At 32.1% G+C, this 70901-nt stretch overlaps 9 protein-coding genes, 2 long non-coding RNA genes, 3 other non-coding genes and 2 pseudogenes across 14 annotated transcripts in view; 12 read left to right on the forward strand and 4 right to left on the reverse strand.

Moving 5' to 3' along the window:
* Window positions 1-890, forward strand: part of LOC108831248 (eukaryotic initiation factor 4A-1-like) — a 1403-nt gene extending 513 nt beyond the window's left edge. Inside the window, exon 3 of the mRNA XM_018604811.2 lies at window positions 1-890. This exon is cut by the window's left edge and continues 159 nt beyond it. Within this exon, the coding sequence (XP_018460313.2) occupies window positions 1-890 (890 nt within the window).
* A 7818-nt stretch (window positions 891-8708) lies between these two features.
* Window positions 8709-9966, forward strand: LOC108841172 (HVA22-like protein a). Its single transcript, XM_018613953.2, has 5 exons — window positions 8709-8945; window positions 9087-9113; window positions 9193-9315; window positions 9389-9632; window positions 9722-9966. The coding sequence occupies exons 1-5, from the start codon at window positions 8884-8886 to the stop codon at window positions 9803-9805; spliced, it is 540 nt and encodes a 179-aa protein (XP_018469455.2). The 5' UTR covers window positions 8709-8883; the 3' UTR covers window positions 9806-9966.
* A 328-nt stretch (window positions 9967-10294) lies between these two features.
* On the reverse strand, window positions 10295-15735 carry LOC130505600 (F-box/kelch-repeat protein At1g74510-like; annotated as a pseudogene).
* A 365-nt stretch (window positions 15736-16100) lies between these two features.
* On the forward strand, window positions 16101-20633 carry LOC130494730 (uncharacterized). The gene is made up of 4 exons (XM_057000248.1): window positions 16101-16221; window positions 19459-19709; window positions 20199-20292; window positions 20399-20633. Exons 1-4 carry the CDS (start codon window positions 16101-16103, stop codon window positions 20497-20499), a joined length of 567 nt encoding a protein of 188 aa, XP_056856228.1. The 3' UTR covers window positions 20500-20633.
* A 6195-nt stretch (window positions 20634-26828) lies between these two features.
* Window positions 26829-27277, forward strand: LOC108841247 (transcription factor PRE3-like). The gene is made up of 2 exons (XM_018614022.2): window positions 26829-27040; window positions 27128-27277. The coding sequence occupies exons 1-2, from the start codon at window positions 26909-26911 to the stop codon at window positions 27275-27277; spliced, it is 282 nt and encodes a 93-aa protein (XP_018469524.2). The 5' UTR covers window positions 26829-26908.
* A 2132-nt stretch (window positions 27278-29409) lies between these two features.
* LOC130505688 (probable serine/threonine-protein kinase PBL3) lies at window positions 29410-31381 on the forward strand (annotated as a pseudogene).
* A 1145-nt stretch (window positions 31382-32526) lies between these two features.
* Window positions 32527-33543, forward strand: LOC108831285 (protein RKD2-like). The gene is made up of 4 exons (XM_018604846.2): window positions 32527-32603; window positions 32704-32828; window positions 32918-33246; window positions 33337-33543. Exons 1-4 carry the CDS (start codon window positions 32527-32529, stop codon window positions 33541-33543), a joined length of 738 nt encoding a protein of 245 aa, XP_018460348.2.
* Window positions 33544-33572: 29 nt separating this feature from the next.
* LOC108816096 (geranylgeranyl diphosphate reductase, chloroplastic) lies at window positions 33573-35746 on the reverse strand. The gene is made up of 3 exons (XM_018588671.2): window positions 35015-35746; window positions 34205-34601; window positions 33573-33993 (listed from the first exon to the last, which is right to left on the reverse strand). Exons 1-3 carry the CDS (start codon window positions 35711-35713, stop codon window positions 33689-33691), a joined length of 1401 nt encoding a protein of 466 aa, XP_018444173.2. The 5' UTR covers window positions 35714-35746; the 3' UTR covers window positions 33573-33688.
* An 866-nt stretch (window positions 35747-36612) lies between these two features.
* Window positions 36613-38502, forward strand: LOC108840040 (GDSL esterase/lipase At1g74460-like). Its single transcript, XM_018612854.2, has 5 exons — window positions 36613-36872; window positions 36971-37101; window positions 37190-37429; window positions 37512-37761; window positions 38018-38502. The coding sequence occupies exons 1-5, from the start codon at window positions 36647-36649 to the stop codon at window positions 38293-38295; spliced, it is 1125 nt and encodes a 374-aa protein (XP_018468356.2). The 5' UTR covers window positions 36613-36646; the 3' UTR covers window positions 38296-38502.
* A 344-nt stretch (window positions 38503-38846) lies between these two features.
* LOC130508873 (small nucleolar RNA Z267) lies at window positions 38847-38926 on the forward strand. Its single transcript, XR_008943058.1, has one exon. It is a non-coding gene; the product is annotated as a small nucleolar RNA Z267 (small nucleolar RNA).
* Window positions 38927-39112: 186 nt separating this feature from the next.
* LOC130508880 (small nucleolar RNA R44/J54/Z268 family) lies at window positions 39113-39208 on the forward strand. The gene has a single exon (XR_008943065.1). It is a non-coding gene; the product is annotated as a small nucleolar RNA R44/J54/Z268 family (small nucleolar RNA).
* Window positions 39209-39290: 82 nt separating this feature from the next.
* LOC130508898 (small nucleolar RNA snoR17) lies at window positions 39291-39383 on the forward strand. Its single transcript, XR_008943082.1, has one exon. It is a non-coding gene; the product is annotated as a small nucleolar RNA snoR17 (small nucleolar RNA).
* An 8196-nt stretch (window positions 39384-47579) lies between these two features.
* Window positions 47580-49639, reverse strand: LOC108840118 (transcription factor MYB8). The gene is given in 4 exon segments (XM_018612942.2): window positions 47580-47897; window positions 47899-48328; window positions 48444-48573; window positions 49276-49639. Coding segments are annotated over 4 exon segments (786 nt in total). The 5' UTR covers window positions 49409-49639; the 3' UTR covers window positions 47580-47804.
* Window positions 49640-52793: 3154 nt separating this feature from the next.
* Window positions 52794-53628, forward strand: LOC130498674 (uncharacterized). Its single transcript, XR_008937621.1, has 2 exons — window positions 52794-53241; window positions 53325-53628. It is a non-coding gene; the product is annotated as an uncharacterized LOC130498674 (long non-coding RNA).
* Window positions 53629-61378: 7750 nt separating this feature from the next.
* On the reverse strand, window positions 61379-63197 carry LOC108831304 (uncharacterized). Its single transcript, XM_057000425.1, has 4 exons — window positions 63039-63197; window positions 62739-62948; window positions 61904-62506; window positions 61379-61717 (listed from the first exon to the last, which is right to left on the reverse strand). Exons 1-4 carry the CDS (start codon window positions 63195-63197, stop codon window positions 61379-61381), a joined length of 1311 nt encoding a protein of 436 aa, XP_056856405.1.
* Window positions 63198-67960: 4763 nt separating this feature from the next.
* On the forward strand, window positions 67961-69062 carry LOC130502003 (uncharacterized). The gene is made up of 2 exons (XR_008939992.1): window positions 67961-68239; window positions 68323-69062. It is a non-coding gene; the product is annotated as an uncharacterized LOC130502003 (long non-coding RNA).
* The last annotated feature ends 1839 nt before the right edge of the window (window positions 69063-70901 follow it).

A 70901-nucleotide genomic window follows, 5' to 3' on the forward strand; every position in this document is an offset into this window, starting at 1 on the left:
TGGTCCTGGCTCCCACCAGGGAGCTTGCTGAGCAGATTGAGAATGTCATGCGTGCTCTCGGGCGTTACATTGGCGTCAAGGTTCATGCCTGTGTTCGCGAGGATAAGCCTATCCTCCAAGCTGGTGTCCATGTTTTTGTTGGGACCCCATGTCGTGTCTTTGACATACTCCAAAAACAATCACTTCGCTCTGACTGTATAAAGATGTTTGTCCTTGACGAAGCTGATGAAATGCTCTCCCGTGGTTTCAAGGATCAGATCCATGGCATATTCCAGCTTCTCCCACCAAAGATTCAGGTAGGAGTGTTCTCAGCTACAATGCCACCAGAAGCTCTCGAGATCACAAGGAAGTTCATGAGCAAACCAGTGAGAATCTTGGAGAGACGTGGCAGGCCAATACTTGAAGCTATCATACAGTTCTACGTAGACGTGGACAGAGAAGAGTGGAAACTCGAAACTCTGTATGACCTCTACGAGGCTCTAGGCATCACTCAGAGTGTCATCTTCGTCAACACTCGTCTCAAGGTTGACTGGCTCACAGAAAAAATGAGAAGCCGTGAACGCACAGTCTCAGCCACTCACGGAGACATGGACCAAAACACGATAGACATCATCCTGAGCGAGTTCAGGTCTGGTTCTTCTCGTGTTCTCATCACAACCGATCTCTTTGATTGTGGTTTTGACGTGCATCAAGTGTCTCAGATCATCAACTTTGACCTACCCACTCAGCGTGAACACTACCTTCACCGTCTCGGAAGAAGTTTACCGTTTGGGAGGAAGCGTGTGGCGATTAGCTTTGTGACTCGTGATGATGAGAGAATGTTTACTGATATTCAGAATTTTTACAATGTGGTTATTAAGAAGCTTGGATCACAAGTAGTCGGGTGGTAGCATGGTGTTCCATGGTTACTAGGAAACTTGAATTCGAATCTGTCTATCCTTATCGCAGCGCGTGGCCACTGGGATATTCACATGGCCCCCCAGCCCTTAGGGATTAAACCCTGGGTTATAAAAAAAAAACCTTGTTTAGCCGAAGAAGAATAAAAGGAAGGTTACTTGTTTCGCAAGGTTCTTGTTTTATTTTCTACCCATCTGTCTTCTCTTAAGTATATTTTACCAAACTCTTTGGATATGTCTCGTCTGACTAATCTTCATTTTAATCTCAAGGAATAATTTTAGTTTCTGTTCTTGCAATATTTAATCTCTCATGCAAATAATCGCCACCATCCAACATACTGATGATGACTGGTTTATGTTAAACTAGATATGGCTCTGTGCGTTGCACGGATTTTATTTAATGTTTTAGTTTTATAAAGATCATATAAAATAAAAAATCGTTTTAGGATTTTTTGCACATGTTATATGAGATTTATTTTAAAATTAAGAAATTATGTTGCCACATAAGTTCTAGTTAATATCTTTACTTTAATAATCATGGTGCATGGATGAATTATTATCGACTTTGTATTAAAGGCTAAGAAAATATTCATACCTAAAACTTAAACTGAATCCGATCTGAATTAAGAATTGTAGTGAAATTAAAATACTTGAAATTAAAATAAGGTCAATCGAATCAATGACCGCATCATACATTTTTATGCACTAATTTCATATTTGTATTAACTTACTATATGTCATTATTCCGAATTTAAATATATATACTAACTTTTTGGTCATTTATTGAAGTTTCGATAATCATTTTAGAATTTTGAAAAACTTTTGTGCATTTTTTATCATTTATATATTTTGGTTTGCGTGATCTATGGATGTTTAGTTGTTCGACCAATATAAATCATGTCAGATCATCGTTTTTATCATATAATTAATTATAATGAAACCATCAATGAGCCATACAAATTTATGTGCATATTAAAGATCATACTTTGAATCTTGATTGTGTATATATAGAAAACATAACTTCTTAACTATATTTTTTCTAAAAATAAAAAACTATAATTTTATGGTGATACATCTTAAAATAAATAAACAAATATTTTATTATATGTTGTAATAATGCTTAGGAAGACATAATCTTGGAGGTAATTAAGGAGTTCTTCTAATTTTATTTTAAATATATGACATTCAGTCTCATTTATATAATTTTATAAATCCCACCATATTCCTAAATATTAGATCCTAAACAATAATTGCTAATTTTTAGACTCAAATGTTATAGTATTTTTCTTGAAGATTAAAAAGTTGTGCCAAATTATAACAATTCAAGTAATTTCTTTAGTTTTTTTTTTCTATTTTGGATTTGTAGTTATCTATGTGTGTTTTATTATTATTTTCAAATTACTTTCTTCTCATTTTCTAGTAACAATAAGATCATTTTAAACTTATCCTATGTTAAATAATTTTCTTATGTCATTATTTCTCAATGATATATTTCCAAAATAACAGTTTAACTAAAATAAATTAGAAAAATACTACATATTAAAAGCAAATAATGTAATACAATGCCGATGAAATTTGATATGTTTTTGACCAAAAACATATAAAAATCTCCTACAGTAACAATAACAATTCTTCATGACCAAACATGAAATTGTACATCAATCATGTGTTTGATTTTCATATGATCAAACATATTTAAAGACCAATCAAAAAACATTTTAGTTTTGTTTTTTTTAATTAAATAGTTGTAGGATCATGTTTGACATCAAACTCTTATTTAAAATTACTATTTAATAAGTTTCTAAAACTTTCTTTTTGTTGAAATATTCTATTTTATAAATCTCTCTTATTTAGAATTTTTGTAAAAATAAGAAATACTATCATTTAACCTCTTACAATTATCTTCTATTTAGAATTTCAGAAAGAAATAAATTAATATCAAATCATTATTTGAAGTTATTAATTAAATATATTTATAATTATTATATTACAATTCATAACACTAAAACTTTTACAATTTGTTTTGTTAATTACATAAACTTAAGTATCATGTTCGTCTTCAGATTATCTTTTTTAAAAATTACCAATTTGGTTTACAATTTTATTTTGCTTAGGCCTTAAAAATATGATACAAATCAATTGTTTAGAATTTTTAATAAATTACTATATAATATTATTTTACGGGTTTCTTAGTTTTTGAGAGAAGAAAAAACTAAAATTACATTACATTATACAATTATCTTTTGTCTATGACTTAGAAAAGTAAAACTACTATTAAATATTTAATTCCAATAAATATTAACGACTTTTAAAACTTTTTATGTTTTCTAAAAAAATTCAATATCACTTCCACAAATTTTAGTTACATAATTTTTAGTATCATGTTTATCATTAAATTCTTAAAAAGAAAAATTACAATCAAATAAGCTTTTACAATTCCATTTTAACACATACCCATTGCATGTATGACAACATCATCATAATTTAAAAAATTATGACAGCATCATAAGATGTAGTAATGATAATAAAAATTGAGTTGTATCAAGGAATTAAAAAAATAATCAGGTAATATATTTTTGTAAATACTATTGTGTTTTGTGAAAGTAATATTACCTAAATACAGATGTGAAGTATTTGTAATTAGTTTTGGTTTATAGTTTTTTATAATATACAATTATCTACTAAAAGGAAAGTTAATTATTTGAAAGAAAATAATAGGAGTACTTTTACAAATTTCTTTTGTTGAGACTTTTTTTTTAAATGTTACTTATTTTATGATTAATTTTTCCTTGTGATTTTTATTAAATAACTTCTGCTACTCGTAGGATTTTGTTTTGGGCAAAGTACTTGTATCGATTTTATAATTCATTTTGTTTAAGATATTATTTTAAAAGTTACTCTTTTATTTTAAAATTATCTTATATTTATCATTAAAACGAAAATTTTAACTTTTTAGAAAAAATAAAATTATTTTTAAATAGCTTTTTACAATTACTTTTTTCTTTGGATTTTTTCCAAAAATGAAAACTACTATTAAATAGTTTTGAATAAGATAATTATGTATTATGATAAAAAAGTTAAACACATGTAAAAATCTCAGAATATATATTGTCATGTCTCACGATCATGTTAATTAGAAACTTTAAAGCGATTATGTCATAATAATTTTCTTTTTATGAAATCCTAATAAAAGAGATTTGTGAAATAGTTTTTTCTTTTTTAAATCCTAACCTAAAGATAGTTTGTTTCTTTTTTTTTTAAGTTCTGATCAAGGAGAATTGTAAAAGTTTATAAAATTGTATTTTAAAATAATTTTGATGATAAACATGATACCAAAACCTATTTAATTAACAAATACAATTTATAAAATAGTTGTGATATTAAAAACGAATTTTAAAAAGTACTAAATTTTTAAAAAATATTCAATATTATCTAAACAAAATATAACTGTATAATATTATGTAATGGTAATTTTCCTTTTTTTAAATATTATAAAACAGTAGAATAATATTTTTTGTGGTAATAATTTTACTTTTAAAATCTTTTTAAATCTTAATTAAAATAGTATTTTAAAATAATTTGATGATAAACATGATACCAAAACTATTTAATATAACAAATATAATTTATAAAATAGTAGTGATATTAAAACGAATTTTAAAAAGTACTAAATTTTAAAAAGATATATTTAATATCTTCTAAACAAAATATAACTGTATAGTATTATGTCATAATAATTTTCCTTTTTTGTTATAATAATTTTATTTTTTAAATCTTAAACTAAATTTTTTTTACACATGTCGCAAATCTTATTTTTGATTAACACATGTCGCGATCATGTTAATTAGTAACTTTGAAAAACCAAGCTTTATATAATAAGATAAGATCTTCTGTAATGATGCAAACAATGGTTGTGGACAGTTTTTCTTTGAGGAGTATGAACGTTTTACTTAATTTACAAATGAAAGTCTGATGATTTTTCTATTTTTATTATGATCACCCTAGAAAAGGAAAAGTTCATACATTTGTTATATTCGTTCATAAGCAAAACACCATTAAATACATTAGATTGTTTATAGTTTGGCTGATTTGATTGTTGGGCAAAAACCATGGTGTCTTGATGTTATCCTTCTTCACAATACCAGCCTGGTTGGACATTCTTAAGATCACAATAGATGATCTACAGTTACCTGAACAGGGAAGGTTCTTCCGCTCATCACCTTGAATCTGAATAACCTACCATTTATTGAAGATTCTCAAGTCATAAAGCCATGGTCAAGTAGTATATCTAAAAAGGGTTCCGCTTTCAAATCTAAACTTCAACCAATCAAAGTACATGGACTATTCTGGCTCAAAATAAAAGTGTATATCTTAAAAGATTAAGCTTTTAACACGCATTTGTCCTTAGTCTATACTATTATCTAAGAAGTGATTTTGCTGATTTGTTGTATTCTTTATAATTTTAGTTATAATCAATAGATTTCGTTAATATTTTAATAATATTTATATATTTTAATGATAACAGTTTTGGAAACATAACGATTACAATATTCATCTACAGAAATATTTAATATTATCTTATTTACTATTATATAAAAATTTAATACTCAATTTCATAATAAGTAACACTTGAAAGTTTTGCACGCATATTAAGAAAACATCTAAAATTTCTATTTTACCCTTTCTTCACACACTAATTTTTTTTCTTTCTAATTAATGTATTAAAAGAATAAGGATAAAACTGGACTTTTATTTAAAAATTTGCAATGGAAATACAAACGTCGTTCTTTATGAAACAAAAATAAAATTTTAAAAACGACACTCTTTGCAAAACGAAGGGAGTAATATTTATATATTAGATAATAACTAGTTTTAAGAAAAATAGGATAATATTATCTACAAAAATACTGATATTATCTTATTAATATTATATAAAATTCTTCTTTTATATGTCATGAAAGGATTATATATATATTTTTATATAAAAAGATATATTTTGAATTTTGTTAATATAAACTTATCGATAGCATATACATTTTATTAGTTTTAATTTATTAACTTACATTTTACATTTTATTGTAAATATTGCCAATATATGTTACCACAAAGCACATGTTTATATTCTACAGATACCAAACCAGTTCTCGATTATATGTTGTATAAGAAACATATAGAAAAACTTGCAAAGAAAAGAAGATGAATATTTTAAAACATTAGTAAATTGTTTATGTATATGTATTAAATATTCTATACTCCCTTTCATATACAAAAATTGATGCTCTAGATTTTTCTGTATACAAAAGAACTGATTTTTAATTTTGATTAATATTTTAACTTTAAAATTAAAACATAAATTTAAATCTAAATATAGAAGTGGTTGAGTTTTATTGGAAATCAAATAAAACTTTAAATCAACTAAAACAAATCTAGAAAGTAATTGATAAAAGTAAATTTTTTTAATATGTATGAGTAACCTTAAACATCAAATTTTCATTTTACAGAGGAAATATTAATCAACAGAATTAGGATTTTAATTATGATATATCTATATAGATGATTTTATTTATTTATTTCTACAAATTAAGACTTGGTGAAAATAAAAGAAAAATCATGCAAATTGCAACTGAACTAATGCTCATAAAATTCACTGAAAAAGGAAAAATAATAAAAAAAAAAATTAAATTAAGATCATTTTTAATTAAATATTGCATCATGGGTGATGATCAATTTAAAATATTTTTAAGATGGTATTCTTAACTTATAAACTTCAAAAGTTTGGACCATATTGCATTATCTCATATTATATCCACTATGGGGTTTTTACTATTCAAGAAGTAGCGGGAATAAATCCAACCGACATATTTTTTATACTTCTTGTGATTTATTATTATATAACTGAAAATAAAAATTTATTTTGATAAAATTAGATTTATATGTTATATTAGATAATTTAGTATAAATTAATATAATAAACATTTAAAAATTCTTATATATATTGTGTTGTTATCTAGAAATAATATTTTATTATAAAAACTTAAATCCAATATATAAAAATTTTACAATTAAACATTTGTATAAATATATATTTAAAAAATATTTTTAATATGAGTTTTAAAAAAAATCCGAACACAATAATAAGTATATATATATTTTGACGAAACAATCTATTATGCTGATTTTTGAAATTAATAGGACATAACCTAATATATTCGCGAAAAGATTATATCATTATACGCGTATATCCGGATAAACAATCTAATTTTAGAGTAATTAGCAACCTCTAAGATCAAGCCATTAATTAATCAATAGAATATCATATTCATGCCAAACCAAATGTTCTTTGAATTTCTTACATGTATATCAAACAGGAGGAAGTAGCATCTGCATCGTGGTAGGAGGAAATATGAGTTCTCTCAAAAATTTTAAAATTAGAAAAGGAAAGCATGTAAGAAACTGGCCAAAATATCTTAGAGTTGTTAACACTTACAGTTTATCAATATCTTATAGAGAACCTTTCTAAACTCCCATTTTTTTTGTGTTGTTCTTCATTGGTGCTATTTTTCTTTTTATTTAAATTTAAGTTATTTAATAAAATAATAATAATTTAGTGATTAGATCTTCAAGTTAAAAACTCAAAAAATAATATTATTTTAGAAAAAAATTGAGGAAATACTTTAATATAATATTTTATTTTGAAAACTATATCATTATATAATATTTTGGAAAATTACATTTACTCATACGTCAAATTACCAAACAATTCAATTGAAATCTTTATAGTTACATTTGAATCTAAATTATTATTTTTAAATAAAAACACAAATAAATATAAATCATACACGTTTAAAAACATATTTTAAAATTGTTCCTTACCAAATAAAATACCTTTCATTTTTTCAAGCAAATTCCTCGTATTCTTGTTTTTTGAGTTTAAAAAATAAAAAAAAACAATTATTCAATAACATAAATGTGTTTAGCAATACCTACATAATCAATTGTTCTGACTGAAAGATATTTTTGTTCAACTGTACAATTAGACACACTTGAAACAAACCCAAATAAAATATAAGAAATAAATGGTGCATTGATGTATCTTTTCTATTTTTACGACAATTAAATTCTTATGTATTTTTTTTTTGACCAACACAAAATAAATCTAAGGAAGAAGTGATATTTTGTGAACTTTGTGAATCTAGAACAAGGAGTTGTAGATAATGTATAACCTACTTTTTCACTGTTTTTAAAGGTGTGTATGATTCAATCAATTCATCATTTTATTAACAATACTAAGAATCAACAACAAGAACATAGTTTTAACTCAAAACATTTTTTTTTGTCAAACAACTCAAAACATTTATTTACCACAAACATAGATAACAATAATATTTTTAAGTCTAATTTTAGTTATATACTTTCTGAATTAATTGGTATTTAAAAATTAATTATTTTTTTATTAATTACTTAATAAAACCAGAACAAAAAAAATAAACCAGAACAAAAGTGTTTTATTACATGTAATAAAGTGTAATATTCAAAAAAAGAAATGTATTTTCAATTTTCAAATCACAAAATGGGTATTTTCAAAATATCCCTTATTTTTATTCGACGTTTAAAAATATTTTCTTAAGTTTTTTGCCAATTTTCCAAAATATATAAATTTTACCCAAAAAGAAAAAAAGAAAAGATAGCTACTTTCTTTTTTTTTTTTCTTTTTGGCAACAGTTACATAAAAGCTTTTGATAAAATGGTAGTTTTCTATTTATTTATTAATCACTCATCTTGTTTTCACACTTCTTCCCACCATTAAAAGTCAAGAACCTTCTACAGGTCGGCCACACAATTATTCTCTCTCTCTCTCTCTCTCTCTCTCTCTCTCTCTCTCTCTGTCTATCTATCAATCCATCTCCAGTGACTAGTATTGTTTCCAGTGGAGGAAGAATCAGATTCAGAGTCAAAACAGAGCCAAAATAAAACTTTGAGAGAGAGAATGGGATCTGGAGCTGGAAGTTTCATCAAAGTTCTTTTGAGGAACTTCGATGTTCTCGCTGGGTAATCTTCAAATCTCATCAAAGTTCCTTCCTTTCGATACATTCTGCTCCTTAGTTTCTACTTTCAGACAGAACCCATGTTTAAAGTTCCAATCTTTGTATAGTCTTGACAGATTACTAATCCCAAATTCTCTGTTTGCAGGCCTGTTGTTAGTCTCGTTTATCCACTGTAAGTGTCTCCATATCTAATCTCTAGAGGACAAAAATCTTTTACTTGATCTAATTAATGCTTACTTCTTCTTGTTCAGACATGCTTCAGTGAAAGCAATTGAAACTCAGTCTCACGCTGATGACAAACAATGGCTCACTTACTGGGTTCTTTACTCCTTACTCACACTCTTCGAGCTCACTTTCGCCAAACTCATCGAATGGTAACATAATTGAATCACCAATGAATCCAAAGTTTCTGTCTTTTTGTTGCTGACAATCTTGTTTTATGATCAGGGTACCAATATGGTCATACGCCAAGCTGATCTTGACTTGCTGGCTTGTGATTCCTTACTTCAGCGGCGCTGCTTATGTATACGAACACTTTGTGAGACCTCTGTATGTTAACCCTCAGAGCATTAACATTTGGTATGTGCCTAAGAAGATGGATTTCTTCAGAAAGCCAGATGATGTGTTGACAGCTGCTGAGAAGTACATTGCTGAGAATGGTCCTGATGCTTTCGAGAAGATCTTGAGCCGAGTAATGTTCTCTCTCTCTTCTTAACAAGATTTTACTCTCTTGTTTCCTTACTTGTAACCAGTGTTCTAACTCTTGCTTTGTTCTTGCAGGCCGATAAATCAAAAAGATTTAAAGAGCATGAGACTATGTATGGTGAGGAGTATCAGTATGAAGGGAACTTCAAAAGCTATTAACTTTAGAGCGTGTGTGAAGCAAGCAAGTTCATTTCTTTGATGTTTGTTTGTTTTGCTGCTTCTCGTTGTATGTGGGATCTCTGTGGTGTAAAAAAAGAAGTGCTAATAATGGAATCATATCACAATGTTGTGAGATTAGACAACATGTGTTTGTTCTTAAATCTTGTTCAAGTTTTTTGAAACTTGTTCGCCAGATTATGTCTGAACAACAACAATCCCACAAAGGCAATGAACAATATAACATTTAAGTACCCTAATAAATAAGTCAATAACTTGGTTCTCAAGTCTTATTAATAAAGAAACTTCATGCTCTAATTAGAATCAAATTAGTATGTAGGGAGATTAGACAACATGAGGTTTGTTCTTAAACCTTATTGAAACTTGTTCAGTTCCATCAGATCATAACTGAACAACAATAATGCCACAGAGAAAAATAACATTGTAAGAACCCTAATAAAGAAGTCAATAACTTGGCTCTCAAGTCTTTCATCAACATCCTATAACAGCACAATTATACACAAAAGTTTTCTGATGGCTTTGAAGCAAGAACTCCCCAATGCAGCACTTCACCTTCCCTTTGAACACAAGCATTCATCTCTATGAACCCTCCTTCAAGTGCCCTAGGCCCTCCAACCACCACTAACTTATCTCCAAAAGCCCTGAAGCAGAGGAAACCTCCTTTGCCTGAACTCCTCCTCCGTTGCTTCCTTGTTGTAACATGTTAGGTATCAATGTCCATGTCTTCTTCTTAAGATCATACACTTCACCCTCCAGATATAACCTTACCTAGACTCGCTGAACCAAACAAGCACCTAGAAGTATTCATTGGCATACCTGACTCTGAGGTCCAGGCATTGGTCAAGATGTTATACACTTATACTTGTAAATCACATAGACATAACTTCTTTACCAAACACAAGAAGCTCTGTACCAACGGCTAGAGATTCTCTATCCGAACACATGAAACATTGGTTGAATGTTTTCTTCGGTACACGTAAGCCATCGGTCTCCGTTTGGATCATAAGCTTCCCATTCCAAGAGCTTGCAGGAGAAGTATAGCCAATGCTCCACAATACCCTTTGATCGTCTCAGCTATACAGCTCTTTGTCCTTAGTGACAGAGCGGAAGGTTCTATTCGTTGAGGCGATGGAGTTGAAGTCAGATATGGAACAGTGAGCTAAGCAGTTAAGAAGTGCGTTTTGGTCAAGTGTAATTCCAAGTATCCACTTTCGACAAACTCAACCAAACTCAACTGACTATTGTTTTTCTTCTTCTTTTTTTCCGTGGGTTCAACCTGTGAGCTATGGATGATGTTTCAGCTTCACATTCCAGACAGCATCTCCAATGTATTATTTTATTTTCTATTCTAAAACAATGTTTTATTTTAATGTATTATTTTATTTTATTTTTAAAATATTCCTAAATAGTTTATTTTTATTTAGTTAATTTTAACTTATAAAAATTTAACAATTAACCTCGACTATTTTATGTTTACAAAAAAATTATGTTTATAAAATTTTCATAAAAATATAAATTTTTAAAATTAAAAATTTATTATTAAAAAGACAGTAAATTATAAAAAAAATAAGAAACTATACTTTAGTTTAGTAATGAGCATTACAATATTTTCCTACAAATGATAATCTAATATATTTCATAATAAAAATGAGATTATTTATCTTTGATTTTCTTAAATTGAACAAGAAAATTCTGAAATCATATATTTTCATCTTCTACAATTTTAATATTTATGGATAGAGCTTATTTTCCAATTTGGTGCAATTTTCCTAATTCAAAAACAAAATTATGGATTAAAAGAACATAAAAAGAGAAAACAAAGTTTTTTTTTAATTTGAATTTCATACATGATCCAAAGCTTTGTGCATATATCAAACTTAACAAGTACAAATGTTATCAAATTTAAATGTTGACCGCCAAAAAAAACATCTATTTCGTTTGAAAAAAAGTTTACCAAATTATTAAATCACTTATTTTATATTATTTATGTTTTGATTTTTATTATTGTATGCATGTAATGTTATTAAATAATATTTTGTGGAATATCTTTTCATGTTTTTAACATTTAAATATTATTTAAATATAAAATAAATAAAATTCAGGTTAAAAAATTATTTCATATATAAATAAAGTTAAACTCTCAAATTAAGTAATGGTTAGGGTTTAGAAAAGATTTTGTTTCAAAATAAAATTTGAAGTAAAAAATAGAGTACGATTGGAGATGCCATTAGTTGAATTAGAAGCTTATTTAAGCTATGATTTGCATTTTTTTCTCGGATCCGACGAATGAACTAGTGGGTGATTTATACAAAATCAAGAATAAAGCTGATGATAAGTTACTAAAAAAAACAGAATAAAGCTGAGGATGAATTTGTATATTGTTCAGTCATATTAAGTTCAAAATCAGTCTTTGGGCTTGGATTGAACCAACCCAGACTGTTAACCCCATCTACGACCATAACATGCAAGCTTCTATTAATAGGCGGTTAGGCTTTTTAGCCCGTTTATTACTACATGATCCATTTTGCTGTGAATTGACTCTTTTTGGTTGCAAGTTTGGCCTCGATTTACTATGTTGCTAGCTGAGAATAATCTATCATATTATCTTATTCTATTTCATATTTGCCATAATTTCTAGAATTGTTCATTTTTCTTTGTTCTCAGTTCTCACTGAAATTTAAAGTCTGTAGATGCAGGTAGCAATAGCCTCGATTTAATATGTGGTTAACTGAAAATATCCTATAAGGTATAGTATCTTGTATTCTTGTTATGTATCAACGAAAGATTAGTAACCTATATTATTCGACCTACGAGTTAATTTTACTTATGATGACAATGACATAAGGCAGGACTCGGACCACACTACCAACTTTCAAAATATGCATGCAATAGTTTTGTAATAAATATAACCAGTGCACGACATAATCTCGTTCTTTTTACTAGAACGAGACTATGGATTAGTGACAATAAATATTATCCCACGAATTATATAGTACATGGAACCTCATGCATCATGCATCACGCATGCATGCAACTACTTTGCTCTGAAACTACTTCTCTCACTGAAATTTAAAGACTATAGGCAGCTCGCAATAGCCTCGAGAGAAAAAAAAAATTTAACAGAGAATATCCCAAAGGTATAGTACCTTTTGTGTTACAAAAAATAGTATCTTTTGTTATATATGTGTCGATGAAAGTTAATTATTATCCCCTATTATTCAACCTACGACTTAATTTTACTTCGGATGACTTAAGGTAGGATTAGGACCACACCGCCAACTTGTGAAATATGCATTAGTTTTGTAGTAAGCAAACCAGTGCGCGACAAAATCTCGTTCTTTTTACTAGAACTAGACTATGGATAGTGACAGTCCATAAATATTACCCCCACGAATTATATACAATCCGATGCATGCAATTACTTTGCTTTGAAACTCTTTTATTTTGTCTCCTAGCCCGGACCACATAATAAACAAGTTCTGACCCTAATTGCAATCATTAAACATAAGCAAGGAGATTAATTATTAATTATTGAGTAAGGTAATTTGCAAATTCTGAAAGGAAAGAACCTTTGGCGATGCTGGGCGTTGTCAATCATATTAATATAAACATGTTGACAACTTAGGTTTAATTACCAAGTTGTAACATAGAAAACGAATCTGCGGTGACGTAGAGCGACCAAGTAGTAATTTGTTTTGTTTAGATCAGACATGTTAAGGCCAGCAACCTACTGTCTTAGTTTTAATTGTTTATTAAGAATGGTGACCAACTAGAATGTGCAAGAGGTATAGCCTTTTAGGGTAAGTAATTTCGAATCACAACGCATGATGCCAAAGTTCCTGAACATATAGAATATTTTGCGACACTCTTTTACAAAATGTGTGCATAATATTTTACACTTAAAATCCGAATTAAACAAAGAAAATTATGTTTCTATTTGGGATTTGTTTTTAAATATTTCTAATGTCTATATATTTGATGAGAATCTTTAACAAAACAAATATTTCAATTCCTTTTTAAAAGTTCATATAAACACAACCTGAAGCAACTGGCATTATTTTTTTCCCAAAATATTTTCTGATAATTCTATTTCCAATGACACACACACACACAAACAATAATACAGGCTTTTATACCGATCTTTTTACTCTATATAAGATTAACTGGAATTTACCGTGTTTCATTTTTCTGTGATGTAAAACGCATTGGATTTAGAAAGGATGCTTTTGTGGGTTTAATTAAACTCACGTTTCAGAATTTATAGGTTCTTGACTAATTTTAAGAGTCTCAAATGTAAAATTTAACTTTTATTATAAAATGGAGTAATTCTGTAATGGAGTTGATTGGAATCTAATTTTATTATAAAAATGAAGTGAAAAATAAAATAATGAATAAAAAGTAAAACGATTATTTTGTGTGTGGAGTAAATCTATGTTTATTCCACTATGTAGTAGAAAATAGAGTCAGATTGAAGTATTTGTTATTCTAAACTTTTTTTTTTAATTCTGGATAATTATGCTATTACAAACTAAGAGAATGTTATAGACGATTTTACAGTCGATAATTCTACTCGTCACTAACTGTATCACCTCACTTGAACTATTCTATCGAATCCATGCTTGACGGTACTCTTCGCACCATACTGCAGAATCTCTTGTAAACATTTTTTTCCTTAATTCGCATAATTCTGTTTTTACTGGGACTTGAAACCTAGATCTCCTGGTGTAAAAGCATTAATGAATCTTTAGCAAACCATTGGACCAAGGAGCTTCCACATTCTAAATTCTATTTTAAAGTAAATAATAGAATACCGTTGGAGATGAACTAAGTCACTCTTATAATTAACCGCATCATATAAATGGAGTGTGTCCTTTATTTTTCTTTTGTATTTTCTTAACAAGGAGTGTGCCCTTTCAACCTTCAAACTATTCGCCACATTACAGATACTGATCGATAACTAGTATTAAGCTAAAGAAAATAGTACAAAGTATAAAAATTTGTACTACTGGATAATTGTTACTATGTTTTGAAATAATTTTCTTTTGATAATATGGTACAATTAAACGAGCAATGTGTAGTTGGATCACGTATTTTAGCAATATTATACGACTAATCTTGTTTTGTCGGTGTCAAAGAGCAGCGAGAGAACACCTGACCCGAATCAAGGTTAGATATATCATATCTTTTTTTTTGTAAACTAGATATATCATATCTTATTATTATTTAATCATTTTATATACAAATCTGTGAATCTATCACCCAATTTGTTGACAAAAAAAAACTGTTACCAAATTTATATATGCAGTTAGTTATAGATATAAATATATTTTGTAAACTATAGTAGCAAAAGAAGAAGAAATTTAAATTTGTTATTTAAAAATACATATGTAGAAAATTTTAGAGAGACTTACGGAAACAGGTACATTGTGTTTTTTTTTCTTATTGACAGACACATTATGAGTTTGAAACACTTTCTTGGCAACATCTGACTTTTTCTTGACCATAATTGCCCCTGAGCTGTTTAAGTATATTGGTTCTCCCTCTTGTTGCCTTTGTAAATGGTGGTTACTTCTTTTGTAACTAGATGACGTTTCAGTTATAATTAATGGTCAAATACATTGAAGTTCTTTTTTAATTGTACACACAGATTCAGTTATTTTTAACTTTGTTTTTTCTGTGTTTCCACATCCACCACCACAGCATACACTAACACGACATCCTCCACCATTTTCTTTTTTTCATGTCTTTAACTTCCATATTCACATCCACCACCATCTCTTCCTTCTCATGTTTTTCACTTTCGTATCCACATCCACCACCACAACATCCACAATTACGGCATGCATCTACCACCTCTTTCTTCTCATGTCTTTCACCTCCGTATCCACATCTACCACCATAGCATCCACCATCATGGCATCCAGCACCACTTTCTCCTCTTCACGTCTTCCATTTTCGTATCCACATCCACCACCATAACATCCACCATTATGGCATCCACTACCACCTTCTTCTCTTCGCGTTTTTCATCTCCGTATCCACATCTACCACCATGCATGACATCCACCACCACCTTCTTCTCCTCACGTTTTTCACTTATGTATTCACATTCACCACCATGAGATCCACTACCATGGCATCCATCAAAAATGCCACCGGAGATCGTGTTACAGAGGAGAAAATCAGGGAAAAGAGATTTGTGTAGTAATTGTGTTTCTACCTTTTGATCGAGGAAAAGAAAGAAGCGAAAGATTAGATTAATGATTATGGACATGAAATGGAAAACAACGGCGGCGAGAAGATACGGTGGCTGAGGAGAACAGTAAACGAAACGGAACAAACGATGTTTATCTGTCAGCGGCAGAGCGAAAAACAGAGCAGAGCAGAGAGCGGTGTCGGTAATCGGAAGGCGAGACCAAATATATGTCGGAGAAAATGACGATTTTAAGAGAGTGGATTTGATTTTTTTGGTGGATTCAGTTTCTGGATCTCAAAAATATCAGGGGAGGGGATATTAGGGTTTGTCACTTTGAAATTAAAAAAAAGTAAAGAAAAAGATCAATTGTCGATTAAGTATGAGATCTCTTCGACATAACTAAAAAATATTAATTGTTTTATTGATAGTGCATTTAATCTGGACTGGTTACTAGTTAGAGAAGTTGTCTATAAGTTATCTAGTTAGGAAACGTGAGAGTTTGGTTGAGAAATTTAACAAACACACTTATGACAAGAGTGAGGGTTATACTGGACATTTCACTAAGAAAAAGTGTGTGAAAAGACCAAAATGTCTATAGGTGTAATTGACAACTTGTATTGTGTCGGCGAGAGTAATATTCTCAAAATTTCAAGTGATTATTATTTTCAACCATAATATATCTTTATACATCATTTAGAACATTAATTCTAATTATTAATTACAAATAGTGATTTTAATCGAAGCAAATAAACACGTTAAAGCATGGTGAATAGCTACTGTATATACGATTTTTTTTGATAAAATGCTAAATACTGTATATACGATTTACAATGTTGAATTTTGTACGTATCGCAAAGTTAATGGTTCTACAAGCAATATGTACATTCACTAGAACTATGTTCTTTAACATATACAGCCACCATCCTTTTTCTACATGCATTAAGTTAGAATATGGAATAGTACTTTACATAGATTTGTATTTTCTGAAAAGTGAACCTCAATATAATATAAACTTAACCTCAGGATATAAAACTATTAATATGTCTTTAGCCACACTAGTTAATGGCGTTCACACAATTATATATTTTTGACATATACTATTTCCAGGATATAGATGAGCATATATATACACACATTAGAAACAAATTAAAATGCGAATTATATAATTAGTCAGTAGAACTCTATAGCTTCATCAAATTTGATGGTTTATATTGTAAGAAAGCCATATATATTGTACTTAATTTATTATGGATGCTTTAGTTTACTTTGTAAATTAAGTAGAACAAAAACTAAAACCCAGGGGATCCAGACAAACCGAAACAAGCAACAAACGAATATACCAAACCGATTGGAAGTTTTTTAATCGAATGGAATGCTCGTGAAATAAAGCTTTTTCTTCGCTGTCGAGTTAAAGATCATGTGCCGCGAGAGACACGCTGACCTCCATTTAACACTTCTGAGCTCTCGCTATATATAAACTAATTTAGAAAATCTTTTTTACATGAAATAAAAATGTAGAATTAGATCTTACCTCTCTAATGTATAGTCCTTTCTAAATATATTTAAGTTGTTTTCTATAGTGAAGAAAGTTGCGATTGATTGCTTTGGTTGACCTTATATATTTATTTATGCTCGCCCGACATTTTTATTCAGTCTCCTTCAAAAAAAATTGTTCCCTAAATACTCATGGTTCTTTCATTATGTTCAATGTTATCCACGATATATATGTCATACTTGTTGGATGGTTTAATATGGAATTATCGAGAAGATGTCTCTAATTCCTATCGTTATATTTTTCAATTTCGGTGGGTAATTTATTGTATCTTGGAAAAAGTTTTTAAATAAAGGTGAATTTGTTACATAGTACTTTCTCTGTTTTTATCTGTATGTAGTTTGAGTGATTTAGCAAGATAAATTTGTTTCATAATATAAGGTTTTACATATTCCAAAGCAATGAAATAATATAATTAAAAAACATTTAACTAAAGAGTGTTACTTTCGAATTAAATGTTCTTCTTAAAAATAGCAATAACCTCATTCTCTGATTAAATGTTCCAGAAAAAAATGAATGTGTTTTAACTCCATTTTATACTCTAAAATAGAGTAAAAATATGGAGTAACAAATGTTTCAATCCAACTTTATATCTCACTCAATTTTAAAATTTACTCCATAAATGGAGTCATCTATTTTTTTGTTCATGATTCTATTATAAAATAAAGAATAGAGTAAGGTTCGATTACTTTTACTTCATATTCATTTTTATTCTATTTTGAAAAAAAAAATAAAGTTTTATAGAGATACTCTTACAGATAAATCAAAATTGTTTTGCTTGCTGATTTTTAAGAAGTTAAAAAGTCTTAATATACGTGTTTTATGTTAAACTATCTATAAATAAAAACAGAGGAAATATAGTTTCTAATGATAGAAAGATAGTTTGGCGACAAGCACTAGAAAACAAATGTTATTTGTGGTTCATAAGCACACACAATTACCAGTGTGATTTGCACAGTTTTCCTAGAATCTGTTTTAGTCTGATGTCATAGAAAAAAATAAAAGAACAGAATCATAAACAATTGCCTGTTTTTATGTGATTTACATAAATACTGATATCTAATGTAAAAAGTTGATTAGGTTCATATACGTACATACGATTTATATTTGATACTTTATAACATACTGTATATAGTTTAATTCTAGTCACATAACTTTTTGTAAAAAACGGTAAATGTTTACCTCTTTTCATATTTTCTTATCGCCAGCTTTCTAAAACCATTTTAATGAATGATGACGGAGTTCACTGTGTACTAGTGTATTACAATTAAGTTGTTCTTTGAAAAAGTTCACGGTTAAATTATTCTAAAAACATCGTAGCCTAATGGTTAAGGTATAAAAGGTTTTACACCCATATTTAGTGTTCGATTCCCAAACTATACAATTTATTGCAGATTATCTTAAATCTAAGTTTTAAGTTCCCGAGAGAACCCGATTTATTAGGCAACAGTGTAAATTATGAAAAGAAGGTTTACAGACAACTATACAGATTATGGAAAGAACGATTACAAAGAATCTTCAACATGGTACAAGTAAATCTGGTCAGACGTGGATTTTCATAGGACGGCTCAAATAATGCAGTTAGGCATAGATCTTCATAAGACAGATAGTATTGTCGATTATCGAATCGTTTATGTAATCTTCCTAATAATCGTAATATCATAATAAATCAGCGTTAAAAAATTATGAGAAATTACCTAGACTAATTCTAATCATTCTACTAATTACTAGGATAAGGCACATTAGTCTCTAATTACTAGATTAAAATTTAAAACAACTAAATTTACCAAAAACCCAACCTTCTAAACATTAACCACAAGTTTGTCATTCTAATTTAATAAAAAATAATATAGTAATACAAAATAAAAAAACTAATAAAATAAAAAGAACAAAGCATTCGTCGTCTCCAACCTTTTGTGGTCTTCTTCTCCTTATGCAGACGAAGCCTTCGTCGTCTCCATCTCTGTCTCCGCCGTTCGTCGACTTCATCTCTGTTTCGTCGTCGAGACCTGAACTCCGCCGTTCGCCTGGGTTACAGCCTCAACTACGCCGTTCGTCATCTCCATCTCTGTGTCGACCTGAACTCCACCGTTAGCTTGGGTGACATCTCTGCCATCAATTCTAAGTTAATTGAATCTGTAAGTCCTCATTTGTGCGGATCTAGGTTGTTGTTATTAAAGATTGTTTGATTAATCTTATGATGAAATTTGAGAACCCTAATTCCCAATTTGAGAAATCGGCTTTATTTTTCTCTGTGTTTGCTTGATTTTGGAAACCTTTAATCTGTAATTCTCTTAATGCGAGGACAGTAAATTTATGTTAATGTCAAATGGAAGAACTCTCATACTGTGTTATTTCTACCATTACCGAACAAGAGCACACTTTATCAAGTTAAGATAGATATGCATCCCCATTGAAGTTGGCATTGACCTTATATTCTCGCCCTTAACAAGTTAATATTGGCTCATTGCACTAATTTGGTTGTTCGACCACCACATTAAGGATAAGTTTAGTATCACTCACTCCTAAATATTTCCCTACAGTTTCGACAACTTTATTCTTGGTTTCTGATTATTTTGCTGCTAAGCCTACTTCTTGATACCTGACACTAATGATCTTTTCTGTAGGAGGCGCAAACATATGCTCAGAAGAACAGTCTTTTCTTCATGGAAACTTCAGCAAAAACCGCAGCTAATGTCAAGGAGATATTCTCTGAAATAGGTGAGCTATATCGCTACACTCTGAGATTCAAATTCAAACAGTGTTTTTATTTTTGCTTCTAGTAGTACTAAATACTGTTATGCCTTTTCTCTTTTGACTGGGACAGCAAGAAGGTTACCGAGAGTGCAACCAACAGAAAACCCAACAAGAATGGTTCTACCAGATAGGGCCATGGATAGGACAGTGAGTTCATCTTGTTGTGCTTAGTTATATGTAATGGAATACACTTCCCTTAAAGGGGACCTTCTGGTCAGTCAATATTGAGTTATGGACTTCTCTGTTTTGCATATCTTTGCTTTGTTTTACTTCTGTGAATACAATGAAGATATTTCATATTGAGATATGATGTCTACCTCATATTGGAACTATGTATCCAATAGTCAAATCACCAAGTATTTTCAAGTTGTATGAACTCCCATAGTTAAGATAGATATGCATCACACATAGCCAAACGTTCTCGAGTTTGCAAAGATCCAAGAATGCATGAAACTGTCTATCATTTCCTATTTTCACAGGTGGTGTGTTGATGCTTTGATTGTGTAGATTCTGCTTTGGAATAAGGTACCTCACTTCCAAGTCGTTTTCTGCAAAATCATCTCCATAATCCTCAAATATGATCTTCACAAAATCCTCAAATCGAGTGTCTTCATCTGCAGCAACTATTATGCTATCTCTATCATTATCTACTTCAAATAACCACTTAGTTTTCTCAACTTTCCACTTCTCCGACTTCGAGACGAGAATCATGTGCTCCATTATTCTCCAATCAACGTGAATTAAAAGATGTTGTAGATTTCCATGAAAGTAGACCCAAAATTTATGAATGAGAGGTAAGAGGAAGAAGAAGAAGACGACAAAGAACGTAAACCTAATTGGAAAGGTGGTCTAATATGATTTTTAACCAGAAGTTTAAATTAATTTAAACAAAGAACAACTTGTTTTAAACCAAAATTTAAAATTAATTAAAACTGATTTTAATTAAAACTAAACCGAAATATTTGTCCACTTAACCAGTAAATTCGGGTGGATAAGTCTGCCAAAATAAGTTTGTGTTAATCTGGTAATTAGAATTTATTTTAAAAATCTGCCGCCAAAGATGGCAATTTAAAAAATCGGCCACCATATGAAAATAAAAGTCGACCGGATATTTAAATCGGACAAACATATATGCCATTAAAATTTATGTCTATTACCCATTAAAAGTCGGCTGAACGTAAATATAAATCGGTCATAAAAATCTAACCGATACAATATAAAACTGCCACTTTAAAAAAATCTGTCACTTCATTCGATAGATTAAAACAAATAAATCTATCGACAGCATCAAATCGGACAGATAAATCAGCCAACTGAAAAAAATCTGTTGTGACTCAAAAGTCTGCTACCAAATAAACAGCAGATTTAAATTTAACAGCATGTTTAATCAACAGATTTATATTACGACAGATTTGTTTTTTTTGTTAAATAAAACTGCCGTCGGAAATTTTTTAAAAATTTAAATGGCAATTTGGTAATATGCCTTTTTGATCACAACTATAAAAAATGGTATTTTTGACAATAAAAATAATTTAATAATTTTAAACTTTTAAGACTTATTCTAGTAATTACTGAAGTAATTTGCCTCCTTCTAGTAAACTTCCCAAAAAATATTCTAAAAACAAATTTTACGAAAAGGGTACCCTGCCATATATTTTTCCCATGTATTGAATCTGAGATCTGTTGTTTATCCTCCACAGCACACACTTCAAACTTCAAAACATATGTTGGTTTTCTTTTTGCCAAATTACATATTTCCTTATTTTCTTAGCTTGTTAATATATATCTTATTAAAAGAAAATTACAAATATAATTTTACCTTAAAATTACTATTTATTTACAAGTCAATGCTGCTGAATTAATTAGTAAGCCTAACTTTAAGCTTTCTTTCTGTTTTCCTAATTTAACAAACTAACTTCCTAAAATCAAATGCACAACAAATTCAGTTTGATTCTTTAATTCACAATTTCCTAAATTAAATTCATAACATAATCAGTATAAATCTTTAACTTACACTAGACTCTGATCCGCACTTCGAAAGCGCGGATATTATTTTTCACTTTTATGAAATATATTATTTGTTTGTAATTATTGAATGTATTTATCTTAGTAAAACTTTTTTATAATAAATTCGACACATAGAGTGTCTCTAGTAAACTATGTGTTTCTCTCGCTTTGTTTTGTTCTCTCTCCAATCAACATATTTATTTGATTTGTTGTTAAAATAAATGATTTTAGAACGCAACTGTACAATACTTTTACATTGATATTTTGTTTAAACAATGTGACATATTTCTATAATAATTAAATATTTACATTGTAATTTAAATTTGTATACAAATCAACATATTTGTGTAGTTTGTTGTTAAAAGAAATGATTTTGAATCCAAATGTATAGTACTTTTGTATTAATTTCTTTTTTCAGTTTCATAGAAATATTTTAAATATATTTATTTCAACTGAACCAACTAATATTTTCTTAAATTGGACCCTGAAATATATTTTTATACATCGATTTTTATATTTCATAATTAGTGTTATATATTTTAGATGTATCATAATATAACTAACGATATTCAAAAGACCCCGACAGAATCAGGTTATATGGCTATTTTTGTTACAAATATCCTAACCCGTTTTAGATACATTGGTTAATTAGATATTTTTAGGTTCCTATACATCAGAACCGTATTCATCCAGATCCAGAATGACCCAATTAAAATCCACACATAAGTTTATAATATTCAAGCGAGACTTGGTTTCAAAAAAAAAAATGATACCCGAAAAAAACAACATGTACTTTTTCTTTTGACAACAATAGAACGAAAACTATAATCTATGCTCTACCGGTTCAGTGAACCAAACCGGAGGCATAGAATCGACATGAAACACAGCTGAAAGGGAACAATATGTACTAAATGGACAGATAACGTTAATGTCTAACTGATTTTATAAATTAATAAAAAAATCTTTCTATGTGTTTGGCTAAATTAAGTGAAATAAAAGAGTTTTTTATCAAGTAAAATAATTATATTGAGTGAAAAATTAAGTGGCAATAAATGTAGCACATTTTAATTATTTTGATTTAATTTATTATTTTATTTACAAAAACATATCTTTAAACTATGTTTTTGGGTACATAATTTTCCACCGATTGAAACTAAAATAAAAATATTTTAGTAAAATAAACAAAACCAAACGTTTAATCATATGTAAAACCTAATTATTTAACATTTAAAATTAATATTGATTAACTAATAAATAAAAATATGCACTATTATTATTATGATAATATAATTAATAATATAAATTATAATTAAAGTAATATAATTAATTAAATTGTTAAACTAAGTGAAATATGGAAACACAATTAATAGATACTACTATTCAAGTATTCAAACAAATTTCATTAAGATTACTATTTAAGTTTCCAAGCACCTCAAATTTTTTTAATCATCACATTCAAATCTCCAAACACTCTGATTTTGTACTTGAGTTTTAATAAGATAGATGTTGCAAATTAATATTGTACACCCTAATGCATGTCAAGAATATACACGAGATATAAGTTAGCATCATTTGATTACTCCTAAACCAAACATACTCGGTTTAGTCTTCTACTACAGCCAGAATTTTCAATCTTTGCATAATAAGATTTACATCTAATAATGTCCAAAAATATGAACATATATGTATAAAATTATTTTTTTGGTCAAGTATAAAATTATTATTTATGTTTAAACTATTAATAGAAAATCACTACCACCATCGTCCATACACATGTGGTCGCACGAAATTCAAACCAAACTGCATTATAGGTGTTTAGATATAGTAAATTCAAATGTGGAATTTATATTCTATTTTGTGTAGAGTAATAGGATAGATATGTTCAATTAATAAGAAAACATAGCCAGAAATTATCTAAAAGCTAAAACAAACAATCAGTTTTTAGAATACAAAATATATACACAACCTTAATTACTCAGCGAAAAAATCATTTTCTCTAACAAATTACTAGAATTCACTATATTTTTCTAAAACAGATTTTTTTTTACACATACTGCAATGTTTGAAGTTCATTCAATTTCTATATATGAAATTTTAATTAGCTACAAAATATTTTAAAATCAGCCACTTTACTACTAATTTAGGTTAACAAGACCCTACTTTTTTGCTATCACATTAACAAAAAAGATTTAATCTTTAAAATGTAATCAATAAATGAACAACCATGATATTCATTTCTTATATACTATCACATAAATAGAAATAACAATCACATAAATGCACAGACACGTACATAAGAATACAATTTATAAGCAAATATCTATAATAAATGTGTAAAAGTCTTATCATAAAAAATATTTAAAACCTAATTACTAATTATTAATAACTAAAACTTATTTTCCAAATATAAATATTGAATTACAAAGGGAAACTAAATAAATTTTATTTTAAGTTATTTTATATAATTATCACTTAATGAAAAACCAACAAGATATATATAAATGACCAAAATGATTGACATTTCAAAATAATTAATAAAATTGAAGCATATAAACTATAAAATCATATTAAACATTTACTGAATATTCGTAATTGGTAAAAATATATACAGTCAATCATGCATGAACCAAAAGTTTTATCTGATTTAGATGCTCTAATTGGTAAAAATATATTCGTAATTGGTAAAAATATTTTTCTGGACTTAAGGATGACATATTTAGGACTCTAATAAATTTGTTGTAATGAACCAAAAGTTTTTTGTCAGTCAGAAAATGAACCAAAAGTTTTATCTGATTTAGACACTCTACAAGAACTAAACCAAATGACTTTTTTGGACTAGACTCTAAGAGCATCTTAACTCATAATTTGACATTTTTTACTTTTTTCGGCTAAAAGACGACTCTTAGACCACTTCCATCGTTAACTCTTAACAGAGTTCTTAAGTGATGGGGCCCACTCACTCACCTTTTTTTTAGAAAACCTCCCTCTCTCACCTCTTGCGCAAAAGGTAACTCCTGCACTGTGCACGGACCCCATACACACGTGACGACCCGCGATTAGTTGTTTTTTAAAAAAAATGGATAAGAAAAAAATTAGAAAAAAGTTTAAAAACCCTAATTTTGGGTTCAGAGATGGAGATACTCTAATATCTCTTATTTAAAAGACGGTTCTTAGCTTTTTAGTTAAAATCTAAAAAAAACTAAAAACCGTCTATTATACGAAGTTAAAAACGCCAGTTAAGAAACTAGATTAATGATGGTCTTAATATATAGAATCAGATGTTTGTTATAAAATGTCTAAATCTTCACTTAGTACAATATTATTTATTCTGTTAATATCAATAAATTGATGTGATATCATATCATTATTTTAAATTACTAATAATGGTACCAATACTTATAATAAAATAATATGTTTGAGTTTGAGAAGTTTAATTCGGAGACTTAAAAATAATTCAGCAATTATGGTTTTATTAATTTTACACACAAACAACATATATATGAATAGTCGAATAGATCAATTATACTGAGATGTTCGTTTTTCGCTTCCAACTATTAATATAAGTTATTTACATCCAATTTGATATATACATTTTTAAACTTTCCAACTTGATATTTAATCGTCTTAGATTTATAATTTATTTCTAAATATAGCATCTTATAAACAGATACATGTCTACCGTGAAAAAATGGAAAACAAAATATATATAATATATTTATCTATATTATACTCAATACTCAAAACATATCAATAAAGTTACGATATAGGGTAACTGTCTAACTCAACAATAGTGTTTCAAAAAAAAAATCAACAATAAGATTAATAGACATATCATCATGTTAAACTTAGATCTATCTATTAAAATTATGGGATTCTCTGAGATCGATCTATTATTGTCTTGAGGGGGTTTATAATTGAATATTTGAAAGACAAGATTCCAACATATATATATATATATATATATATATATATATATATTTTCATCAAGTTTTTAATATTGATAAAAGGCCCAAAGCCCAAATACATTACAAAGTTGAAAGTCCGAACACATTAGGGTCACTTAATAACTCGAAATGGATCTAAAACCCAAAACCCAAACCCGCAAAATCCGAGCAGCTAGGGTATTCTCGTGTCGACAGCCGCCGCGCAGATCGAAGAGACACGCACGGACCATCACACCACCACCGCTTCTCGCTCACCCGGAAAAAGCAGCCCTCGTTTCACCAACCAAACCGGATCTCCAAAGCTCACACACCAACATCACGAACACCTTCAACCTATGGTGACCATAAGTGGAGAGAATCGATCGCCGTGGGCGAGATCTCATCCGTCCTCATTCACCGCAACATATATAGGCCAAATTCATTTTTTGTTTATATATTTTTTGGATAAACAAATAATAAAAATCCTACATAAGTACAACAGTCACTTCACTTGTTTCCTTCATACTCCCATCTCTCTCTCTCTTTCCGCATAACTTGTCTGATCCTAAACTCCATAACCTGTTTCATCGATTAAGTGTCTTTTGCTTCGATATCTATCGTATACTACTTTTAGAAATAATATTCAAAAAATGTCGGGAAGAAGATCACGTCCGAGGCAATCATCAGGAACTACAAGGATCTCAGAGGATCAGATCAACGATCTCGTTATCAAGTTGCAGCAGCTTCTTCCTGAGCTCGGGGACAGTCATCGTTCCGATAAGGTAGGCTAAATTTTGGTTTTAACTAGCCATAAAATATATATGTATATATGGCATGAAAATGATAACATAAAGTTAACATATTGACAGGTTTCAGCAGCGAGAGTGCTACAAGATACATGCAACTACATAAGGAATCTGCATAGAGAGGTTGATGATATCAGTGAGAGGCTATCTGAGTTACTTGCAAACTCAGACACTGCTCAAGCCGCTCTAATCAGAAGCTTACTTACCCAATAACTTCCATTTTTGCTATAATAATAATAGTACCCGATTTTGTTTTTGTTTTTCTATGGATGATGACCTTATAGATGTTTAAGGATACGAGTTCGTCACTTCTCCTTCGGTCATAGATATAAAATCTTTGCCCTTTTCGATTATTTTGTTTGTCTCTTTTTTTGAATTCTGTTAGGGTTTTGTACTTGTCTGTGCTCAATTTCTGAAATTTCTATGTTAGTGTCTTTTAATTAGTAAACTATATTTTGATCTGCCCTTGGAAAGTGAGGGTTAGTTTTCAAAATTAAGTAATTTTTTTAAATAAACTTTTATATAAAATATTGTGTTAGTTTGGACAAATATCCGGACCCATGAACCGAACCAAACCGTACCAAAATGAAAAAAAAACACAAAAACTAAATTTGAACTGGATTTTATTAATAACAAAGAACCAAATAGGTACCTGAATATTTAAAATACAAATTATATACTCTCGAATATTAATTATATTTAATTTCTAAATATCCAAATATCTTTAAATTATTTTTTTATAAACTGAATTACCCAAATATATTTTTCAAAATATTAAAGATTATCCAAATTATACGATATTTTTATCCGAATAAACCGAATTATTTAATATTTAAACTGAAAAACCTAAATTATATAATATTTTTATTTTTATTTAAAATTTGAAATTAGCCAAGGAGAATGTGAGAAAACTTGTTTTAAATGTAAATTTTTTTTATAGATAACAGTAAAAAGGTATGTTATGAGTACAATATATACATTGTAAATATATAACGTAAATATTGCGTGTAAATATTATTTTAAGCTCATAACGAATATTTACATTTTTAGAATATCATGAGATGAAGTAGAAATTACAAAATTCCATAATTTAGATTAGATTTCAGAAATATCATCTATTAAACAACCAATATTTGCATTTATTGGATTAATTATTATTTTTGGTTAAATTTTGTTGTATAACTATGAGAATATTCAAGGATTGTTTCATTGTTTAATAGGTAGAAATTGTATACCATTATTCAAAAGCTAAACTGATATATATGACCATACTAAATTTGTAATAAGTATATACGATGTTTGGTTATCTATGTATATTGATGTTACAAAGATGACTAATTTGTGATGTAAATTATGTGTGTTGTAATATGATATATGATGTTTTTATTAACATATATTAACTGTCATATAATACATTAGATTGAAATGGTTAAATTGTATTCTATAAAATGTAAAGGGCAATAATTTGACATTCTAATATTATATAGTATAAAAAAAATAAGAAGGCCAAGAATTTCATAATTGTACAAAATGTATATCTTAATATTTATAGTATAAAACACATGATCCACTTTATATATACGAAAGTGATTAAAATATGAATGTATGCTCAACCGGTCAATAAAATGTTACATATATAAGGAACATAAATCGAATGACATGCTTTGTCTATTGCATATTTACGTGTTAGTAATGAGATACATATATATATAACTGAAATTTTATATACCAAAATACATTTAATAATTTTTAGATAAATAAATAAATGAATGGCAGAAAATGTTTTGATAAAGAAGAAAAGTTTAAACTCACATTACATTTTTCTTTTAAATTTAAAACTGATTTTTTTATAAATTTCATATGTATTAAAATGCTAAAAACAACAATGAGAAATTATTTTTCAAAAAGTTTAAAAAACCCGAAAAACCTTATACTCCTGCAAAGGTTGCGCCGTGCTTTGAATTCTAGGTCCAAAATATTTCTGGATCGAACTGAGCCGGGCTCTAATATTTACAGGTTTAGCAGGTTTGGGCCGGCCCGGACTGGGCCAGCCAGAATTGACACACCTACTTTTATTTAGTAAGGTTCTGGTAATTTCCAAAATTTGTATCTTAATTAGCGGGGTATTTTTTTAATGAAGCGTAAAAACGGATTGTGTTTTTGCAAAATTATGCAATATATGTTTTTTGCGACAACCAGCTAAGTAATTTTACTGATTTAAAATTTCAAAGTTAATTTTTATTATTAATTTATTATTTACTATATATCATGCTGAGTGGAAGTTTCATTCGTTAATGCTTTTACACCAAGATGTTTGAGTTTCAATTCCCCGAAAAAGTAGAATTATGCGAACTGGTAAAAAAACGACTTACAAGAGATTTGCAGCATGGCGCAAGAAGTACCATCAAAGGTGGATTCGATAAGGCGGCTGAAATGATGTAATCAGACATAAATCTTCATAAAACATATAAAATTGTCGACTGTAAAATAATATTTTTCCGCATTTGTAATAGCATAATATATTCAGCGTTAAAAAAAATATATCATGCTGATCCATTTGTAAAAGTATGGCAATGTTATGGTCAAGGAGGCGGTAGTGATACTGGAAGCTCGAACCTGTCATATGACTCACATCTATGGAGTTTAAAACCTTTGATTACACAAAAACGTGAAGCTTGCAGCGCTTTACATGTACCCAGAAAAGAGGAACTGACATAATGCATTCCAAATATCTAAAGTACTTTATGTTAGATGAGCTAAAGAATGCTACAGGAATTTTTCTTTTGAAAAAAATGCTACCGGAAACTTCTGTCCAGAGAGTCTCACTGGGGAAGGAGGGCTTCAGGTTTGTTTACAAGGCTTGCCTGAATAGTGGACCTGGAATATTTTCTGTGAAGAAGCCTAAAACTGAAGGGTTTCAGGCAGTCCCGCTTTGGTCATGTGCCAAAAGTGCATATGCACAAGGGTCCACACTTCTTATTAAATTTTCTTCGTGTGATTAAAGTCCTAATTTTTGATATTTTGAATGACAAAGATCCTATTATCATATTTTATAGATATAAACCTTACATTTGGACGGATTTGGCAAAAAAAAAGAGAAGTTTGCATAGAGCTCATATTTAGTATGAACCGCACCTGGTTTCAGGGAAACAAGGAGTGGCTGGTAAGCTTCTTTTCATTCATTTGAGTATGATTCTCGTCTCTCGATGGAGGCTATTCCATTGTTGAAAACTTTACCGGTGAATGTTTCTCTGAACTAAACAGGGAAGTGATTTATCTTGGGAGATTGCATCGTCCAAACCGGGTGAAATTGATTGGCTACTCCTTGGAAGACGAAGATCGTATGTTGGTCTATGAGTATATGCCTAAAGATTTTTCTTAAACCAAAAAAAAGATCGCTTACATACAATCAATTCCAAAATGTAGAGGCCTACATTGGAAAATCATTTGTTTTTTTTTTGGTTTAAGAAAATCATTTGTTTGAAAAAAGTAAAGAAACATTTTCTTAATTCCAACACCTTATGATTTTTTCCTTTACATGCCTCATGGCCTGAGTTCTGATTATTGTAGGAGGTTCCAATGTGCTTAGTTGGTCACAAGTCACTACCTATGAAAGTTGTAATTGGTGCTGTCCGAAGGCTATATGTTTTTCTGCATGAAGCTAAGAACCAAATCATTTACAGAGATTTCAAAGCAGCAAATATATTTCTCGATTCAGGACAACGCAAGACTCTCATACTTTGGATTGGCTAGAGAAAGTCCATAAGATGACCGTTCATACGTGACAGTCGAATTCATTGGTACACAAGGTTACGCAGCTCCAGAATATCTAGCAGTAGGTTTCTCTTTACTCATTGATTCAATGCATCAACACAAAATTTTCTAAAACACTTTGGCTTGTTCTGTTCTCTTCCCTGTCATGTCCATTTAACAACGAAATGATACATCAACGGCTTCAGTGTAGTATTGCTAGAGATTCTCCTGGACTTAGGCCATAGATAAAGTCATAAAGGCAAACCTAGAGAAGAATAAAACCTACTGGAATGGCCGAAACCTTACTTGCAAGACAAGCGAGAAGTGTTTAGGAATATATGGACACTAAGCTTGTGGCTCAGTACCCTCAGAAACCAGCGTTATGATGTCTTTTTTGTTGGCTTTGCAATGCATCAGAGAGGTTAAGGTTAGACCATCAATGCCTAAGGTTTTGTCTCTACTTGAGAAAATTCCAATTTCAAAACAGAGAAATATTAGAAGCAAATATTTTGCTAGTAACTCTTCTTCTTTGTCATCAAAACGGTTTCTCAGACACACGGTTAAAAGCCTAGACGTCCATGGCTTTAGTATCTTAACTAGATCATAATCCATGCTCGTTTTGATCTTTTATTTTTACATTTTATTCTTTATTCGTACACGGAGTTTATTGTAAAAGTTATATACATCAGTCCATAATTGGTGAAGATAGTGAAATTTAGAGAAATTATCCATTCAGCAATTTTGCAATCGCCAAAATTCCACGATCGACAAATTCAGTAGTAGATAACTTGAGCTGAATGCAAAAAAAAATCAGCATACATATGTTCTCCACATACATTAAAAGTTTCCACCTTGGATCATTTCCTGTGATAGAATCTTCTTGTTGTAAAAAAAAAATAAAAGTTATTTACATTCCCGTTGCTATTATATGAATTTTTTATACTAGCACAAAAAATTGGTTATGAATGTCAATTATGTCATAGAATATAGTTGTGAATTTAGATTAGCACATATGATTGGTGGTAAACATATCAATAACACATATAATTGGTTATCAGTTATAGATTGTTTTTTTTTCAGTTATAGATTGTTTTGGAACGTTATTTTGTGGGGTATCAACTTTTTGGTTACTTAATAAACGAACTTATAATCAATCAATTAGGAGGAATAAAAACAGAAATATAAAGACGGCCATGATCTATAATAAACTTGCATCCATACGTTACATCCTGGAACTTAACTAGTACACTTTGATATTATTCACGTATTAGCTATTAACTATGAATAATCATGATCATTGTGATGTGCATGTAATGTATGTATGTATGAACATGTACACACATATGTGTAAATTGTAATTGTGTATTGTATATACTAGACTACTATATTACTTTTCTCTTGCATGCATACACATGGTATGGAGAAGCCTAATCATGGTGAACCAGAGAAATGAAAAGAGAACTCTAATCCAAAACCTAAACGGCCCTATAATTACCACTAATTAACATTAATCATATCTCTCTTGTAACTCCAAATTTAACAGAGCAATCAATTAGCCGTCACCCCACGTCCTCTAATAGATTTATCATCACTTCATTCTCTTCTCTCTATCTCTCTCATGTTTCTATATAAATGGTTTCTCACTCTCTAGCTTTACAACACAAACTTTGTCTCTCTCTCTCTCTCTCTCTCTCTCTCTCTTTCTCTCAATGTCTTATCATAAACTTAATGAAGAGAAGCCATTCTCATTTCTACCTTATTCACCATCCTTTGATGATATTCACAGGTCAGTTCCAGTATTTCATAAGCTTTTGTTTAGTTTGATTTATTATCTGAAGTTAGTTTCTTGTAATCTAATCTCTCATATGTTAATATTGCAAACGCAGCTCGTTAACTTATCCTTCGTTGGAGTGGGAAGAAGAGCATCTTTTTATGAACAACTCTGTTTATGAAGCTTCTCCTTTGCCTACACCTTCTCTGCCTTTACCTGACCTTGAACCCTTGTCTCTAGGTATACTATAACGTCTGCGTAGTTGTTATCTATATTAATAATGTATACAATACACGTAGAGTTCTAATGAGTTTTGGTTTGTCTTGTAGATGTACTCGATTCATACAGCTCTTGGAACTTAACAGAGCAGAACAGAGGAGAAGGTGACTTGGAGATGAATACTGAACATGAAGCAGTGCAAGAGAAGACTAATCAGAGGAAACTCAACAGAGACATTACTACCAGCACAACCGTTTCAACACCAAAGGCATTATCCATGGAAACTATCTCACGGTACTTCTACATGCCAATAACTCAGGCAGCTACGGAACTTGACGTTGGTTTAACTCTTCTGAAAAGAAGATGTCGTGAGCTTGGCTTTGCTCGGTGGCCTCATCGCAAACTCATGAGCCTACTAGCTCTGATTAGTAAGGCAAAGGTATACAGAACTAGACACAACACATTTGTTACATTTTTTTTTCTTTTTTTAAATGTGAACTCTAATTTGAGAGTGTGTTTTTAATTGGAGCTGCAGAAAATGGAAGGAGGAGAGAAGGCAGGAAAGCTCAAGAACGCACTGCTGGAGATGCTAGAGAATCGGAAGAGGATGATTGAAGAGAATCCGGATTTGGAGTTTGATGACAAGACAAAGAGGCTGAGACAAGCTTGTTTCAAGGCTACACACAAGATGAAGAAGAAGGCAAGTCTCAAGTCTGATCACTTTAGTGAGTTTTAGTGGTTAGTGAACTATGACTGATCATTGGATAGTGAGAAATTGGATTGTAAAGCCAAATGCTTTTTGACTGATCATTCAATAAACAGATAACATAAACATACTTTTAAAAGAAAAAAAGTCAAGAAATAATCTCTTCTTATTTGTCTTAAACATTTAGCTTCTCAATCTCTCTCCTCAAAGCATTAGCTCTAAACACACTCCCAATGGTGTTCACAGCCAACTTCAAATCCTCCAAAGGATTACCCGGAGCAACCTTCTTGTACAGATAGCTATCGAATGTCATTTTCTGAACATACTCATCGCTACACATCTCCACAAACGCTTCTCTAGCCGGATTAGATCTGTAAAACACTTTCTGCAACACATCAAGAACCCTGTACGTAGGCAAGTATGTCTTGTCCCATTTCTCCAAGTACTTCCTCAAGTCACTCTCATCAATCATCTTCTTACCTATCGCAAGCAAAAAAAAATAAACACTTCAACACACAAAAGAGAAAAAAATATTGACAGTATATTTAAGTATTTAACTATGTAATAAAGTAGTTTTAACAATTAATATTTTCTATCTACGTATGTGATAAAAAAAAAAAAATTATAGATTCTAAATTAAACAGTATATCTAACTAAAGAGACAAAAGAAGTTGTGTTTTGTTTTTTTTACCATTCTGTGAGCCTTCAACGATGGCTTCAGCACACATTCTTCCACTCTTCGCAGCGAAATAGATCCCTTCACCGGAGCATTTAGTCACGTACCCTGCAGCATCACCCACAAGAGCCACACGCTTGGATAGCCTGCGTGGCCGCGGGTGTTCCGGAATAGGGTGAGCCTCGACGCGGATGATTTTGCCACCTAGAATCTTGTCCTTGGCTCTGTTTCTTGTGGCGAGCTGGAACTTCTTGATGTCACCTTTGTGAGTCACAGTGCCTGTTCCGACAGCTACGTGGTCGCATTTCGGGAAAACCCATCCGTAGAAATCGGGTGACACGTCATCTCCGACGTACATCTCAGCTAGATCCTCGTAGTATGTCATCTTATCATCTGGGATTCTAATTCTCTCCTGAAAATTTTTCACTTTCACCATAAGAACAGTGCCGTTTCAAATAATTTTTAGACCAAATTCAAGAGAAATATTAACAATGGAAAAAAATAATTAAAAAATTAATAAAATCTTTATTTATATATTTGATGTTTCTTTTTAAATCTCAAGCTCTTAAATTAATCCTATATCGAAAAATTAAAGTTTCAGACCATAACTTTTTAGAAAACTCTTTTCTCAAAAATTTTTATTTTTAAATTAAAAAATTAAAGTTATAGCCCATAATTTCACATATATTTTCGAAAAAAAAATTATTTTATATTTTTTTATATTCGAATTATGTTAGCTCGTTGCACTTGCACAGGACAGTTACACGGTCCTAAGAACAAGATTCTCAACAAACCCTAAACAGTTCATGCCGGGAAGTATCTAACCTGAAACGCGATGGCATAGTCGTAATCTCCGGCGCCGATGGACTTCGCAACTCTCGAATTAGCCCCGTCAGCTCCGATAACGGCGTCAACCTCCATCGTTTTCTTCTGCCCCGTAGCTCCCGTTTTCCCGTCGTACTCCGTGTAATGCAACACGTACGGCGTGTCCCAGTTCTCCGGCAGATCCATCTTCAAGAAGAGACCGTTGATCACAGTAGCTCCACTCTTCTCCGCTCTCTCCCTAAGGTACTGGTCAAGAACCTCTCTCCTCACCATACCTATGTACTCGTGCTCCTTGAGCGTACGGCCGATGTCGACGGCGATGTTGGAAGGAGAGATCATCTTCATCTTGGTGACTCTCCGGTCGATGATGTCGAGCGGCAAGTTGAATTCCCCGACCATGCAGAGAGGGATGGCGCCGCCGCAGGGCTTGCAGTTGTCCATCTTGCGCTCGATGAGGATCGTCTCGATGCCTCCCTGAGCGAGAGTCTCGGCGGCGGCTCCTCCCGCCGGACCTCCGCCGATGACGGCGACGCGGAGTTTGCGGTTGGCGAGATTGGGGGAGGATCTTGCGGCGGAGACTCGGAGAGGGGTCCGGCGCTGGGGGAGAGAGAGTGACGACGGGACATGGGAGATGAAGCTGGTCTGATCTGGTGAGGATTGTCGGAGTCCGGTGAAGGATTTGAGTGTGAAGGTCGCCATTGTACAATGCTCTGCTTCTTCTGGTTCTGTTTTGTCTGAATGTATCTTTATTGTAGTGGATTAGATATTGTTGGAGATTTCCGAGGTTTGGTTAGCGTTGGATTAAAAAATGGACGGTGATGATGAGATGTGGATAGAGTTATCTGTGGCTCCCATTTCGTGGAACAAACGGCGTAGTTTTGGCCACGTAGGATAGTAATGTATTCATTTTGTGGTCTTGTGATTTCTTCATGGGCATGGCAGAAAAAGATCCGTATGATTTTAGGTTCACACAAAAATGGGTAAAACAGATATTTGAGTTCAAACAACTAACTTTTTCAGTTTTCACAGTACAGTAACGAAGAAGAAAAACGAAAATGTAACGCTTTATTTCATTTGAATTTGAATTTGTTGCTCAAAAAAAATTCGTTTGAATTTTTGTATATGATTGAGATTTTTTCTGTCTCTGTTTGCCTGTTAGAAACTGCACACACATACCAAGACGCCCTCATTGTTCAACGGGTTTAATAGTCAGCTTTGGTTATTGACCAGGTTGCCACGGAATGATCGGAACTTATTCGAGCCCATGTTTTCTCCTGTCTATTGGGCTTCACATGGGCCCATGATTTTACTGTTTTTAACTACGGATGATTTCATAAACTCAAACTTGAAATTATTTACCCAAAAGAAACAAAATTACAAGTTTACGGACGAGAGAACGGTTACGACACCAACACGAGGAAAGAGTAGGTTTGAATCAAACATAAACCAAAAAGCTAAATCAATTTGAAAAAAAAAAACAAAATCAGTTGGTTCATCAACTCAAAATCTACCTTCACCCTTTAATTCTCACATACCTCCTCGACTTTTCTTACTTACTCTGATATTTTCACCCTTTAAAAACCGCCAAACAAATCTATTTCAATCAACAAACACTTCAATCTCTTCTGCGGCATGAAGTACTTATTCGTTCTCATCGTTCTTGGACTCAATGCGATCGACGGCTACGATTGCAAGATCGTCCAGTTTATATTTGGAGATTCCTTGTCTGATGTAGGTAACAATAGGAACCTACCAAGGAGTTTAGCGCAAGCTAATCTGCCCTTTTACGGTATTGACTTTGGCAATGGTTTGCCTAATGGAAGGTTCACTAATGGCCGAACTGTTTCAGACATTATAAGTAAGTCATGTGTGCATATTATATAACGATCGAACGTCGTATATATTAATATATTAATATATATCATGTCATGTGAATTACTTTATTTGAACTTTCAGGTGATAAAATTGGGTTACCAAGACCAGTAGCCTTTCTGGACCCATCAATGAATGAAGATGTGATACTTGCAAATGGAGTGAACTATGCTTCAGGAGGTGGTGGAATCTTGAATGAAACTGGTGGTTATTTCGTAAGTCACCAATATATTAATTTTCTTTTGCATAAATGAAAAAAAGAAGATATTATTATATTTGATGGTTAATTTTGTATTTGTGAAGATCCAAAAATTTTCTCTATGGAAGCAAATAGAACTGTTCCAAGGGACACGAGATGTAATTGTGGCAAAGATAGGGAAAAAAGAAGCTGATAAATTCTTCCAACAAGCTGGATACGTCGTCTCTTTAGGAAGCAATGACTTCATTAACAACTACTTGATGCCTCTCTATAGCGATTCTTGGAAGTACACTGATCAAACATTCGTCGACTACATAATGGAAACGCTCGAATCTCAACTCAGAGTTAGTATCTAGATAAAACACTTAGTATACATATACATGTTTATTTTTCATAAATCGACCAATATTATATGATATGTTTTAGGTGTTGCATAGTTTGGGAGCGAGGAAGCTAATGGTGTTTGGATTAGGACCAATGGGTTGCATCCCACTCCAAAGAGCTTTAAGTCTTGATGGTAAATGTCAAAACAAAGCGAGTAGTCTTGCTGTGAGATTCAATAAAGCTGCCACCACAATGCTTAAAGATCTCGAAACCAAGATCCCAAATGCAAGCTACAAGTTTGTTGAAGCCTATGACCTCATCAACGACGTCATCACTAACCCACAAAAATACGGTATGCATATATAACCAGCAGATATTATAGAAAATGTATTAAAATTACTTATTTTCGAAGATGATTATAGTGATTTTATTAAAATACTATGTAGTTTGATTCGTAAGTTAGAAAATGGGACATTAAATTAAAAAAATAGCGGAAAATCGAATATTAAAAAAAAAAAAATTCAGTTCAATTATATATTTTTATGTTTATTTCTATAATCATTGTAATAACTTATTTATATGTTTTTGTGTCTATGCAATATATATAGGATTCGACAACTCGGATTCGCCCTGTTGCTCGTTCTACAGAATCAGGCCGGCGCTCACGTGTATTCCGGCGTCGACATTGTGCAAAGACAGAAGTAAGTATGTGTTTTGGGACGAGTACCACCCCACCGATAAGGCCAACGAGCTCGTTGCTAATATTCTCATCAAGAGGTTTGACTTCATGCGTGACGATGACGGTACCTCCGATGCTCCTTCTCCGTCGCCGTATCTTGCTCCTTCTCCGTCGCCGGATCTTGCTCCTTCTCCCGACGATAACTAGCTGATCCATGTCTTAATTGTGTATATGTAATGATTTCCTGTTTCTGTATATTTTGTTGATCATGTTGTGGAGAGTCTCGTTTGTCCTTGAATAATGTTTTGTTTGGTGAAATAGTATGTTTTATTTTGTGTAACATGTTCATATTCTGTTGTATCGGTTCGTTCCAAATAGTAAAGGTATGATCATGTATCATGTTTTAGATCTTGATTTTTATCATATTAACTAACCATATGATATTCGAAAATTTGAACCCTTTTTTATGGGTGTTTTAATTTTTTTTTCTTTTTTCTGGTTTGAACTTAAAATTATTTGTGGGCCTCTAATGGGTCATTCATATCTTCTATATCATACACGAGCCCAGTAAAATCCTTAACTTCATTCTTTTTGACCTAATTTTCGCCGCAGCTGCTATGCTATTTAAAGGCATTACGATTTGTCACAGACAGAACATAGCCACTTCTCTTGTAACCCCTAGCCTCGTGTGCCGATGTACAGTTTTATCTTACTGCTTCCTTTCTTGCATAGTTTCGTCGCTGTTTTGTTTGATGTTTTGAATGCCTGTGATGGTATTAATTAAATATACTTTGAGAGCTAAGTCTCTAGGAAAAAAGAAACAACGCTGAGGCATTCTTTAATCCTTTTTTATTCTCTGATCATTATTCGATTACTTCTGTGTTAATTTAGGGTTGAATTCGAGACTAGTTTTCTTGTGTATTAGGTAGCATATGATATTTCCTTCTCTAATTCTTTTGGGTTTTAAAGTTACTTAAAAGTTGTTCTTTGAACTTTGATAAAAAAAAGGTTTGTTCTGTGAAATTGTGCAAGTGACGATAAAAAGACAGGGACATCAGATTCTCCTTAGGGAGAAGTAGAATGATGATTATTGTCTAAATGGGAATCTCTCTGATGCACATAAGCTTTGTTTTGAGTCTTTGTTTTTTCAAAGATTTTTTTTGCCAATGATGTATATCTATTGATGTGTTTTCATCAGATTGTATAGTGATGAATATAATCACAATTGTCACTACCTCTGAGGCAATGTATTTCTCGTTTTATTTTGTTACTTGTGTATATTATTAAGCCTTGTGATTGCATCTAAGAACGGAGATATGAAGGGTTGCTTTTGTTGTAGCCTAACCTTATGATTGGGCTCCAAAATTAATACCCAATGTAATCAGCTTTCTTTACTCTATATGAAGGCTCTCCTCGTTTAGATTCTCTACATGGTGATTATGTAGATTGTTATTAGATTATTTCCTTTTCAATATTTTGCGATGATTATTATTAGCTTTTGCAGTTCCCTGTGTGAGAAGGTGTCGAGCTGGAAAATAGCTAGTTCCCAAGATTTTTCTATTCCTATTGTTTAAATAGTTGTGCCATTGTTCGATCGTTTATCAAGAATCAATACAAGTTGACTATTGCTGTTCTCTGGATATTCCAAGAACATTGTTAAATGTAACTTAAATTGTACTACTTTAACTAACTGATCACTAAGAAATGTATAAGAAGAATGAGATGTTTTGATTACTCAAATGTAGTTTAGTTTATATAAAATTATGTTTTACAAAAACTTTACATAATTGTCATCTAACAATAATTATCAGATAAGGCACACGACAAGTGCAAGATAGAGTGGTGTGAGAACAGAAACAGAAAAGATCTTAAATACAGTCAGCGTTGTTCATTATTGGTCGTTTTGTTAATCAAAGCATAAATCAGGCCCAGCCCATTGGTGGTTAACTATCTGAGCCGACAAGTAAAATTTTTTTCTTCCAACTCGATAAAACTTTTTCCACTGGCAGTTCTAGAAGGTGGTTAAAAGAGAGAACTATTAAGCAGGAACAAGATCTAAACAATTAGAATATTACTTTTAACAAAGAAAACAAATTAAATGTAGAATCGAAAAAGTTATCTAAGAAAAAAAACCAGAACAGAATATCAAGGGAACACAATCAGATGAAGCCACCATAATTGAAAATTATGTGGATCAGATTTTACCATGTAGACCCCATAGAACTAGAGAATCTCTAAATAAATGCTTCAAGAAAAGAGGTGTTTGTGCAAAAAAAAAAGAAAGTGGAAAAGAAGTGTTAGGGTCACAAAAAAGAAAAAAAAAAGGAAGAGAAAACAGGTGTTACAAAAACCTTAGGAACAAAAAAAACTCTTAAGAAGAACATGAAGCATTTCTATTTTCTACTCTAAAATTAAGTAACTCCAAAATGAAGTAGGGTTTTGCTCCAATGTATTATTCTATTTTCTACTCCAAAATTGAATATTTTTAATATTTTATGTTTTATATTTATTTTAAAATTAGTTTTATCACATTTCATTTATACTATTTGCAAAACAGTCTATTTTCACTTTGTAACATTTCTATTAAATATAATATTAACCATAATTAAAATTTTATTATATAATTAAAATTACTCGACAAGGTTTAAAAAGTAAATATTTAATACACTAAAAATTATATTATATTGTTTAAACACAATAATACATCAACTTAAATTATTCATTAGAATTATTATAATTATTCACTACAAATCTTTTTTGTTTTATATTATATATTTTGTTGCATAAAATATTTCATTAGATGGCTGTTTATATAATTAATAAATATTAATAGTAAAATTTATAACATATATAGTAATACATTACTATATTTATTTATAATAATATTTTATAAAAAAAATATTTAAATGCGAATGACCATTTTATAAATAAAAAAGTTCAACTCCATTTTAAAGTAATGAGTTGGTTTACTCCATATTTGAAGTAATCATGTCTATTATTCTATTTTGGAGTGAGTTTTGGAGTGGAATTATAGATGATTTTACTGCAAAATGAAGTTTGAAGTGAGTTTTGGAGTGGGCTGGAGATGTTCTAAAATAGTGCCTTAAATCACTTAAAATTTTGAAACAGTGCTTTCTCCTTCACATATGAGTATATGACTATCATCATGCGTCAAACCTCTATATTGATTTTCACTTTGTTTCAAAGTTTGAACTATATAACAATTAATTCTACGAAGAATATGATCGTATACAAAGTTTGGAAAATAATAATAAAATTAAATAGTCCAAATAAGTATGGACTGGCCGCTGAAAATTTGAACAACATAAGAAATATGATCATATACAAATTTTGGAAAATAATAATAAATTTAAATAGTCCAAATAAGTATGGACTAGCAGCTGAAAATTTGAACAACATGCACCAACAACATAAGATCATCATTGAAACTTCTGTGAAAGATTTTGTAAGTGCAAAGATGACACCACAATTAAGTAATGCAGAAGGTAAACCAAGAGACAAAATAGATACAAGCAAACACCAATTGCTTTATTAGAAATCGCCTTGTAAACCCTGTTATAAGTTCTGCTTAATCAGCCTCGCTAGCCTGTTAACACCCTAACAGCTGCTACTGAACAATTCTTAATCTACCCAAACTTGTCTCTCCATCGTCAGTACTTCAGCAACTGCTTCAGCACGACCCAAGAACACCCTAAGGGATTTTCACCCTTCCTCTATAACAATAGCTCCCAGTGTCTTATTGGAATACCCACGACTCCATAGCTCTTTTATAGTGATCTCCACGTTCCTGAAACCTAGTCTTCAAGGCAACATGGATATATGGACAACTTCCATATTAATAAATACACTTTCCTTTTCTTGGAATGTACTTATTCCTCAAGGCATAAACTTGCTCCCCAAGTTTATCTCTTGCCTTTTCTCCACGGTATAAACTTGCTCCTCAAGTTTATCCCACGCCAGCTCAGCATCTCGCATCCACATGGTCTCCACCACTCCGCATGCCTCCTGGTTCACTCTCTGACACACACTGCATCAGCAACTACTTCAACGACTACGTCAAGACATAAACCCTCAGTTTATTCTTCTCCATCTCAGCATATCCTTGCATCCACATGGTAACCCACCACTCCGCATGCCTTATGTAGTAACGACTAATGCCTCCAGCATCAGTGACTTCGTCGCCTAGTTAGTCACGGAAGACTATTGACATCTGCAAGCTCTTCTTGCATCTTCAATCTCCCCCTTTTAGCTTTGTGTGCCAATCAAGCACAATACCCTTCTGGTTCAACAACCACGTTTCCTCACCTGGAAACCTCCACATTAGATATGCCTTTCTCCCCCACGAGACTTGCACTATCTTCATCTTCATACATAGATATGCTCTTCTCCCCCACGAGATATGCACCATCTACATCAGGATGTCCATCACCATGCTCTTCTCCCCCATGAGATATGCACTCCTTGGACCAGAACGTCACTACTTCTCCCCCTGCTTGATTGCATACTAAGCTAAAACATAGATGCTTAGATGTCAATACAAACATCACAGACACACCCGTCTGCTTCTTCATGAGTACTGCATCAGGCTCTGACGCATCCGCCGTACTACTTCTCGAACTACCTCTCGAACCACTCCTTGTCTTGGCTCCTTAGGCTTCGGCTTCTTCCCCTCTGCTGTATATATGGTAGGCTCCTCCCACCCAGTCTTCACAGCTATCCACGCACGCTCCTTGATTCCTCAAACCAACAGCTTCATCTGCGCCCTCCAATGACCATACCACCAGCCATCATCCAATATGATTGTCTTCTGCATCAAACAATCGTGTACATCTTCACCTTCAGGATCACACCAGTAACTTAGGTGACCCGCTCTGATACCAATTGTAAGTGCAAAGATGACACCACAATTAAGTAATGCAGAAGGTAAACCAAGAGACAAAATAGATACAAGCAAACACCAATTGCTTTATTAGAAATCGCCTTGTAAACCCTATTACAAGTTCTGCTTAATCAGCCTCGCTAGCCTGTTAACACCCTAACAGCTGCTACTGAACAATTCCTAATCTACCCAAACTTGTCTCTCCATCGTCAGTACTTCAGCAACTGCTTCAGCACGACCCAAGAACACCCTAAGGGATTTTCACTCTTCCTCTATAACAATAGCTCCCAGTGTCTTATTGGAATACCCACGACTCCATAGCTCTTTTATAGTAATCTCCACGTTCCTGAAACCTAGTCTTCAAGGCAACATGGATATATGGACAACTTCCATATTAATAAATACACTTTCTTTTTCTTGGAATGTACTTATTCCTCAAGGCATAAACTTGCTCCCCAAGTTTATCTCTTGCCTTTTCTCCACGGTATAAACTTACTCCTCAAGTTTATCCCACGCCAGCTCAGCATCTCGCATCCACATGGTCTCCACCACTCCGCATGCCTCCTAGTTCACTCTCTGACACACACTGCATCAGCAACTACTTCAACGACTACGTCAAGACATAAACCCTCAGTTTATTCTTCTCCATCTCAGCATATCCTTGCATCCACATGGTAACCCACCACTCCGCATGCCTTATGTAGTAACGACTAATGCCTCCAGCATCAGTGACTTCGTCGCCTAGTTAGTCACGGAAGACTATTGACATCTGCAAGCTCTTCTTGCATCTTCAGATTTCTCAAAAAAAACTTCTGTGAAAGACATGGCCGATCCTGACCTAAACCGGTGAAACTAGAGCTTTAAACACCATATTAAAATAATAATTTAAGAGCATTCAAATTGACAAATATTTCTGCAGGCTGTAATTTATACTGAGCCGGGCCTGGTGAAGGACTTGGGAGAGATCCATGATAATCCCCAGCCGTGGCCATGAGAATTGCAAGGAGTGTGACACTGCATCACTCATTCACTTGTATCAATTATATGTGTCATGTGGAAGCCGCAGTTGGCTATGGGTCAGGATCTCAGACGAAAGTCTGTTCTTGTTGCCATGAGCCTTTCAATGGCACTGCTGGTAGGTCTTTTTGCTGATTGCACCTACTGTTGTGTTTGCTTTTATGCATTTTATTATTATTTTTTCGGTAGCTATCTCTTTTGATGGACTCTCCAGTAATTAAAAATCAAATTCGATGGCAAAAAAAAAGTAACGCGGAAGCTAGTCCCACAATGATAAAATTTCTTGTAAATTAAATATACGATGAAGAGGAAATTATTTAAATGTACTAACTGGCACAAACTGGGCAAAACAAAGCAAAGAAAAAAATTCTACAGATTAAAGCAAAAAAAAAAACTTAAACTGTGATCAGTAAATAGAACACATGTCTTTTTGGACTTTCGTGTTTATAGCTGTTAATCTCAATATGAATTAACACTTACTAGATTTTGACCCGCGCTTTGGAAGCGCGGAATATTTTACGATAAAAAATTTTACTAATAACTTAACAAATATTTTGGTAATTTTAAAGAGTGTGTATTTAAAATATTTTTGCATTTAAATCAGTGTTTTTAAATTCAACCCGATTGTGATTATACCCGTTAATCCGGAGATCTGACAATTCAATTTTGGTTTTTAAAATATTCATATTAAAAAAATCACTAAACCTCGAGACTAACCGATTGAACTGATGGATGACCGATATATAATCTAATTGGATTTAAATTGTAATAGTTTCATAATTTGTAATCTTATAATCCAAATTTTAAAGTTCATTATTTTGCAATTTATGAAATTATGATGTTTCTACAAAATTCTAAAGAGAAAATGATAGATATAAAATAACTAAGATTAATTATTGTATTGTCTGGAAACATTGATAGTAGTATAAAAAATATATTGTTTGGAAACATGATAGTAGTACAAAGAAATAAGTATATTGTTTGGAAACATGGATAGTAGTATAAAGAAAGTAACATTAGTGATTTAATGTAGGTTTAACTATAAAGTATAAAAGTGTATTTAATTTAAAAACTTACAAAATAAATGTTAGGTCCAACAGAATGTTTCTGTTTTAATAAGATAGATGATTGATTAATTACGAATATATTGGATCCGTTCTTTTAATAATCAGGTAGTCACTTCCTTCTGACTCCTTCCTCCTATTTTTAGTGGGTATCTTATTATTCTTGCACCCAATATTACATAAATATTTTTTTTGTAACTTAATATTACATAAATATTTTTTTTTTTTTTTGTAACTGATTATTACATAAATATGCATGGCGATATATAATGTTAATTAGAGTTTCCGCAAGTCGTAAAACTAACGAAACGTCCAAAGCATTTCAGATTAATGGTGGTATTATTGTAGTTGAAATTCCATCTCATACTCAAATAAACATTATTGAATATGATTTTTCTGAATAATTTTACCACTTAAACATATAATTCTCAAATAATCAAAGAAAATGAAAATGATTTCAATATTTCATACGGGCAGCTCCTCTTCCTTCTTCTCTCTCCACCACTAAACGTAAGTCAATGTCGGGAACAAAATGATTTAGGACTTGTTGCAAATGTTTTACTACGCATGGTCTAGGACCGGCTATGCATTTAAGCAACAGAAGAAAAAACAGTCATGGAATATTATAAATCCATTATCTATGGAAATGATAAAATATGTCAAAGTGATGGTCTATGGAAATAATAAAATATGTCAAAATGATGTAATAAACAAATATATAATATTCGAGAGTATATACGTTCTTCATAATAAGATTTAGGAATGTGATGCTAATGTTTGACAAAGATTGGATACTGATAGAATCACATGATGATATATATGAATTATTACTATATTCTTTTATGTGTTGAGGGATCCTTCATTGAAATGGCATGAAACCCTCAAATATCCATATAGGGCTCATCATGTGTAGGAGAGAGATAGATGAATACACAGAGAAAAGGTACAGTCAAATTCAGAAACAATGATCATGCATGTATAGTAACTAAACACTTGTTCTTTTAAATGATAGAGAAAATGAAATTCAAGAGGAATGTTGGCCAAAAGAGTGAATCTCAAAGGAAGAACAGGTCGTCAGGTTTATCATAAGTCGATCATGTTGGAAATCAGACTGGTATAATAAACAAAAAAAATCAAGAGAGAGGAGAGAGAAGTGAAATTCTCTCTTTAGTCTCTTCATCCCTATCGAAAACCCTAAGCCGCCGCCTACTTTTTGCTCTCTCAGGCGACTGACGGCATCTCCGCCGTAGGTCTTCCTCTTCTGTCAACCGGTCCGTGTATTCATCGTCTTCACCCTCTGCTATCTCCTCCTTGTCTCTCTTCTTTGCTCGGTGCGTCTGGGTCTGATGGGGTCTCCTCTGTCGGAGCAAACTGAAATCAAAGGGTCTTTGCTTTTCTCTGGACCACCAGCGAGGCGAGATGAGTCGGTAATGGCTGTGGGAGCCCTGGATCTACTTTTAGTCGCCGATTGCGCTCAGTTCTGGGTCAGATCTGAGATCCGAGATCCGCCAGAAGCTTCGACGCGTCGCTGCCGTCTCGTTTCTGCTCCGTCGTCTCGCTCCAACCGGTCTATTCTAGCAGTTAGTTTCCAGGGTCTGTAGAGCTCCTCCTCTCGTTGAGTGAAGGGTGGTTGTGAGACGCACCACCGAGGACCTCTGTTTCTTTAGTTCAAAAGACGGCTCCCATGGTGTACCTCAGCGAAAGGGTTAGCTTCTCCTTCCTGCTCCCATCTTCTATTTCTAGGGTCTTGAGGACTACCCTTGATGTCGACGTCTCTTGCGGAAAAGGCGAAGCTTGCGCTTTGCAGTCAGGTCACATGTTTCAAGGAGTTCCATTCTCCTTACGTGCTTCATTTCCCCTTCCAAAGCTCCCGGAAGATAGCTGATTTGTAACTTGCTCTCTCTGCTGCATCTTCTGTGTCGCGTAGCGGATTGAGGGGCTGAAACTACCGTCTACGCTTGACCGTGTTCTTCATATTCAAGTGGCATGGTTGCAGGTTTACATTCTTGCTCTCTTCTGTGTTAACTTGGGCTTTGCTCTGTCGGCGTCCTCCTCCAGCGGAGCTCCGGGGCGTGAGCCAGGCGCTTCCGTCGATGCCTGCTGGGAGCCACTTCGGTGAGGCTTGATCGAGCTCGCCTTCAAGTTATTCTCTTGCTCTCTGCTTCAAACCAGTCAAGCAAGAAGCGTTTTGGTTTGGGAGCTTAATATGGTTGTCTTTGTGCTACAATGTAGTATTAACTTCAAACTATCCTTGTTAGGTTGTTTGGTGTTAATTGTGTAGGTTCTTTGGGGTTTTTTATCTTTTTGAGGCTTCTTGAATTTGACTAGCTGAAAAACAGTTTTTGGTTTCATTCACTTGGTAACCAAACTTCATTAAGTTTTAATGATATTTACAATTTAGCAAAAAAATCAGACTGGTATAGATCGCCAGTGCGATTCCTGATGACATGCACACAAAAAAATTACATGGAGCATACATTTTTTAAGGAACTCACATTTCAAAATAAAAATAAAATAAAATATATATTTTTTTATTTAATCAGTAATATGGTAACAAAGCATTATTACAACTAATATATTTTATACATACAAACTTACAAAACAATGTAAATATGAATATACAAAAAATAAAAAGCTGTTTATCTTTACAAAAAAGGTTATAGCAAATAAGTTTTTGCATATCATGTAATATTTTTATGATAATAGACAAAATATTTTATTTTGTATGAGCCTCGTTAAGCTCTGGACCGACCGTGTAAATCGTAAGACTCAATTAATGAGTAGTCACTGAAAGCAGCCACGAAGCCAGTCGTCGCAGTAGTAGTAGCTAGAGTCACAAGGCAACTCATCTAACGACATCGTACTGATCAGATTCTTATCAATCTCCATGAAACAACCAATCACTCTCTCCTCTTCTTTCTTGCTGCCTATCATCACCTTCTCTTCGTCATCGACTTGTCTTGGTTCCGAAGATATCATCACAGTCTTGATCCTATCGAGTCCAAATTTCCTCGAGGAGATTCCAGCAGCAAGCTTGTTAAGTAGACGTACAGAGCCTGTGGAGGAAAGAGAGAAAGAACTAGTAGAAGAAGAATGTCTCCGTGCTGGAGACGACCTGGTTGAGGAAGTGGTTTTGATTGGCCCATGGGTCATCGGATCTATCCCACTTCTACGGAGTCTTTTCTTAAGACACGAGTTCCAATGGTTCTTGATATCATTATCTGTTCGGTTTGGCATTTGCTTTGCTATTGCTGCCCACCTTATATATGTAATTATGCATAATCATCAGTTTAATTATGTTATCATAATATATAACAGAGAGTCAAGGTGTGGGTTGGGTTGTAACCGTTGTATATAATGACAAATTAAATTACCTGTTTCCAAGAAGGGAATGAAACTTGATGATATCTTCTTCCTCCTGAGCAGTGAACTTGCCTTTTTTAATACCAGGCTTCAGATAATTCAGCCACCTTAATCTACAACTCTTTCCACATCTATGCAGACCTTTTTATATTTCATTTTTGAAAAAAAAATCAGAAAATGAGGTGAAATTATCACTTCAATAGCGGCAAGCAGGTATTGTTATAAAGATTGATTTTTTTTTTCCATCAGACAGAAAAAGGAGAAAACACAATCACATAAACCTTTCTGATTTTTGGTCTAAAATTATACTAGAAATATTACTATCTTTTATAGCTATGCAAATTAGAACCTGAATTTATACATAAATCATGATAATACGTAATCAGGATAATACTTGGTTTTCATGGGTTCACATACTATCACTATAGAAGTCTATCAATAAAATAATCGGATAAATCATGTTTTACAAACATCTTTACTGTAAAATAACATGTAGTACTCTCTCTAATATATACTCCCAAAATCGAAAAAAAACTTTCTAAAATCTGTATAGATGGACTTCTGCCAGAACAAATTAGAACCAACAAAAATTAAAACCAACAAATATCGAGAAATAATAGAACCAACAAAGTAAAAACAAAATCATAAAAACAAAATCACTGATCCTCATCAAATTTAGTCAAAAAAAAAATTCTCTGGTCCGACATAAACTGGAATTACAAAAAAAGAAGACATAAACTGGAATGTATAGATCCTGGCTTTGAAAGAGACACAAATAAGTGGTCCGTACACAATGTATGCATATATATAGGGTGAAACTGAGAAAAGTACAGATTTTATTACCGGCTCTCTTAGGCAGGGCACCCCAGTCCCTGACACCGTATTTGTTGATATAAGCGACGAGCATCCGGTCTTCCTCTGCCGTCCACTCTCCCCTCTTTATCCCGTCGACGTCAAACCATGTCGTCCTCCCCATTTTGAACCAACCAAATCTCGTTAAGTAAATATATACACTTCTCTCTGGTAAATTTGAGCTTTTCACTTAAACAGTTAATGTATAGTCAGATTATAATGACCTTAAACAACAATGAGCTTTAGAAAAAGTACAAAATGATCAAAGTGAATTATTGATTTACTGTCTTTGCTAAGAGAATTTCAATTATTTATGTAAGGCCTTCTCACTCTCTCACTTTATACAGAACTTGAATGGCCTTTTGTTGAGTGAGGAAATGGGGATGTATATACGTATATATATAGTCACTTCCTTGTTATTGATGCTGATACATCCTTTTCATTTTTGATTCTTCGTTTAAGATAGTATTGTTTTTAGTTACTATAATTATTCTGTATACGTTAACATGATAATTCCAAGAAGTTACACATTCACAACACATGATACAAATGATCATTTATCGATTGGTACAACTGGTTAAGAAGCAGTAGCAATATGTTGTAAAAACATTATACTGCAGAAGATGTATGTTCTCGTTAAAATTTGAAGAATAGTAGTATTATGCAATTTTTAAATTAGCATAAAAGTTAGTATATAATATATTTATTTTAAAATAATATATATTGAATTATAATATATTTTAATAATACATTTGTTATTAAAAATAATGAATTTTATTTAATTATATAAATAAAATTAAATTTTAATATGAAATATTATTATTTAAAAAAATAAAGTAAAATTTATTTTAAAATCTAAAATTTATTTTTGGATATAAAAATATTTTTTGATATTATTTAATAAATTATTATTATATATAATTTATATATAATAATTATTATTTATTTATTGGTAGAGCAACAAATGATTCATATATAATATTATCACAAAAATTAATATATGACATATAATTTATTTCTCAATAATATATATGTTTATTACATAATATATAATTTATATATATATATATATAAATTATATATATATATATCATCTTATGTTTTATTAAAAACAATGAATGATATGTGCAATTATATAAGTTATATTATATTTTAAACGTGAAATATTATTCTTTTAAAAATTTAAAAATATTTAATTGCAACTTTATTTTAAAAATATAATTTTTATTAAAAATATAATTTTTATTATAAACATAATTTTATACTATTAAATAAATTAATTGATTATATATACTTATGTTAATGCAAAAACTACTAGTATTCTTTTAAAGTGAATTTACAAGTCTCTCTTTAAACAGAAACGCAACAAGATCAATATCCTTTTTGATTTGTTGCTCTAGCCTCACACATCCTAAGATCGAATACAAGATCTCTAGAACCTCTCGCCCTTAACCTTAGTGTTATTCACTCGCTTCCAAGCTTAGTGAACTCTACTCTTATGGTAAGAATATAATTAGTTCGATAACCCTAATACACAGGTCGAGTATTACTATATATACAATACAGCCAAGACAAGTCGGCTATCTACGTCTATCTACCCAATATTCATTATCTACCCAAATATGGTAAGTTCCCTTAAATTTTCTCCAAGGTATTTAAGAATTTCCTATCCTGAAATCTCTCTTCTCCAAGGTGAATCTCCTCAAGTTTTTTCCCCAAGATGTTTTTGCATTAACTCCGCCTGGTTCGCAATCCATTCTTCAAATCGCAATCTTCATCTTGACTTGTTTTTTCGCATGTGAATTATCTGTCGCAGACTCTGTTCCATTCGCTGATGTATTTGCAGGTGAATCAGAACGTCCATCTGATCTTTGTATCTTCAAATTATTTTAATTTTTTATATATTCTAAATGCAAATATTTTACCAAAAGCTTCATATGAAAAAATTGAAAAAAGAATATTTGTAGAGTATTAGTATTGGAGATCTCGGGGATTACGAGATCGCCCTGAATATATTTGGATGTAACTATTAGGAAATATATCATTAATGTATAAGTTGGATTCCCTATTGTATTATGTAAAGAACTTACTAGACAAGTTATGTAATTTGTATAAATAAGCCTATTGGCTAAGTTAATAAGATGAGAGAAACTATTCTACTTCTTAAGTTTCCTCCAAATTTATTATCTATTATGTAAAGATCTTCAAATTATTTTAATTTTTTATATATTCTAAATGCAAATATTTTACCAAAAGCTTCATATGAAAAAATTGAAAAAAGAATATTTGTATAGTATTAGTATTGGAGATCTCGGGGATTACGAGATCGCCCTGAATATATTTGGATGTAACTATTAGGAAATATATCATTAATGTATAAGTTGGATTCCCTATTGTATTATGTAAAGAACTTACTAGACAAGTTATGTAATTTGTTTAGTAAATTCTTTACATAATAGATAATAAATTTGGAGGAAACTTAAGAAGTAGAATAGTTTCTCTCGTCTTATTAACTTAGCCAATAGGCTTATTTATACAAATTACATTACTTGTCTAGTAAGTTCTTTACATATTAGAATAGGGAATCTAACTTATACATTAATGATATATTTCCTAATAGTTACATCCAAATATATTCAGGACGATCTCGTAATCCCCGAGATCTCCAATACCCTCCCGTAAGCTCATATGTGGTAACACGTATGAGATTGGACAATCATCGAATTATCACTACAAGAAAAATGTGTTTTAATAGCAGACGAGGATAGCGTTTCTTACGATTGTGCTATGATTGATATACCCGTATTTTTAAGATAGCGTTTGTATTTTCAAAAACGCTATGATAGAGTGATATATTTAGAAACGCTACGAAAACTTAGGATTTAATAACATATATTTAGAAACGCTATGAAAAACCTAGGATTTAATAGCAAAACTAATTAAAACGCTATGTTTGGATTTCTAAATCTCTAAACCCTAAACGAACTTCTATACCCTAAACTCTAAAATGAACTATAAAACTCTAGTATTATCTTACTTCTAAGTACAAATCTTAAATTTAAATTTCAAATTTATCCTTTTTAATCTTAGTATATAACTTCCAAACCCCACAAACCTTAATTCCTCAATCAAACTTTATACCTTAAACTCTAATATATATCAAACATATATAAACCATACATACATCCACTAAATATAAACTTTAAATCTAAGTTTTAACAATATAACAAATTTCAAATCTACATCTTTCACAAATCTTTAACTAAAAACTCAAACTATTAATCTCTCAAAAATTTGAACCCTAAATCATAAACATAACTTTTACACAAACTAATTACATAAGCCCTATGATGGAGTTATTTAAAATCACATAACCACAAAATTCTAATCGAAATTTATATTTCAAATGTTAAATTATAATATCTCATTTTTGAATTAAGACAATTTATAAAACAATTTAAAAGTAAAGTAAAAACAATTATATTATGTTTTTTTCTCATGGCCATTGATCTATTTTAATCCAAGGGTCAAAACTATTCTTTTATCTATCTTCAACCTTCTTTTTCATTGGTTGATTTGCTTTCTCAAAGATCACAATTTGTAACCATTGATGAAATATAATCCAAAGGCCACAAATAAATCTCTCTCTTTCTCATTAATATTTTCATTTAACGTCGTCTTCTTTTTCTATTTTATTTTTTCAGTCTCTCTTCATCGCTTTCTTTCTTCTTCTCCTGCAACTAAAGCGTGAACATGAATCCATGAAAGAGAAGCAGCTGGTTGTCGACCACCATCGAAGAATCTGGGCTCTGTTCACGGCGACCTGCATCATGGGACTCCTCTCACTGTAACAAGGCTCCTCGCGCAGAGCATATCCCAGATCCGTGAAGGTACACATCGAATCCCAGATCCGGCAATCACACCTCCTCCCACCGCAGTCACCTCTCCTCTCTTGCGGTAACCTTTGTTCTTCGTGAATATTAAACTCCAGATCTGAGAGCATAGACTTCAATTGTTTCTGTGTTTTGATTATTCTCTAGAGAAAGGAATCCAACACGCCAGGGACGTCTTGGGAGGGAGCATGTCTTCTCTTCACCGACGCCTGAATCCCAGGGACGAAGAAGAAGAAGAACCATGGCTGGATGGTCATAAGATGAAGAAGACAAGAAGACGGCGGCTGGGAATAGGTTTAGATAGTAATTAGGGTTAATCTTTGTTTAGGTTTTTGGTTTATTTGGTTTAATACTTTTAATTTGTAAATCATATTTTTTTTTGTAAACCAGTTTAATTATCAATCATTTTATTTAATAAAAAATTAAATATATAAACGAGTTTAATTTTTAATTATGTTTCTAATTTTTTTTAAAATTTTTTTATAATAGAAATAATAACGAAAATTATACGATATTAAAGAATATTTAATTGCAGATAGAAAAGCGCTATCGTAGCAGAAAAAAATGTAGCAGTGCTAAAAACCGCTATTTAAAGTGCTTGACCTATTATAACGGGCGATGATACATCGCTTCATAAACCGCTATCGTATCGATAGATAGCGTTTTTCATCCGTTTATAAAAGCCATTTTTCTTGTAGTGTATCTTCATGGTGTTTATACCCCACCATAAGGCCATCAGTAGCGTTTATACCTCGCCACGGTCATCAATAGCGTTTATACCTCGCCACGGTCATCGATTAAATGAAGAATACTGTAGTAGGTGTGTATCTTCATAATCTCATGCTACCAAGTGAACTGAACGAACCCTTTTGATTCATGCTCAAAGTTCACAGCAGCAACATCATCAATTCATCACTCCTTCGGATCAGTATATACCCGTTGAAGTCATTATCAATCATCTTCGTGACTACCACCAAATTCGTAGTAGATTAATAGTCACATAAAGATTTGTAAAACTACACATGTGAATATGAACGGACAATCAAAGATCCATGCTCATAATTCACGTAGTGTCATCAATATCATATGTAGCCCTCTTTGTAGTATGAGACCACGTACTCTCTTCTTCTTCTTTTTTTCATTTTTTTAATAACAAAACCAAAAGAGAATAAATCAAAGAAGAAGAAAACAAAAACCATAATTATGATAATCAAATTCGTTGTCACAAAGAGAAAAAGAAGTAACACATAAAATTCCAAAACTGAAAGCAAACGTGAAAACTTTTTTTTTTATTTAGAAAAGAATAACAAAACCATAACCCATAGGATATTTGATATTTGGCTCTGATACCATAATAAATTTGGAGGAAACTTAAGAAGTAGAATAGTTTCTCTCGTTTTATTAACTTAGCCAATAGACTTATTTATACAAATTACATAACTTGTCTAGTAAGTTCTTTTTTTTTTTTGAAAAATGGCAATCTAGTATGTTCTTTACATAATAGAATAGGGAATCTAACTTATACATTAATGATATATTTCCTAATAGTTACATCCAAATATATTAAGGGCGATCTCGTAATCCCCGAGATCTCCAATAATTAGCATCTTGTAAATATTTTTAAATGTTTTTATGAAAAATGTTGATTGGATAATAACAAACATACTATTTATGTTAATACTCTTCTAATCAAGTCCTAAGTACCTGCATGTGAATCATAGTCCACTCAAGGTCAGGGACGTCCTGATATGGTGGAGACCCTAAACAATTTAGTAAGGAATTTTCAAAAAAAAAAAATTTTACAAATCGGGGGCCTTTCTCCATGCTAATTTTTGTAAAAATTTTGGGGTCCTAAGCGAATGTTTCACTTCGCTATGCTCAGGACCACCCCTGCTCAAGGTCTCAAGTTCGTGTTCTCTATCGTTCAGACTAAAAGCCGAAGAAACAAAAGGAAAATCCATCGTTTCAAATTCTCACGATCAGTTGACGATATTTAAAACGAGAAATGAGAGAATGTCAAGCTTGTTTGTCTCCATCCATGTTTTTCTTCATTTTCCACGTGCTTAAATGACTTTGTTTCCTAGGTAACGCACGAGATTCGAGAAGAAAAAAAGATGGATTCGTTTTGTTTTGTTTTGCTTTTTTTTGTGAAACTATGCTTTTTTCACCCATTAATAAGAATCTTAAGGGCCTACGAGGTGCGGGGAAACACCCATCATCCAAAACCAGAAGCAAAATAGGAGTATTGTGAAAGCAAAATATATGTATTTAACTAATTTATTTTGTTACAATATATATATTATATTTAATTAATTGACGCTTAGAATCTCCAAGGGGGAACAGAAGCAGCTAACTATCATGGTCATGTGTACACGTAAGGATCAGCGATAATAACTCACTACGAATATCACTCTCAATGCATCAGATGCTACGTTCTTTTTCCCCCGCACTTTGACATATTAAGGTCAGATTAAACGCTCAGACACACAGTACTTTCTCTTTATTTTCTTATGATATTATTTGATTCATAAGAATAACTTAGGACAATCTTTCTTTTTTTTCTTGTCAACTGTTACAGTACAATCTTTCTTCATTCCCATAATATTCAAGTATTAATATATATATATATATATATATATATATATATATATTTTATTGGGTGCACATTGTGTCTTTTTGAATTTTAACAAGTAGGAGTATTAGTTAGTTTTTTGTTATTTCTTTTTAGAACATATTATTTTGTTACAAACCATCCTAACCAAAAAACCCTGATTGATTAGACACTCCATTCAATTTTTATTTTATTTCAAATTGTATCTTTATCGTTCGCTTGAACGCTAAATTTGATATACAAGTTGAAAATTATCTATAATTAAATTTGTTAACATGAAACTTTTTACTAAGAATAGTATGACAACGTCACTGTTTCACATAAAACTCCTCTTAACCTTAATTGTCGGCTAACCTAAGTCTAGACCCGATCAAAAACAAAACATAATTTTCTCTAATATAATCTTTCAAGTTTCTTCTTTGGTTTATGACAGCGTCACTGTTTCACATAAAAACTCCTCTTAACCTTAATTGTCGGCTAACCTAAGTCTAAACCCGATCAAAAACAAAACATAATTCTCTCTAACATAATCTCTCAAGTTTCTTCTTCTGTTTTGTGTTGGCCTTTACAAAAGCGATTTGGGGATAAGAGTTTTTGTGTCGGTTTTGGGATTTATCCATTTAGGGTTGGATCAAAATTGATTAGGGATTTTTTTTATGACTTAAGATTAGCCAATTTTACTTTCTATTGATGGTTTTGTGGTTCGATTTTGTAGATTAGGGTTTCGTTTTCATATCTATTTTGTAGATTAGGGTTTCAGTTTCAAATTGAAACGAGGTTTATGATTACGATCCAATGAGTAGTCGATTTAATTATCTATAAACTCAGTTATGATGGTTTGTTTGTGGATTTTTAGATTTCACTCTCACTGCCTCAAAGTTTCACTAACTTATTTTTTTGTTCATGATTTAGATATCAGCTTGTGGAGATAACATTAACGATAATCAACTTGGAGAAGGGATAACATCAGGAGGAAATCAAGGTGGTGTAAGGAAAAGGTCGGCTTCAGAGAGATCAAGTACTGACCTTCCTCCACCTACAAAGAAGAAACAAGTTCACATAGCAGAAGTGTGGCAGCATTTTATTCAGAGGGAAGATGACCGAGCATAGCCGACTGTCGATATTGTGGTCAAGACATAGGATGTGACTCCAAGAAGAGTGAAACCAGCGCCATGAAGAATCATATATCTCAATGTAAGTTGTATGAACTCTTTAAATCGAGTGGGAATCAGACAATGCTAGGTGGTGATAACAGTGGTGTAGTGACTGCAGTGAAGTATGATGTTAGATTGTTTAGGAGATCTGTGAATGAGATGATTGTATTGAATGAGTTGCCGTTTGCTTTTGTGGAATCCAAAGGATTTAGGCATTTTTGTAGGAATGTGTTGCCTATGTACACGGTACATTGTAAGAGGACAGCAACATAAGACATATTTGGAATGTTCTTGAGAGAGAAAGCAACGATGAAGCACTTGTTCAGTTATGAGAAGAAGAGAGTCTCTCTAACCACATATATATGAGTTGATCCTGCAACTTCTTGCAGCTACATGGTTGTGACGGCTCACTGGATTGACAAAAACTGGGATATGCAAAATAATATCATTAGCTTCAAACCAGTGACATATCACAAAGGAGAGACGATTGCTGAACACATGAGTCAATGTCTTGAGGATTTGGGGAATTGAGAAGGTTTTTACAGTGACAGTATAAAACGCCAAGGGGAATGATAAGGCAATACGACTGTTTACAGCAGCTTTTAAGCAAGTAAGACCAGATGCTTTAGTTAGGAATAGGGTGTTGTTGCATATGCGTTGTTGTGCCACGTTTTAAACTTGATTGTGAGGGATGGTTTAGCTGATGTAAAAGAGAGTATGGTGGCTATTAGGAATGCGGTCATGTATGTGAGATCATCTGATTCACAGCTACAATTATTTGAGTTTAGGGTCCTCACAGGAAAATTCAGTAGAGGAATCTTGTCTTTGGACTGTATTAGAAGGTGGAATCAACATATCTGATGCTATCTGCTGCGTTGAAGTTTAGGGTTGCTTTTGAAAATTTTTTAGCAGAAGATATGTTGTACAATGATTACTTCACGAATCAGAAGAGAATGGACATAAAAGGGTTGGACCTCCAACTTCTCAAGGGTTGGATGAAGTGCAGAGGTTAGTGAAATTTATTAAGATCTTTTTGAGTGCACGTTGGCGTTTTCAGCATCCAAGACAATGACTTCAATTATATGATACAATGAGATTGTTGTCATTGAGAGGAACCTCATCAGTTTGAGCAACATCAGAAATGGACTTCTACAAATTCAAGCAAGGGAGATGAGAAACAAGTTTGAGAAATATTAAGATTGCCTTATCAACATGAATCCGCTTATCATCATCGGAAGCGTGTTTGATCCAAGAAACAAGATGCAGTTTGCTTGCATTTGCTTCGACAAGCTCTATGGTAAGAACAGTGTCGAGAATACCCATATTAGAACCTCAATTAGGACATTACTGAAAGATCTGTATGAGGAGTATGTAGTGAAGATGTGCCCACAATCTGAAGGAGATCGTGTTGGTAACACTAGTGAGAATGTGGATAGTGAGACCGGTAACACGTTTGACATCTCTGATGATGATGAAGAGTATGAGGGGAGGGATTCTTTGTACTCAGAGATGGAATCCGTGGTTGCAAATGATGAAGGCATTAGCGAGCTTGATATTTACCTAATGGAAAGACCAGTGCCATGAACCTCAGACAGGATGGAAAGAGAATTTGATGTTTATTCATGGTGGAGGCGTAATTGTGCTAAGTATCCAATCCTATCAGAGCAGGTGAAGGATGTTTTAGCTATCCATGTCTCTTATGTTGTTTTCGAGTCGGCATTTATCATTAGTGGTAGGATTTCAGATCTTTATCGGAGCAGTCTAACCTCATATATGATCGAAGCACTCGTATGCACACAACCGTGGCTTCAAAATAATAACTATACTGAGAAACTTGCACGTTTGGTTCAAATGTTTGAAGAATTGGATTTTCATGAGTCTTTAGGTAAATATTTCACTCCTTCTTTTAATACTTTTGATTGTGAAGAATTGGCGTGTGATCCAACTCGACATCATCTCTTGGGCTTAGGCCTATCTGCAACCTATCACAAGAAACAAAAGACATAAGGAGATGGGCCTCGGTGAATTTGAGAAAGGCCTAGAAGAAGTAGACTTACCATTTATTGGGTCCAGGATAAAAGGTTGTTATGTAACAACCTTTCTTCTTCTGAGAGATATCTTCTCGATAGAGCTCTCTGCAGAAATAATCTCCATAGTTAGCATAGAGAGAGAGAGAGAGAGTATCGAGCTTCTGTAAAAACACAATACACAAAGATATAGTGAGTGATCCTGAAGGAGATGTACCCAGACATTGACGGGGAACTTTAAAACTTGATTGCATCTTTCTTCTTCGATCGTTTCTTTTCTCTTCCTTTTGTCTTTGTTAACGCACACAAACGCGTGGTTGGAGTCACGATCTAGCCATTCGCGAGTGATCCTGCAAGTACAACGATCAAGCAAGAGAGTTAGCAACAAGTAGATCGAAACAAGCGAGCAATGAACAAGCAGAATCTTCTACATTGATGCATTTTGTGCTAATTATATTTGTCATTGTGTAGAGACTATGGAACTACCAAGTCAACCTAAGAATTAGAGGTAATGTCATCTTCTTTAATCTTTAATGTTCTGTCTCTTTACTTGTTTACTTTGTAATTGTATTTTCTGAAGTGATTTGTAACTTAATAACTTGCATGTTGGAGTGTGAGAGTGAAGGTGTTGATGGCTTGTTCTTTTTTGGTTCTCATTCTTTATTTTTGAACTTAAGTTAACGTTTTTTTTTTGTTAAACTACCATTTGAATCTATAACTCTTTGCCTTTTTAAATATGTGGTTGCTGCAAAGAGATTTAAATTCAAAATGTTTTATGTAAATGAATGTATTCGAAATGGATGTATTTGGTTTGAAGTTTGAACAATGGACTAAATGTATTGGATTGGGAAAAGAATGTATAGTGTTTTAATTTCTTGTGTGTTTGATTTAGTACCAACCAATTAACCGGAATTAACTAAAGTTCCGAAATAAAAAAATAATCTGTACAAATAGAAATATTCCGAAATAAATCAAAAAGGTGAATAACCGAGAAACCGAAAATAACCAAAATAAATTGAAAATATGCGATTTTCAAGTATTTTTAATCATAATCAGTTAATTTCGAAAAATTCTTGATTTTGAAATTAACCGATTTCCAAACTGAACCGATTAATCAATCGGATATTTTTAGAATTATTTTCCAAATAATTGGTTAACAGAAAAATGAAAAATCGGTTCGGTTTCGGAAAACCGAAATCGCAGGACTAGACAAAAAGAATAAAATTATATACTAATTTGGAGAGAGTACTACAACAAACTCCAACTCATAACAAATGGTTATTTAATGGTGTATATGTATAGACAAACAAAATGAACAAACTTATATATCGTCATCAATACGGGTTCTCTCACGGTTGCACATGTAAAATTATCTTTTGATTGCAAGCTTTATGATCGAAAGCTAGAGAGATAGCAAATTCCATTCACGCTTGAATTGATAGTATTACTTTGCAAAAACAAGAATCAGTAGATATCATCACACATTATTTGTCTATACCAAGAAGATAAGTAGTTTAGAGCAAGTGCAACACAGACCTTTATCAAATCCTTAAAGCTGATTTTTAGAAAAAAATATTAAAATATTGTTGTGTTTGGTTTTTGTGTCCAGATTGTGAGCGAAAAATCTTTGCTAAGGATTGATTTTCGTCGAATCCGTTACTGTGTCGCGGGTTCCACGACACGTAGCGGCCCACGATTATTTTTTTTTCTTTTTAAATAGATGAAAAAGAAAAAAAATTAATAAAATAATGGTTGGAAATCGTGCCACTCGAAACCAGCGTTGCACTTGCTCTTACGTTCTTACTTATTTTGGGGTCAGTCAAATAGTAGTTTACGCCCTGTTTTCTAATAAATCCACCACGTAACGTGTACTAATATATGAACCGGTACGTTGTACGCTCGACATAATAGGAGTACTAGTTATATTATCTCGTGGTATTTAATCATCTTATATATTGAAACAAAAATCATAATTTTGATTCATGTGTGATTTCTTAAATGAATTCTAATTAAAAATCAGTTACCATTCATTTATTACTAAAAATATGATTAATAATATGTCAAGCCATATTAAAACAGATTACTCATACAAAACCGGATTACTTAATAAATATTTGATTCCGTATTAAATGTAAAATCAATTTATAGATAATCAAAATGTAAACCATTATCAAATCTAGGGCTGGGCGTTCGGGTACCCATTCGGGTTTCGGTTTAGTCCATTCGGATTTCGGGTTTTCGGGGTCAAAGATTTTAGCTCCATTCGGATATTTCTAAATTTCGGTTCGGGTTCGATTCGGATCTTTGCGGGTTCGGTTCGGGTTCGGATAACCCATTTAAAATGTTTTTAAAATCTTTGCGGGTTCGGTTCGGATCTTTGCGGGTTCGGTTCGGGTTCGGATAACCCATTTAAAATCTTTGCGGGTTCAGTTCTTCGACTTCTTCGGCAACCACTAGACTCGGCACTTTCGAGGAACTAGCACCCTCATTACCAACCTCACTGGCATCCTCCTTAAGATAATCCTTAGCAACCTCACTAGCATCCTCCTTAGGATCCTCCTTTTGATCCTCCTTTCTCTTCTTAGGATCCTCCTTGGGATCCTCCTTCCTCTCCATTCTCTTCTTAGGATCCGGAGGATCCTCCTTCCTCTCCATTCTCTTCTTAGGATCCTCCTTTGGATCCTCCTTTCTCTCCTTTCTCTTCTTTCCGGATTTCTCTTTCGCCCCATTAACACTTTCTCTTTCATTCTGCATAGATCATTTTCAAAGATCAATTATAAGTCTTCTGCGAAGTCGTCTAGCTAGAAGACGTCCCAGACGACTGAATTATAAGTCGTCCGGAAGGTCTTCCAGCTAGAAGACATTCCATACGACTTATAACTCAGTCGTCTGCGAAGTCTTCTGATAGCTTTTGGGAAAGGATTTAGTACTAACCCCTGGTTCTTGCGTCTGTTTAGGCGGAGCAGGTGTGATACCAAGCTTCTTTTCCACAACACCAATCCTATCCGACAGATGCTTGATCTCCGCAAGGCACGTCCCAAACCCTTGCCTCAAGGCATCAGCTAGGTCCTTGAAGTTTCTGTCCAATTCCTCTTTAGTCATCCCAATCACCTCTGTACGAACATCGGAACGACCCTGATGAGGAACCTCTTCACGACCGTCTTCACGTTCACGAGCCTCTTCACGACCCTCTTCACTAGCCTCTTCACTAGCCTCTGCAGTTGCCTCTGCAGTTGCCTCTGCAGTTGCCTCTAAACGAGTTTTCTTCCGAGGTCTTGGAGTTGGATGTTCTTCAGCTTTCTTCCGACGTCTTGGACGTTCTTCAGCTTTCTTCCGATGTCTTGGACGTTCTTCATCTTCCTTCGTTGGACTCGCATCACAAGTACCGGTGACTTCCCAGCAATCTATGGTCCACTTCCACGGTCTCTTATACATGACTTTAATTATGTTCTCCGCCTCCGGGTCCTCAACATCAGAGTCCCATTGTGGAAACAGTTCACCGATCTCCTCCTTCTCAACATAGTTTTCCACTCTAGTCTGCAGTAAATAAAAGATATGAACTTAGATAAAGTCGTCTGGAAAGAAAAGACTTCGCAGAAGACTTATAATTAAGTCGTCCGGAAAGTCTTCTAGCTGGAAGACTTTGCGGACGACTTAAATATGAGTCGTCCGCAAAGTCTTCCAGTTAGAAGACTTTCCAGACGACTTAATTATAACGACTTAATTATAAGTCTTCTGCAGATAGCCTGTTGGATACAAGTTTAAATACCTGACTGCAGATAGCCTGTTGAAACCATATGCGTCCTTTGCCATCCGAGTAAGCCAGTAACGGTACAGCCGGTTCGCCTCCTACGGGATTACCATAACCAGCACCAAGTTCCGGCAGAGCTGTGTACACCCAAGATTGGAAAGCTTGTACAAACCCATCAATCGTGTAACAACCCGTGATATTTTTGGCCTTCAGAGACTCAATCAGCACCTTAAAAGCGACTCTCCCCCATGGATAATTCTCAAACTGTTCTAAATCCATCACTAGCCTCGCCAGACTAGCCCGTGTAGAGGTTGTGACATTTTTCCCTTCAATGTATCCAGCGAAGATGGCAAGGTACGCGAGCCGCTTGCGATCATCCCGAGGCCACTCTTTGCATCTCTTGAGTGCTGCTATTATCTGGTCAGTAGATGGCCCAGCATTGATATTAACTCCCAACTTCGCCCAGAAAGCAGACATCTCCGGCGTAACAGGACACTACGGACTCTCAAGGTCCTCGATGTACTCACAGTTTAGACCAGTGAGCTTTTCAAACTCTATCAGTGAAAACCTCAGCGGTTCTGGACCAACGAGACACCACAACTCATACTTCTTCTTTATGTCGAGCTGGAAACCGAGCATGAAGTGAACCAGCCTTGAAGCCCAACCAAATCCCAGCTCTTGGAACTTGATGAAAACTCCCAACTTCGACTCCTTCAGCGCTTCATATTCTCGATGATCAAGAGCCTCCTCTAAAGCATGATGCAACGTCGTACAATCCGTGTGATACGAAATGCTCTTAATTGGGTTGGGCTCTTTCCCTAATGTATATTTCCTCCGGGGGAGTTTTGGAATATCCATGTTTTTGTCTGCAAAACAATCAAAGACAGAAACAATCAAAGACAAAAACAATCAAAGACAACAACCATCTCAAACAGACAACCATCCAGTATTGAAGTTCAAGTTATAAGTTTGGAAGACTTTCCAGACGACTTAATACAAGTCGTCTGCAAAGTCTTCCAGCTGGAAGACTTTCCAGACGACTTGTATTAAGTCGTCTGGCTTATATTTAAGTCTTCCGCAAAGTCTTCCAAGACATCCAATAGAACAGTTCAAAGCCCACCTGGAAATTCGGAGAAGATATAGTCGCCTTCGACACAACGGTTATAGATCTGCCAAAATAGACGACAAATTAAGAAGCGCGGTCAGAACGACTATAGATAGAGACAACGTTTTATGTTCTCAATAACTTACCGGCGGCGGAGTTCGACGAGACGCCTCTGGGAGTCTCGGCGCTAGGGTTTACAGAGAACCGGCAGAGAGAACGAGACACGAAACGACGCTAGGTTTACAGAGAAACATTGTTAGGGTTTAGGGAGAAACGGCGTTAGGGTTTCCTCTCAAATCTGAAATAGAGGAAGCGGCGTTAGGGTTTCCTCTCAAATCTGAAATAGATGAAGCGGCGGTGAGAACAGTGCTTAGAACGTCGGTGATAACGGCGGAGATATAATCGGCGGTGAGAACGATGGATTAGAGAGAATCGACGGAAATCGCCTTTTAAATCGCCTTTAGGGTTTTGAGAGAAACGCTGTTAGGGTTTTTTCTGAATTTCGCGAAACAGTGAATAAAAAAAACCCATCTTATATATGTCCGGTAAATATCCGTTTAGGGGTCCGGTTTGCAAGACTTACTGGTAAGTCGTTTGTGGAATACTATACATCAGACGACTTACTAGTAAGTCGTCTACCGTAAGTAAGTCAATATATTCACCACACGGCTTACTAGTAAGTCGTCCAGACCCTAAATTTAACCCCTAAACTAAATTGACTAAAATTAACTAACTAAATACATTATAAAATCAAATTAAATTTGCTTAGTGATTATTATACACAGAAATAACACACATTTGGGTAAATTTCATATTTTTCAAAAATACTTTTATGCTTTCCAAAATCTAATCCTGAGAACACATACAATACTACAACATATGTTGGCAAAACCTAAACCAAAGAATATCATGACTCACTATTTTCACTCATCTATGTCGAAAACAATTCACTTTTGTTATATCTTAATTTATATCACTTAAAACATATGTTAGTTATATGATTTTTATTTTTCACTTATCAAAATATTTTTTACAAATTTTTTAAATTATTTTTTTTTAAAACAATAAGATTTACGGGGGTTAGAAATGTAAAAAGCATTTTGGTTTTTTTTTGTTTCTACACAAGGGGAATGTTGTAATTTCAATATTCCCTAAAGTCACTTTTGCATTTGATTCATGTTTGAGTTTACTTTTGCATTTGAAATCAAGTTTTGAGTCATATTTGGCAATTTTTCCTCAATAAATATTTAACTATTTTGGTGTTTTCAGTATACTTTACCTATTTTAAACATTTACTTTTGACTATTTGCATATATTTCTGAGTATTTTGAAAAACTTAAAGGTATCTTATATATTTTTAATATTTTAATATACATTATATATAAAAGTAATGTATATATTTAAGTATATAAATTTATTTCGGATACATTCGGGTACCCAAAATATTTCGGTTCGGATCGGGTTCGGTTTCGGTTCTTTAAATACCGAAATTTTAAACCATTCAGATATTTAATCAATTTCGGTTCGGATTTAGGTGCTACTTTTTCGGATCGGATTTGGTTCGGTTTTTCGGGTTCAGATTTTTTGCCCAGCCTTAATCAAATCAGTCCGTTTTTCCAATACTTTATCATATTATAATAATTCTGAACACGCAATATAAACCATTAACCAACCATTTCTTAGACTAACATATTATCATATCAAACCAGTATGTAGACCTATACATTATCATATTGCTATAATTCTAAACATACAATATAAACAACTAACCAATCATTTCTTAGAGTAACATATTACCGGATCAATTTATATCATAAAACCAGAGCTTTTTTATGTTTTAGTCACTTACACATTATGTTTTGGGTCATGATCATAATAAATTAAATACAAAATAATTTTCAAATATGTTTTTTTTGCACATAAAAATTTTGGTTTTATAATCAAACGCAAATTCAATAGGACAAATATATAATAAAAGTGATATATATATATATATATATGATTTGAAATAATTAATTATTTTCAGCATGAAAAATATAAAATATTGTATTTAAAAAACTATATACACATTTAGATATATAAATAACCTTTAAATATATACTAATTATATAAAATAAATATATATAAACTTGAAAATAAATATCCGCACAACCCTAGTTTATATACTAAAACACAAACTATTTAACCAGTCTCTTTCAGAAAAAAAAGTTACTTGATCAGTAAAAATCTAACACATGGAAGTTACTTAACAATTAAAAAAACAAATTTGCAAGAAAAAATATCAAATGCAAAAAATGTCGTTTATCAACTGATTTCTAATTTCTATTAATTTCTTTTTTTTCACAAAATGAAACAAAATGAAATCCCTGATATTTTTCACACTACACCCATATCTCGCTATATATTTAAATTCAACTATAGAAATTCTAAGTTACCTTTTTTGCGATAGCTCCATTTATTTTCTATGAGATTTCACACTTATCTATCTAAAACATTGTCTACACATTGTCTTCAAAATAAAAATTTCCAACTAAATGAGCAAAAGAATATGCTATGGATTGATAGGTTGCAGCATACTCAAAATTGGAGGTTGAAGATTCAAATTCAGGTTTGTGAAACTAAAAACACCCAAGCTCTTCATTCTCAAATAAATTTATTTTTCATGAACTTTTTACTTTTTTTAATCTATTTATAACTTTTTCTTTTTTAGATATTGATAAAATCTATATACTTCATAGTGAAAGAAATAAGGGTAAAGAAAAACAAGATATGGAATAACAGTTTTTAAATGGACAAAATCAATTTCGATATCAATAGTTCAGGGAAAGAAAATAACAGAGTCGCACACAAGAAAAAATGTGGTGATTCAGCACAAGAAGAAATTATAAAAAGAAAAAAGGAAGAATGTGGGGATAACTAAAAGACAACAAATGGGATCTAAGAGCATGCCCATTAGTGAACCTCATGGGGAGGTTCACCAAAAAAATTATTATTATTTTTTTATTTTTATTTTTACTGTTCCTTTTTTTTTTCTAAAAAAAAAAAAGTAATAACTCCGCTGCTAGAAAAAACCAGAAAAAAAAATTTGGTGATACAATTTGTGTGTTTTTCTTATTATTTGATCATGTGGTTTTTCTTATCTGACCAGGTTGGTTTTTCTTATATTTATTTTGTGTGTTTATAATCTCATAAAAAATATTTTTGCCCAAAAAGAAAATAATAATAATCTCATAAAATTGTGGTGATGCAATTCTGCTTTTACATTTTCATTTGCAATTTCTGTTAAAAACTAAGATTCTATATTCTTAATGCAATTATAGTATAAGAAAACAAGAACATAAAAGAGTACTTGAAAAACAGTACTACGGAAACAAAAATAAATATAAAGAAAAAAGACTATAAATTATATTAATGTCCATTAGTTACAAAAGATATGCTTCTCCTCGATTTGATTTTTATATGTAATGATTTTTTGGGGTTTTGATAAATATATCATTTTATAACTTTCATCCGTGTCCATGCATATTGGTCTGTTGTAATTTAAACTACATAATTTAAAATTTCTTTTTAAGTTTACCAATAAATTAACTATCAGTAACATTTTTTTCCACTGTAAATTACATAACCCTCCAAATAAAATTTTCGCTAATTGTAAATTATAAAACATATGTATAGAGTTATAAAAATCTAAGGACTACACTTTCAATTAAAAAAGGAATTCAAGCTAATTTTATAAAAATGTATTTTATAAATATACCTGATTATTATATTTTAAAATTTTTTAAATTCGTGTAAACTGTTTTTGGGGGGGGGGTGTTAAATTATGATATTTTCAGAAAGGAAAGAAATTAATATCCTTTTTATTTGTAACTAAGAAATGAGTAATCAAAGTACGTATATAAAAACTTCTTTGGTCTTTGGCTCTTTGTTTTCTACAAGGCATGTAACTTTCCTTTTCCGTCTTAGTTGGCACAATAGCTAACCTACTCTAAAGTACTCAACCATTTAAAAAAAAAAAATTCAACGTAAAAAGCAAGGTTTAGAGCATCATTATCGTGGTCCTTAGACCAAGTCCTAAGCTATTTTGGGCTTAAAAGAAAATAAAAAAGCCTTAATTAACTAAGAACTGAGTCGCGAAAGTCCTTTGTTAAGAGGCTTTTGGGTTGGTCCTTGTGGACGTGTGGCAGCGTCGGATTGGTCACTGCAACCTCATCCTTTCCATCTTGTTTCTGAGTAGCGAAACCTGTCTTGTTCTTCTTTCCATCTTCTTCCTTCTTCTCTATTTGCCAAATCGATCGGTCAGTGCAACTGGTTAAGCTCAAGCTGAACCTTATCAAACACTTCTACAGAGTTAAAGTTCTGATCGAGTCTCTTATAGTTTACCTCAAAACCCATCTCGATCCCAACTTCTCAGGTTTGCTTAATTCTTTCGGAACATATGTAAAGTTTAGGGCTTTAGCCCAACTATGTACTGAAACTGTATTCACCTTTGTGCAGGTTCAATTAAAAGACCTTACTTTATAACGAAGAACGTTCCCAATTCAAAGCATGTACCTTTAGACTAGTGTGATAATGACTGTAATCGTAGAAAAGGATTTGTTTTTTTAGCTGTTAGTGTGATTTAGTAAGAAAAGGTTAGAACTTTAGTGGAAATGGGTAATAAGCTAGTGGGAAGGAGAAGGCAAGTGGTGGAAGAAAAGTATACAAAGCCACAGGGTTTGTATGTAAACAGAGATGTGGACATTAAAAAGCTTAGGAAACTGATTCCACAACTGGTACTAATGTTGGTCGTGAGGGTCATCGACGCGAGGACCGATGGTGAAGACGGTGGGGATGACGAAAGGGAGTTTCTCAGAACTCATGCTGGACCTCGAAGGTGTAGTTGACAGGAAAAACGTCGAAGACGGTGCAAGACTGTCATGGAAAGACCCATGACTTCTTGGCGAGCTTGATGTCCTTGATCCCACCACCGGTGATGGAGAGGTACTCCGATGCTCTTGCGACTTTGTAACTCATACTTCTTCTTTGAGATTTGTTAGGTTTTGTTTGTGTATCTGCGTGTACAGAGAGAGATATCATATGTTACTTAGATGGAAGCAGCTAACCAGTGGAGGTCGAAAGTAATCGAAAGGGAAGACACTTGTCTTGTTACTTGTTCTCATTCTATGGTTGTTTTCATGTTCTTGTCTTAATATATCATTTAATCTACATGTGCTTGTTTCAAGTTCCATCTCAAACTCTTTCTTCCATCTCAAGTTAAATTATCTAAGAGACAACAAAAATCTTTAGCAATAATCTACACATTTAGTAATGTATCTTAAGTTTGTTTCTTAATCTAAAAAAACTAATAAAATATACTAAGATACATCATTTTGGTCCTAGCAATAAGGATGCTCTTAGGAGTCAGGACTCGCGTGTTACAAAAAAAAAAAAGAGTCAGGACTCGCATCGCTAAGAACGCCCAAGTGATAGTTCCACGGTGGAAAGTCTTCGAAGGTTACCGCTAAATTTCGTCGGGATGCCGTTTATTTCTTATAATGTAAAAGTAAACAATCATTAGAAAATATCAAAACCTTTATTTTTGAAACTTTATACTTACAATTGGTCATAAACCCTATAAATTAATAAACAATGAGACAAATGACTGTATTTTAACCCGAGTAATTCTTGGGTTCATTCTTTAGGGTGAACCTCTAGGTTCACCAAGCAATAGGATTTATTTATTTCAAATTTGACATCTTTTAAAAAAGGAAACAAAATATTACCAAATTATATTACGTTTTAAAAATAAAAAATAAAGTAAAAATAAATAAAATAATACTAAATGCAAAAAATAAGTATTTTTTCAAAAAAAAGTTAATACCGCAAAAACACTAATCTCTAAATGTTAAACCCTAAATCCTTTAGTAAACCTTTGGATAAATTATAAAACTTTGATTTAAAAAAATAATATTTATAACACAATCAACCGAAAAACTATATCCTAAATCCTAATCCTAAACCATAAACCTTTGGACAAACCCTAAACCCTTGGATAAATCCGAAATTCTTGGATAAATCTTAAAATTTAAAATTTATCCAAAAGTCTAAGATCTAATGTTTGTTGGGAGCGTTAAAAATATTTTTTGAAAATATTTGTTTTAGACTAAAAAGTTTTGTTTTTGTGATTAGTATAATTTTTATTTAATTTTTATTTTAAAAGTATAATATAATTCGATAATATTTTGTTTCCTTTTTTGAAAGATATTGAATCTTAAATGATACAATTTTATTGATTGGTAAATCTAAAAATTCACCCTAAGGAATGAACCCAAGAATAAGTCTTTTAACCCTTATCCCCCCCCCCACCCCAAAAAAGGTGCACTGCACCGACCCATAAATGTAGAGTTCTGTTACAAGATTTGACATTTTTCATCGAATATTGTATAGTATAATCCACCGTCATTACAGTCAAAATTCTTTGATTATTTACTTTTCTTTTCTTGTCAAAATTCTTTTCTTGTTTTCTGTAGATACAAATCTTGGGGGTTTTTTTTCATATAGAAAATCAAAGTCACATTCGTCATAATAGCTCTAAATCTTTAATATCATAATTGTATGTTCATCCTTAAATTGATCCTATCAATATTTTAGGGTAAATATATTATATTCAATTATACGATAAGTATAAAATTGATAACTTCTTTTGTAATTTAGTAGTTTATGATAATATTACAGTTATCAGAAGTTCAAATAAGTTAATTGATAGTGGACTAGTGGTTCTTTTTTATTCAAGTCGTTGCTCAGTTTAGGTTCAGACAAAGACTAATCAATGATTACATTTGTTTTAGAAAATTAGTAAACTAGTAAAAAACCAGATTATTGTTAAATTCATTTAAACTTATATAATAATATAATGCAATTAGAAAACAATTGTGTAATGTTAGAAATAAAACATATAAAAACAAAGATATAAGAATTTTTAACCTTTTTATAAATAAGGTATTTTTGCAAATGTGTTTTTATTGGTGGTAAAGATGAATGTAATACCTTTAAATTGATATTTTTGAAAATTCCTCTTTAAGTAACAAAAAAAG

This window comes from Raphanus sativus, chromosome 2 (genome assembly GCF_000801105.2).
Source record: "Raphanus sativus cultivar WK10039 chromosome 2, ASM80110v3, whole genome shotgun sequence".
Lineage (NCBI taxonomy): Eukaryota > Viridiplantae > Streptophyta > Magnoliopsida > Brassicales > Brassicaceae > Raphanus > Raphanus sativus.

Coding starts and splice junctions, on each gene's coding strand:
- LOC108841172 (XM_018613953.2), top strand. CDS start 8,884: ATGGGATCTGGAGCTGGAAGTTTCATCAAAGTTCTTTTGAGGAACTTC. Junction 8,946..9,086: donor AACTTCGATGTTCTCGCTGG/GTAATCTTCAAA, acceptor CTCTGTTTGCAG/GCCTGTTGTTAGTCTCGTTT. Junction 9,114..9,192: donor GTTAGTCTCGTTTATCCACT/GTAAGTGTCTCC, acceptor CTTCTTGTTCAG/ACATGCTTCAGTGAAAGCAA.
- LOC130494730 (XM_057000248.1), top strand. CDS start 16,101: ATGGAAAACAACGGCGGCGAGAAGATACGGTGGCTGAGGAGAACAGTA. Junction 16,222..19,458: donor CAGAGCAGAGAGCGGTGTCG/GTAATCGGAAGG, acceptor TAAAATAAAAAG/AACAAAGCATTCGTCGTCTC. Junction 20,293..20,398: donor GGAGATATTCTCTGAAATAG/GTGAGCTATATC, acceptor TGACTGGGACAG/CAAGAAGGTTACCGAGAGTG.
- LOC108841247 (XM_018614022.2), top strand. CDS start 26,909: ATGTCGGGAAGAAGATCACGTCCGAGGCAATCATCAGGAACTACAAGG. Junction 27,041..27,127: donor ACAGTCATCGTTCCGATAAG/GTAGGCTAAATT, acceptor ACATATTGACAG/GTTTCAGCAGCGAGAGTGCT.
- LOC108831285 (XM_018604846.2), top strand. CDS start 32,527: ATGTCTTATCATAAACTTAATGAAGAGAAGCCATTCTCATTTCTACCT. Junction 32,604..32,703: donor TCCTTTGATGATATTCACAG/GTCAGTTCCAGT, acceptor TTGCAAACGCAG/CTCGTTAACTTATCCTTCGT. Junction 32,829..32,917: donor CCTTGAACCCTTGTCTCTAG/GTATACTATAAC, acceptor TTTGTCTTGTAG/ATGTACTCGATTCATACAGC.
- LOC108816096 (XM_018588671.2), bottom strand. CDS start 35,713: ATGGCGACCTTCACACTCAAATCCTTCACCGGACTCCGACAATCCTCA. Junction 34,602..35,014: donor ACTATGCCATCGCGTTTCAG/GTTAGATACTTC, acceptor AAAAATTTTCAG/GAGAGAATTAGAATCCCAGA. Junction 33,994..34,204: donor CGTTGAAGGCTCACAGAATG/GTAAAAAAAACA, acceptor TGCTTGCGATAG/GTAAGAAGATGATTGATGAG.
- LOC108840040 (XM_018612854.2), top strand. CDS start 36,647: ATGAAGTACTTATTCGTTCTCATCGTTCTTGGACTCAATGCGATCGAC. Junction 37,102..37,189: donor ATGAAACTGGTGGTTATTTC/GTAAGTCACCAA, acceptor GTATTTGTGAAG/ATCCAAAAATTTTCTCTATG. Junction 37,762..38,017: donor CACTAACCCACAAAAATACG/GTATGCATATAT, acceptor CAATATATATAG/GATTCGACAACTCGGATTCG.
- LOC108831304 (XM_057000425.1), bottom strand. CDS start 63,197: ATGTCTGCTTTCTGGGCGAAGTTGGGAGTTAATATCAATGCTGGGCCA. Junction 62,949..63,038: donor GATACATTGAAGGGAAAAAT/GTCACAACCTCT, acceptor GTCGCTTTTAAG/GTGCTGATTGAGTCTCTGAA. Junction 61,718..61,903: donor AACAGACGCAAGAACCAGGG/GTTAGTACTAAA, acceptor TGATCTATGCAG/AATGAAAGAGAAAGTGTTAA.